Source organism: Mytilus trossulus, chromosome 4 (assembly GCF_036588685.1).
Source record: "Mytilus trossulus isolate FHL-02 chromosome 4, PNRI_Mtr1.1.1.hap1, whole genome shotgun sequence".
NCBI classification, from domain to species: Eukaryota; Metazoa; Mollusca; class Bivalvia; order Mytilida; family Mytilidae; genus Mytilus; species Mytilus trossulus.
The window spans coordinates 44,128,343-44,200,431 of record NC_086376.1 but is presented as its reverse complement, the minus strand read 5'-3'; the positions used below and the strand labels follow the sequence as shown (position 1 = coordinate 44,200,431).

Genomic DNA, 72,089 nt, shown 5'->3' with positions numbered 1-72,089 from the left:
TCCACAGCTCACCAGTTAAGTAGACCTTAATGTTAGTGGACCCTTTTTCCAAAATTGTCGTATTAATGTGGAACTAATGTGCACTCTGGTTTTTTCTTGCAGATACAGACACAGACCTACAGACAAGACAGGAGGGGTCCAGACGGCCACTGCGCAGACTCCACAGCTCACCAGTTAAGTAGACCTTAATGTTAGTGGACCCTTTTTCCAAAATTGTCGTATTAATGTGGAACTAATGTGCACTCTGGTTTTTATTGCAGATACAGACACAGACCTACAGACAAGATGGGAGGGGTCCAGACCGCCACTGCGCAGACTCCACAGCTCACCAATTAAGTAGACCTTAATGTTAGTGGACCCTTTTTTCCAAAATTGTCGTATTAATGTGGAACTAATGTGCACTCTGGTTTTTTCTTGCAGATACAGACACAGACCTACAGACAAGACAGGAGGGGTCCAGACCACCACTGCGCAGACTCCACAGCTCACCAGTTAAGTAGACCTTAATGTTAGTGGACCCTTTTTCCAAAATTGTCGTATTAATGTGGAACTAACGTGCACTCTGGTTTTTTCTTGCAGATACAGACACACCTACAGACAAGACGGGAGGGGTCCAGACCGCCACTGCGCAGACTCCACAGCTCACCAGTTAAGTAGACCTTAATGTTAGTGGACCCTTTTTCCAAAATTGTCGTATTAATGTGGAACTAATGTGCACTCTGGTTTTTTCTTGCAGATACAGACACAGACCTACAGACAAGACAGGAGGGGTCCAGACGGCCACTGCGCAGACTCCACAGCTCACCAGTTAAGTAGACCTTAATGTTAGTGGACCCTTTTTCCAAAATTGTCGTATTAATGTGGAACTAATGTGCACTCTGTTTTTTATTGCAGATACAGACACAGACCTACAGACAAGATGGGAGGGGTCCAGACCGCCACTGCGCAGACTCCACAGCTCACCAATTAAGTAGACCTTAATGTTAGTGGACCCTTTTTTCCAAAATTGTTGTATTAATGTGGAACTAATGTGCACTCTGGTTTTTTCTTGCAGATACAGACACAGACCTACAGACAAGACAGGAGGGGTCCAGACCGCCACTGCGCAGACTCCACAGCTCACCAGTTAAGTAGACCTTAATGTTAGTGGACCCTTTTTCCAAAATTGTCGTATTAATGTGGAACTAATGTGCACTCTGGTTTTTTCTTGCAGATACAGACACAGACCTACAGACAAGACAGGAGGGGTCCAGACCGCCACTGTGCAGACTCCACAGCTCACCAGTTAAGTAGACCTTAATGTTAGTGGACCCTTTTTCCAAAATTGTCGTATTAATGTGGAACTAATGTGCACTCTGGTTTTTTCTTGCAGATACAGACCCACAGACCTACAGACAAGACAGGAGGGGTCCAGACCGCCACTGCGCAGACTCCACAGCTCACCAGTTAAGTAGACCTTAATGTTAGTGGACCCTTTTTCCAAAATTGTCGTATTAATGTGGAACTAATGTGAACTCTGGTTTTTTCTTGCAGATACAGACACAGACCTGTAGACAAGACGGGAGGGGTCCAGACCGCCACTTCGCAGACTCCACAGCTCACCAGTTAAGTAGACCTTAATGTTAGTGGACCCTTTTTCCAAAATTGTCGTATTAACGTGGAACTAATGTGCACTCTGGTTTTTTCTTGCAGATACAGACACAGACCTACAGACAAGTCGGGAGGGGTCCAGACCGCCACTGCGCAGACTCCACAGCTCACCAGTTAAGTAGACCTTAATGTTAGTGGACCCTTTTTCCAAAATTGTCGTATTAATGTGGAACTTACATGCACTTTGGTTTTTTCTTGCAGATACAGACACAGACCTACAGACAAGACAGGAGGAGTCCAGACCGCCACTGCGCAGACTCCACAGCTCACCAGTTAAGTAGACCTTAATGTTAGTGGACCCTTTTTCCAAAATTGTCGTATTAATGTGGAACTAATGTGCACTCTGGTTTTTTCTTGCAGATACAGACACAGACCTACAGACAAGACAGGAGGGGTCCAGACGGCCACTGCGCAGACTCCACAGCTCACCAGTTAAGTAGACCTTAATGTTAGTGGACCCTTTTTCCAAAATTGTCGTATTAATGTGGAACTAATGTGCACTCTGGTTTTTTATTGCAGATACAGACACAGACCTACAGACAAGATGGGAGGGGTCCAAACCGCCACTGGGCAGACTCCACAGCTCACCAGTTAAGTAGACCTTAATGTTAGTGGACCCTTTTTCCAAAATTGTCGTATTAATGTGGAACTAATGTGCACTCTGGTTTTTTCTTGCAGATACAGACACAGACCTACAGACAAGACAGGAGGGGTCCAGACCGCCACTGCGCAGACTCCACAGCTCACCAGTTAAGTAGACCTTAATGTTAGTGGACCCTTTTTCCAAAATTGTCGTATTAATGTGGAACTAATGTGCACTCTGGTTTTTTCTTGCAGATACAGACACAGACCTACAGACAAGACAGGAGGGGTCCAGACCGCCACTGCGCAGACTCCACAGCTCACCAGTTAAGTAGACCTTAATGTTAGTGGACCCTTTTTCCAAAATTGTCGTATTAATGTGGAACTAATGTGCACTCTGGTTTTTTCTTGCAGATACAGACCCACAGACCTACAGACAAGTCGGGAGGGGTCCAGACCGCCACTGCGCAGACTCCACAGCTCACCAGTTAAGTAGACCTTAATGTTAGTGGACCCTTTTTCCAAAATTGTCGTATTAATGTGGAACTTACATGCACTCTGGTTTTTTCTTGCAGATACAGACACAGACCTACAGACAAGACAGGAGGAGTCCAGACCGCCACTGCGCAGACTCCACAGCTCACCAGTTAAGTAGACCTTAATGTTAGTGGACCCTTTTTCCAAAATTGTCGTATTAATGTGGAACTAATGTGCACTTTGTTTTTTTTTTGCAGATACAGACACAGACCTACAGACAAGACGGGAGGGGTCCAGACCGCCACTGCGCAGACTCCACAGCTCACCAGTTAAGTAGACCTTAATGTTAGTGGACCCTTTTTCCAAAATTGTCGTATTAATGTGGAACTAATGTGCACTCTGGTTTTTTCTTGCAGATACAGACACAGACCTACAGACAAGACAGAAGGGGTCCAGACCAGCACTGTGCAGACTCCACAGCTCACCAGTTAAGTAGACCTTAATGTTAGTGGACCCTTTTTCCAAAATTGTCGTATTAATGTGGAACTAATGTGCACTCTGGTTTTTTCTTGCAGATACAGACACAGACCTACAGACAAGACGGGAGGGGTCCAGACCGCCACTGTGCAGACTCCACAGCTCACCAGTTAAGTAGACCTTAATGTTAGTGGACCCTTTTTCCAAAATTGTCGTATTAATGTGGAACTAATGTGCACTCTGGTTTTTTCTTGCAGATACAGACACAGACCTACAGACAAAACAGGAGGGGTACTGACGGCCACTGCGCAGACTCCACAGCTCACCAGTTCAGTAGACCTTAATGTTAGTGGACCCTTTTTCCAAAATTGTCGTATTAATGTGGAACTAATGTGCACTCTGGTTTTTTCTTGCAGATACAGACACAGACCTACAGACAAGACAGGAGGGGTCCAGACGGCCACTGCGCAGACTCCACAGCTCACCAGTTAAGTAGACCTTAATGTTAGTGGACCCTTTTTCCAAAATTGTCGTATTAATGTGGAACTAATGTGCACTCTGGTTTTTTCTTGCAGATACAGACACAGACCTACAGACAAGACGGGAGGGGTCCAGACCGCCACTTCGCAGACTCCACAGCTCACCAGTTAAGTAGACCTTAATGTTAGTGGACCCTTTTTCCAAAATTGTCGTATTAATGTGGAACTAATGTGCACTCTGGTTTTTTCTTGCAGAAACAGACACAGACCTACAGACAAGTCGGGAGGGGTCCAGACCGCCACTGCGCAGACTCCACAGCTAGCTCACCAGTTAAGTAGACCTTAATGTTAGTGGACCCTTTTTCCAAAATTGTCGTATTAATGTGGAACTTACGTGCACTCTGGTTTTTTCTTGCAGATACAGACACAGACCTACAGACAAGACAGGAGGAGTCCAGACCGCCACTGCGCAGACTCCACAGCTCACCAGTTAAGTAGACCTTAATGTTAGTGGACCCTTTTTCCAAAATTGTCGTATTAATGTGGAACTAATGTGCACTCTGGTTTTTTCTTCCAGATACAGACACAGACCTACAGACAAGACAGGAGGGGTCCAGACGGCCACTGCGCAGACTCCACAGCTCACCAGTTAAGTAGACCTTAATGTTAGTGGACCCTTTTTCCAAAATTGTATTAATGTGGAACTAATGTGCACTCTGGTTTTTTATTGCAGATACAGACACAGACCTACAGACAAGATGGGAGGGGTCCAAACCGCCACTGGGCAGACTCCACAGCTCACCAGTTAAGTAGACCTTAATGTTAGTGGACCCTTTTTCCAAAATTGTCGTATTAATGTGGAACTAATGTGCACTCTGGTTTTTTCTTGCAGATACAGACACAGACCTACAGACAAGACAGGAGGGGTCCAGACCGCCACTGCGCAGACTCCACAGCTCACCAGTTAAGTAGACCTTAATGTTAGTGGACCCTTTTTCCAAAATTGTTGTATTAATGTGGAACTAATGTGCACTCTGGTTTTTTCTTGCAGATACAGACACAGACCTACAGACAAGACGGGAGGGGTCCAGACCGCCACTGCGCAGACTCCACAGCTCACCAGTTAAGTAGACCTTAATGTTAGTGGACCCTTTTTCCAAAATTGTCGTATTAATGTGGAACTAATGTGCACTCTGGTTTTTTCTTGCAGATACAGACACAGACCTACAGACAAGACGGGAGGGGTCCAGACCGCCACTGTGCAGACTCCACAGCTCACCAGTTAAGTAGACCTTAATGTTAGTGGACCCTTTTTCCAAAATTGTCGTATTAATGTGGAACTAATGTGCACTCTGGTTTTTTCTTGCAGATACAGACACAGACCTACAGACAAGACAGGAGGGGTCCAGACGGCCACTGCGCAGACTCCACAGCTCACCAGTTAAGTAGACCTTAATGTTAGTGGACCCTTTTTCCAAAATTGTCGTATTAATGTGGAACTAATGTGCACTCTGGTTTTTTCTTGCAGATACAGACCCACAGACCTACAGACAAGACAGAAGGGGTCCAGACCGCCACTGTGCAGACTCCACAGCTCACCAGTTAAGTAGACCTTAATGTTAGTGGACCCTTTTTCCAAAATTGTCGTATTAATGTGGAACTAATGTGCACTCTGGTTTTTTCTTGCAGATACAGACACAGACCTACAGACAAGACGGGAGGGGTCCAGACCGCCACTTCGCAGACTCCACAGCTCACCAGTTAAGTAGACCTTAATGTTAGTGGACTCTTTTTCCAAAATTGTCGTATTAATGTGGAACTAATGTGCACTCTGGTTTTTTCTTGCAGAAACAGACACAGACCTACAGACAAGTCGGGAGGGGTCCAGACCGCCAGTGCGCAGACTCCACAGCTCACCAGTTAAGTAGACCTTAATGTTAGTGGACCCTTTTTCCAAAATTGTCGTATTAATGTGGAACTTACGTGCACTCTGGTTTTTTCTTGCAGATACAGACACAGACCTACAGACAAGACAGGAGGAGTCCAGACCGCCACTGCGCAGACTCCACAGCTCACCAGTTAAGTAGACCTTAATGTTAGTGGACCCTTTTTCCAAAATTGTCGTATTAATGTGGAACTTACGTGCACTCTGGTTTTTTCTTGCAGATACAGACACAGACCTACAGACAAGACAGGAGGAGTCCAGACCGCCACTGCGCAGACTCAACAGCTCACCAGTTAAGTAGACCTTAATGTTAGTGGACCCTTTTTCCAAAATTGTCGTATTAATGTGGAACTAATGTGCACTCTGGTTTTTTCTTGCAGATACAGACACAGACCTACAGACAAGACAGGAGGGGTCCAGACGGCCACTGCGCAGACTCCACAGCTCACCAGTTAAGTAGACCTTAATGTTAGTGGACCCTTTTTTCCAAAATTGTCGTATTAATGTGGAACTAATGTGCACTCTGGTTTTTTCTTGCAGATACAGACACAGACCTACAGACAAGACAGGAGGGGTCCAGACCACCACTGCGCAGACTCCACAGCTCACCAGTTAAGTAGACCTTAATGTTAGTGGACCCTTTTTCCAAAATTGTCGTATTAATGTGGAACTAACGTGCACTCTGGTTTTTTCTTGCAGATACAGACACAGACCTACAGACAAGACGGGAGGGGTCCAGACCGCCACTGCGCAGACTCCACAGCTCACCAGTTAAGTAGACCTTAATGTTAGTGGACCCTTTTTCCAAAATTGTCGTATTAATGTGGAACTAATGTGCACTCTGGTTTTTTCTTGCAGATACAGACACAGACCTACAGACAAGACAGGAGGGGTCCAGACGGCCACTGCGCAGACTCCACAGCTCACCAGTTAAGTAGACCTTAATGTTAGTGGACCCTTTTTCCAAAATTGTCGTATTAATGTGGAACTAATGTGCACTCTGGTTTTTATTGCAGATACAGACACAGACCTACAGACAAGATGGGAGGGGTCCAGACCGCCACTGCGCAGACTCCACAGCTCACCAGTTAAGTAGACCTTAATGTTAGTGGACCCTTTTTTCCAAAATTGTCGTATTAATGTGGAACTAATGTGCACTCTGTTTTTTTCTTGCAGTTACAGACACAGACCTACAGACAAGACAGGAGGGGTCCAGACCGCCACTGCGCAGACTCCACAGCTCACCAGTTAAGTAGACCTTAATGTTAGTGGACCCTTTTTCCAAAATTGTCGTATTAATGTGGAACTAATGTGCACTCTGGTTTTTTCTTGCAGATACAGACACAGACCTACAGACAAGACAGGAGGGGTCCACACCGCCACTGTGCAGACTCCACAGCTCACCAGTTAAGTAGACCTTAATGTTAGTGGACCCTTTTTCCAAAATTGTCGTATTAATGTGGAACTAATGTGCACTCTGGTTTTTTCTTGCAGATACAGACCCACAGACCTACAGACAAGACAGGAGGGGTCCAGACCGCCACTGCGCAGACTCCACAGCTCACCAGTTAAGTAGACCTTAATGTTAGTGGACCCTTTTTCCAAAATTGTCGTATTAATGTGGAACTAATGTGAACTCTGGTTTTTTCTTGCAGATACAGACACAGACCTGTAGACAAGACGGGAGGGGTCCAGACCGCCACTTCGCAGACTCCACAGCTCACCAGTTAAGTAGACCTTAATGTTAGTGGACCCTTTTTCCAAAATTGTCGTATTAACGTGGAACTAATGTGCACTCTGGTTTTTTCTTGCAGATACAGACACAGACCTACAGACAAGTCGGGAGGGGTCCAGACCGCCACTGCGCAGACTCCACAGCTCACCAGTTAAGTAGACCTTAATGTTAGTGGACCCTTTTTCCAAAATTGTCGTATTAATGTGGAACTAACGTGCACTCTGGTTTTTTCTTGCAGATACAGACACAGACCTACAGACAAGACAGGAGGAGTCCAGACCGCCACTGCGCAGACTCCACAGCTCACCAGTTAAGTAGACCTTAATGTTAGTGGACCCTTTTTCCAAAATTGTCGTATTAATGTGGAACTAATGTGCACTCTGGTTTTTTCTTGCAGATACAGACACAGACCTGTAGACAAGACGGGAGGGGTCCAGACCGCCACTTCGCAGACTCCACAGCTCACCAGTTAAGTAGACCTTAATGTTAGTGGACCCTTTTTCCAAAAGTGTCGTATTAACGTGGAACTAATGTGCACTCTGGTTTTTTCTTGCAGATACAGACACAGACCTACAGACAAGTCGGGAGGGGTCCAGACCGCCACTGCGCAGACTCCACAGCTCACCAGTTAAGTAGACCTTAATGTTAGTGGACCCTTTTTCCAAAATTGTCGTATTAATGTGGAACTAACGTGCACTCTGGTTTTTTCTTGCAGATACAGACACAGACCTACAGACAAGACGGGAGGGGTCCAGACCACCACTGCGCAGACTCCACAGCTCACCAGTTAAGTAGACCTTAATGTTAGTGGACCCTTTTTCCAAAATTGTCGTATTAATGTGGAACTAATGTGCACTCTGGTTTTTTCTTGCAGATACAGACACAGACCTACAGACAAGACAGGAGGGGTCCAGACCGCCACTGTGCAGACTCCACAGCTCACCAGTTAAGTAGACCTTAATGTTAGTGGACTCTTTTTCCAAAATTGTCGTATTAATGTGGAACTAATGTGCACTCTGGTTTTTTCTTGCAGATACAGACACAGACCTACAGACAAGACGGGAGGGGTCCAGACCGCCACTGCGCAGACTCCACAGCTCACCAGTTAAGTAGACCTTAATGTTAGTGGACCCTTTTTCCAAAATTGTCGTATTAATGTGGAACTAATGTGCACTCTGGTTTTTTCTTGCAGATACAGACCCACAGACCTACAGACAAGACAGGTGGGGTCCAGACCGCCACTGCGCAGACTCCACAGCTCACCAGTTAAGTAGACCTTAATGTTAGTGGACCCTTTTTCCAAAATTGTCGTATTAATGTGGAACTAATGTGCACTCTGGTTTTTTCTTGCAGATACAGACCCACACACCTACAGACAAGACAGAAGGGGTCCAGACCGCCACTGTGCAGACTCCACAGCTCACCAGTTAAGTAGACCTTAATGTTAGTGGACCCTTTTTCCAAAATTGTCGTATTAATGTGGAACTAATGTGCACTCTGGTTTTTTCTTGCAGAAACAGACACAGACCTACAGACAAGTCGGGAGGGGTCCAGACCGCCACTGCGCAGACTCCACAGCTAGCTCACCAGTTAAGTAGACCTTAATGTTAGTGGACCCTTTTTCCAAAATTGTCGTATTAATGTGGAACTTACGTGCACTCTGGTTTTTTCTTGCAGATACAGACACAGACCTACAGACAAGACAGGAGGAGTCCAGACCGCCACTGCGCAGACTCCACAGCTCACCAGTTAAGTAGACCTTAATGTTAGTGGACCCTTTTTCCAAAATTGTCGTATTAATGTGGAACTTATGTGCACTCTGGTTTTTTCTTGCAGATACAGACACAGACCTACAGACAAGACAGGAGGGGTCCAGACGGCCACTGCGCAGACTCCACAGCTCACCAGTTAAGTAGACCTTAATGTTAGTGGACCCTTTTTCCAAAATTGTATTAATGTGGAACTAATGTGCACTCTGGTTTTTTATTGCAGATACAGACACAGACCTACAGACAAGATGGGAGGGGTCCAAACCGCCACTGGGCAGACTCCACAGCTCACCAGTTAAGTAGACCTTAATGTTAGTGGACCCTTTTTCCAAAATTGTCGCATTAATGTGGAACTAATGTGCACTCTGGTTTTTTCTTGCAGATACAGACACAGACCTACAGACAAGATAGGAGGGGTCCAGACCGCCACTGCGCAGACTCCACAGCTCACCAGTTAAGTAGACCTTAATGTTAGTGGACCCTTTTTCCAAAATTGTCGTATTAATGTGGAACTAATGTGCACTCTGGTTTTTTCTTGCAGATACAGACACAGACCTACAGACAAGACAGGAGGGGTCCAGACCGCCACTGCGCAGACTCCACAGCTCACCAGTTAAGTAGACCTTAATGTTAGTGGACCCTTTTTCCAAAATTGTCGTATTAATGTGGAACTAATGTGCACTCTGGTTTTTTCTTGCAGATACAGACACAGACCTACAGACAAGACGGGAGGGGTCCAGACCGCCACTGCGCAGACTCCACAGCTCACCAGTTAAGTAGACCTTAATGTTAGTGGACCCTTTTTCCAAAATTGTCCTATTAATGTGGAACTAATGTGCACTCTGGTTTTTTCTTGCAGATACAGACACAGACCTACAGACAAGACAGGAGGGGTCCAGACCGCCACTGCGCAGACTCCACAGCTCACCAGTTAAGTAGACCTTAATGTTAGTGGACCCTTTTTCCAAAATTGTCGTATTAATGTGGAACTAATGTGCACTCTGGTTTTTTCTTGCAGATACAGACACAGACCTACAGACAAGATGGGAGGGGTCCAAACCGCCACTGGGCAGACTCCACAGCTCACCAGTTAAGTAGACCTTAATGTTAGTGGACCCTTTTTCCAAAATTGTCGTATTAATGTGGAACTAATGTGCACTCTGGTTTTTTCTTGCAGATACAGACACAGACCTACAGACAAGACAGGAGGGGTCCAGACCGCCACTGCGCAGACTCCACAGCTCACCAGTTAAGTAGACCTTAATGTTAGTGGACCCTTTTTCCAAAATTGTCGTATTAATGTGGAACTAATGTGCACTCTGGTTTTTTCTTGCAGATACAGACACAGACCTACAGACAAGACAGGAGGGGTCCAGACCGCCACTGCGCAGACTCCACAGCTCACCAGTTAAGTAGACCTTAATGTTAGTGGACCCTTTTTCCAAAATTGTCGTATTAATGTGGAACTAATGTGCACTCTGGTTTTTTCTTGCAGATACAGACCCACAGACCTACAGACAAGACAGAAGGGGTCCAGACCAGCACTGTGCAGACTCCACAGCTCACCAGTTAAGTAGACCTTAATGTTAGTGGACCCTTTTTCCAAAATTGTCGTATTAATGTGGAACTTACGTGCACTCTGGGTTTTTTTTTCTTGCAGATACAGACACAGACCTACAGACAAGTCGGGAGGGGTCCAGACCGCCACTGCGCAGACTCCACAGCTCACCAGTTAAGTAGACCTTAATGTTAGTGGACCCTTTTTCCAAAATTGTCGTATTAATGTGGAACTAATGTGCACTCTGGTTTTTTCTTGCAGAAACAGACACAGACCTACAGACAAGACAGGAGGGGTCCAGACGGCCACTGCGCAGACTCCACAGCTCACCAGTTAAGTAGACCTTAATGTTAGTGGACCCTTTTTCCAAAATTGTATTAATGTGGAACTAATGTGCACTCTGGTTTTTTATTGCAGATACAGACACAGACCTACAGACAAGATGGGAGGGGTCCAAACCGCCACTGGGCAGACTCCACAGCTCACCAGTTAAGTAGACCTTAATGTTAGTGGACCCTTTTTCCAAAATTGTCGCATTAATGTGGAACTAATGTGCACTCTGGTTTTTTCTTGCAGATACAGACACAGACCTACAGACAAGATAGGAGGGGTCCAGACCGCCACTGCGCAGACTCCACAGCTCACCAGTTAAGTAGACCTTAATGTTAGTGGACCCTTTTTCCAAAATTGTCGTATTAATGTGGAACTAATGTGCACTCTGGTTTTTTCTTGCAGATACAGACACAGACCTACAGACAAGACAGGAGGGGTCCAGACCGCCACTGCGCAGACTCCACAGCTCACCAGTTAAGTAGACCTTAATGTTAGTGGACCCTTTTTCCAAAATTGTCGTATTAATGTGGAACTAATGTGCACTCTGGTTTTTTCTTGCAGATACAGACACAGACCTACAGACAAGACGGGAGGGGTCCAGACCGCCACTGCGCAGACTCCACAGCTCACCAGTTAAGTAGACCTTAATGTTAGTGGACCCTTTTTCCAAAATTGTCCTATTAATGTGGAACTAATGTGCACTCTGGTTTTTTCTTGCAGATACAGACACAGACCTACAGACAAGACAGGAGGGGTCCAGACCGCCACTGCGCAGACTCCACAGCTCACCAGTTAAGTAGACCTTAATGTTAGTGGACCCTTTTTCCAAAATTGTCGTATTAATGTGGAACTAATGTGCACTCTGGTTTTTTCTTGCAGATACAGACACAGACCTACAGACAAGATGGGAGGGGTCCAAACCGCCACTGGGCAGACTCCACAGCTCACCAGTTAAGTAGACCTTAATGTTAGTGGACCCTTTTTCCAAAATTGTCGTATTAATGTGGAACTAATGTGCACTCTGGTTTTTTCTTGCAGATACAGACACAGACCTACAGACAAGACAGGAGGGGTCCAGACCGCCACTGCGCAGACTCCACAGCTCACCAGTTAAGTAGACCTTAATGTTAGTGGACCCTTTTTCCAAAATTGTCGTATTAATGTGGAACTAATGTGCACTCTGGTTTTTTCTTGCAGATACAGACACAGACCTACAGACAAGACAGGAGGGGTCCAGACCGCCACTGCGCAGACTCCACAGCTCACCAGTTAAGTAGACCTTAATGTTAGTGGACCCTTTTTCCAAAATTGTCGTATTAATGTGGAACTAATGTGCACTCTGGTTTTTTCTTGCAGATACAGACCCACAGACCTACAGACAAGACAGAAGGGGTCCAGACCAGCACTGTGCAGACTCCACAGCTCACCAGTTAAGTAGACCTTAATGTTAGTGGACCCTTTTTCCAAAATTGTCGTATTAATGTGGAACTTACGTGCACTCTGGGTTTTTTTTTCTTGCAGATACAGACACAGACCTACAGACAAGTCGGGAGGGGTCCAGACCGCCACTGCGCAGACTCCACAGCTCACCAGTTAAGTAGACCTTAATGTTAGTGGACCCTTTTTCCAAAATTGTCGTATTATTGTGGAACTAATGTGCACTCTGGTTTTTTCTTGCAGAAACAGACACAGACCTACAGACAAGTCGGGAGGGGTCCAGACCGCCACTGCGCAGACTCCACAGCTCACCAGTTAAGTAGACCTTAATGTTAGTGGACCCTTTTTCCAAAATTGTCGTATTAATGTGGAACTTACGTGCACTCTGGTTTTTTCTTGCAGATACAGACACAGACCTACAGACAAGACAGGAGGAGTCCAGACCGCCACTGCGCAGACTCCACAGCTCACCAGTTAAGTAGACCTTAATGTTAGTGGACCCTTTTTCCAAAATTGTCGTATTAATGTGGAACTTACGTGCACTCTGGTTTTTTCTTGCAGATACAGACACAGACCTACAGACAAGACAGGAGGAGTCCAGACCGCCACTGCGCAGACTCAACAGCTCACCAGTTAAGTAGACCTTAATGTTAGTGGACCCTTTTTCCAAAATTGTCGTATTAATGTGGAACTAATGTGCACTCTGGTTTTTTCTTGCAGATACAGACACAGACCTACAGACAAGACAGGAGGGGTCCAGACGGCCACTGCGCAGACTCCACAGCTCACCAGTTAAGTAGACCTTAATGTTAGTGGACCCTTTTTTCCAAAATTGTCGTATTAATGTGGAACTAATGTGCACTCTGGTTTTTTCTTGCAGATACAGACACAGACCTACAGACAAGACAGGAGGGGTCCAGACCGCCACTGCGCAGACTCCACAGCTCACCAGTTAAGTAGACCTTAATGTTAGTGGACCCTTTTTCCAAAATTGTCGTATTAATGTGGAACTAATGTGCACTCTGGTTTTTTCTTGCAGATACAGACCCACAGACCTACAGACAAGACAGAAGGGGTCCAGACCAGCACTGTGCAGACTCCACAGCTCACCAGTTAAGTAGACCTTAATGTTAGTGGACCCTTTTTCCAAAATTGTCGTATTAATGTGGAACTAATGTGCACTCTGGTTTTTTCTTGCAGATACAGACACAGACCTACAGACAAGACGGGAGGGGTCCAGACCGCCACTGTGCAGACTCCACAGCTCACCAGTTAAGTAGACCTTAATGTTAGTGGACCCTTTTTCCAAAATTGTCGTATTAATGTGGAACTAATGTGCACTCTGGTTTTTTCTTGCAGATACAGACACAGACCTACAGACAAGACAGGAGGGGTCCAGACGGCCACTGCGCAGACTCCACAGCTCACCAGTTAAGTAGACCTTAATGTTAGTGGACCCTTTTTCCAAAATTGTCGTATTAATGTGGAACTAATGTGCACTCTGGTTTTTTCTTGCAGATACAGACCCACAGACCTACAGACAAGACAGAAGGGGTCCAGACCGCCACTGTGCAGACTCCACAGCTCACCAGTTAAGTAGACCTTAATGTTAGTGGACCCTTTTTCCAAAATTGTCGTATTAATGTGGAACTAATGTGCACTCTGGTTTTTTTTTTCTTGCAGATACAGACACAGACCTACAGACAAGACGGGAGGGGTCCAGACCGCCACTTCGCAGACTCCACAGCTCACCAGTTAAGTAGACCTTAATGTTAGTGGACCCTTTTTCCAAAATTGTCGTATTAATGTGGAACTAATGTGCACTCTGGTTTTTTCTTGCAGAAACAGACACAGACCTACAGACAAGTCGGGAGGGGTCCAGACCGCCACTGCGCAGACTCCACAGCTCACCAGTTAAGTAGACCTTAATGTTAGTGGACCCTTTTTCCAAAATTGTCGTATTAATGTGGAACTTACGTGCACTCTGGTTTTTTCTTGCAGATACAGACACAGACCTACAGACAAGACAGGAGGAGTCCAGACCGCCACTGCGCAGACTCCACAGCTCACCAGTTAAGTAGACCTTAATGTTAGTGGACCCTTTTTCCAAAATTGTCGTATTAATGTGGAACTTACGTGCACTCTGGTTTTTTCTTGCAGATACAGACACAGACCTACAGACAAGACAGGAGGAGTCCAGACCGCCACTGCGCAGACTCAACAGCTCACCAGTTAAGTAGACCTTAATGTTAGTGGACCCTTTTTCCAAAATTGTCGTATTAATGTGGAACTAATGTGCACTCTGGTTTTTTCTTGCAGAAACAGACACAGACCTACAGACAAGTCGGGAGGGGTCCAGACCGCCACTGCGCAGACTCCACAGCTCACCAGTTAAGTAGACCTTAATGTTAGTGGACCCTTTTTCCAAAATTGTCGTATTAATGTGGAACTTACGTGCACTCTGGTTTTTTCTTGCAGATACAGACACAGACCTACAGACAAGACAGGAGGAGTCCAGACCGCCACTGCGCAGACTCCACAGCTCACCAGTTAAGTAGACCTTAATGTTAGTGGACCCTTTTTCCAAAATTGTCGTATTAATGTGGAACTTACGTGCACTCTGGTTTTTTCTTGCAGATACAGACACAGACCTACAGACAAGACAGGAGGAGTCCAGACCGCCACTGCGCAGACTCAACAGCTCACCAGTTAAGTAGACCTTAATGTTAGTGGACCCTTTTTCCAAAATTGTCGTATTAATGTGGAACTAATGTGCACTCTGGTTTTTTCTTGCAGATACAGACACAGACCTACAGACAAGACAGGAGGGGTCCAGACGGCCACTGCGCAGACTCCACAGCTCACCAGTTAAGTAGACCTTAATGTTAGTGGACCCTTTTTTCCAAAATTGTCGTATTAATGTGGAACTAATGTGCACTCTGGTTTTTTCTTGCAGATACAGACACAGACCTACAGACAAGACAGGAGGGGTCCAGACCGCCACTGCGCAGACTCCACAGCTCACCAGTTAAGTAGACCTTAATGTTAGTGGACCCTTTTTCCAAAATTGTCGTATTAATGTGGAACTAATGTGCACTCTGGTTTTTTCTTGCAGATACAGACCCACAGACCTACAGACAAGACAGAAGGGGTCCAGACCAGCACTGTGCAGACTCCACAGCTCACCAGTTAAGTAGACCTTAATGTTAGTGGACCCTTTTTCCAAAATTGTCGTATTAATGTGGAACTAATGTGCACTCTGGTTTTTTCTTGCAGATACAGACACAGACCTACAGACAAGACGGGAGGGGTCCAGACCGCCACTGTGCAGACTCCACAGCTCACCAGTTAAGTAGACCTTAATGTTAGTGGACCCTTTTTCCAAAATTGTCGTATTAATGTGGAACTAATGTGCACTCTGGTTTTTTCTTGCAGATACAGACACAGACCTACAGACAAGACAGGAGGGGTCCAGACGGCCACTGCGCAGACTCCACAGCTCACCAGTTAAGTAGACCTTAATGTTAGTGGACCCTTTTTCCAAAATTGTCGTATTAATGTGGAACTAATGTGCACTCTGGTTTTTTCTTGCAGATACAGACCCACAGACCTACAGACAAGACAGAAGGGGTCCAGACCGCCACTGTGCAGACTCCACAGCTCACCAGTTAAGTAGACCTTAATGTTAGTGGACCCTTTTTCCAAAATTGTCGTATTAATGTGGAACTAATGTGCACTCTGGTTTTTTTTTTCTTGCAGATACAGACACAGACCTACAGACAAGACGGGAGGGGTCCAGACCGCCACTTCGCAGACTCCACAGCTCACCAGTTAAGTAGACCTTAATGTTAGTGGACCCTTTTTCCAAAATTGTCGTATTAATGTGGAACTAATGTGCACTCTGGTTTTTTCTTGCAGAAACAGACACAGACCTACAGACAAGTCGGGAGGGGTCCAGACCGCCACTGCGCAGACTCCACAGCTCACCAGTTAAGTAGACCTTAATGTTAGTGGACCCTTTTTCCAAAATTGTCGTATTAATGTGGAACTTACGTGCACTCTGGTTTTTTCTTGCAGATACAGACACAGACCTACAGACAAGACAGGAGGAGTCCAGACCGCCACTGCGCAGACTCCACAGCTCACCAGTTAAGTAGACCTTAATGTTAGTGGACCCTTTTTCCAAAATTGTCGTATTAATGTGGAACTTACGTGCACTCTGGTTTTTTCTTGCAGATACAGACACAGACCTACAGACAAGACAGGAGGAGTCCAGACCGCCACTGCGCAGACTCAACAGCTCACCAGTTAAGTAGACCTTAATGTTAGTGGACCCTTTTTCCAAAATTGTCGTATTAATGTGGAACTAATGTGCACTCTGGTTTTTTCTTGCAGAAACAGACACAGACCTACAGACAAGTCGGGAGGGGTCCAGACCGCCACTGCGCAGACTCCACAGCTCACCAGTTAAGTAGACCTTAATGTTAGTGGACCCTTTTTCCAAAATTGTCGTATTAATGTGGAACTTACGTGCACTCTGGTTTTTTCTTGCAGATACAGACACAGACCTACAGACAAGACAGGAGGAGTCCAGACCGCCACTGCGCAGACTCCACAGCTCACCAGTTAAGTAGACCTTAATGTTAGTGGACCCTTTTTCCAAAATTGTCGTATTAATGTGGAACTTACGTGCACTCTGGTTTTTTCTTGCAGATACAGACACAGACCTACAGACAAGACAGGAGGAGTCCAGACCGCCACTGCGCAGACTCAACAGCTCACCAGTTAAGTAGACCTTAATGTTAGTGGACCCTTTTTCCAAAATTGTCGTATTAATGTGGAACTAATGTGCACTCTGGTTTTTTCTTGCAGATACAGACACAGACCTACAGACAAGACAGGAGGGGTCCAGACGGCCACTGCGCAGACTCCACAGCTCACCAGTTAAGTAGACCTTAATGTTAGTGGACCCTTTTTTCCAAAATTGTCGTATTAATGTGGAACTAATGTGCACTCTGGTTTTTTCTTGCAGATACAGACACAGACCTACAGACAAGACAGGAGGGGTCCAGACCGCCACTGCGCAGACTCCACAGCTCACCAGTTAAGTAGACCTTAATGTTAGTGGACCCTTTTTCCAAAATTGTCGTATTAATGTGGAACTAATGTGCACTCTGGTTTTTTCTTGCAGATACAGACCCACAGACCTACAGACAAGACAGAAGGGGTCCAGACCAGCACTGTGCAGACTCCACAGCTCACCAGTTAAGTAGACCTTAATGTTAGTGGACCCTTTTTCCAAAATTGTCGTATTAATGTGGAACTAATGTGCACTCTGGTTTTTTCTTGCAGATACAGACACAGACCTACAGACAAGACGGGAGGGGTCCAGACCGCCACTGTGCAGACTCCACAGCTCACCAGTTAAGTAGACCTTAATGTTAGTGGACCCTTTTTCCAAAATTGTCGTATTAATGTGGAACTAATGTGCACTCTGGTTTTTTCTTGCAGATACAGACACAGACCTACAGACAAGACAGGAGGGGTCCAGACGGCCACTGCGCAGACTCCACAGCTCACCAGTTAAGTAGACCTTAATGTTAGTGGACCCTTTTTCCAAAATTGTCGTATTAATGTGGAACTAATGTGCACTCTGGTTTTTTCTTGCAGATACAGACCCACAGACCTACAGACAAGACAGAAGGGGTCCAGACCGCCACTGTGCAGACTCCACAGCTCACCAGTTAAGTAGACCTTAATGTTAGTGGACCCTTTTTCCAAAATTGTCGTATTAATGTGGAACTAATGTGCACTCTGGTTTTTTTTTTCTTGCAGATACAGACACAGACCTACAGACAAGACGGGAGGGGTCCAGACCGCCACTTCGCAGACTCCACAGCTCACCAGTTAAGTAGACCTTAATGTTAGTGGACCCTTTTTCCAAAATTGTCGTATTAATGTGGAACTAATGTGCACTCTGGTTTTTTCTTGCAGAAACAGACACAGACCTACAGACAAGTCGGGAGGGGTCCAGACCGCCACTGCGCAGACTCCACAGCTCACCAGTTAAGTAGACCTTAATGTTAGTGGACCCTTTTTCCAAAATTGTCGTATTAATGTGGAACTTACGTGCACTCTGGTTTTTTCTTGCAGATACAGACACAGACCTACAGACAAGACAGGAGGAGTCCAGACCGCCACTGCGCAGACTCCACAGCTCACCAGTTAAGTAGACCTTAATGTTAGTGGACCCTTTTTCCAAAATTGTCGTATTAATGTGGAACTTACGTGCACTCTGGTTTTTTCTTGCAGATACAGACACAGACCTACAGACAAGACAGGAGGAGTCCAGACCGCCACTGCGCAGACTCAACAGCTCACCAGTTAAGTAGACCTTAATGTTAGTGGACCCTTTTTCCAAAATTGTCGTATTAATGTGGAACTAATGTGCACTCTGGTTTTTTCTTGCAGATACAGACACAGACCTACAGACAAGACAGGAGGGGTCCAGACGGCCACTCCGCAGACTCCACAGCTCACCAGTTAAGTAGACCTTAATGTTAGTGGACCCTTTTTTCCAAAATTGTCGTATTAATGTGGAACTAATGTGCACTCTGGTTTTTTCTTGCAGATACAGACACAGACCTACAGACAAGACAGGAGGGGTCCAGACCACCACTGCGCAGACTACACAGCTCACCAGTTAAGTAGACCTTAATGTTAGTGGACCCTTTTTCCAAAATTGTCGTATTAATGTGGAACTAACGTGCACTCTGGTTTTTTCTTGCAGATACAGACACAGACCTACAGACAAGACGGGAGGGGTCCAGACCGCCACTGCGCAGACTCCACAGCTCACCAGTTAAGTAGACCTTAATGTTAGTGGACCCTTTTTCCAAAATTGTCGTATTAATGTGGAACTAATGTGCACTCTGGTTTTTTCTTGCAGATACAGACACAGACCTACAGACAAGACAGGAGGGGTCCAGACGGCCACTGCGCAGACTCCACAGCTCACCAGTTAAGTAGACCTTAATGTTAGTGGACCCTTTTTCCAAAATTGTATTAATGTGGAACTAATGTGCACTCTGGTTTTTATTGCAGATACAGACACAGACCTACAGACAAGATGGGAGGGGTCCAGACCGCCACTGCGCAGACTCCACAGCTCACCAGTTAAGTAGACCTTAATGTTAGTGGACCCTTTTTTCCAAAATTGTCGTATTAATGTGGAACTAATGTGCACTCTGGTTTTTTCTTGCAGATACAGACACAGACCTACAGACAAGACAGGAGGGGTCCAGACCGCCACTGCGCAGACTCCACAGCTCACCAGTTAAGTAGACCTTAATGTTAGTGGACCCTTTTTCCAAAATTGTCGTATTAATGTGGAACTAACGTGCACTCTGGTTTTTTCTTGCAGATACAGACACAGACCTACAGACAAGACGGGAGGGGTCCAGACCGCCACTGCGCAGACTCCACAGCTCACCAGTTAAGTAGACCTTAATGTTAGTGGACCCTTTTTCCAAAATTGTCGTATTAATGTGGAACTAATGTGCACTCTGGTTTTTTCTTGCAGATACAGACACAGACCTACAGACAAGACAGGAGGGGTCCAGACGGCCACTGCGCAGACTCCACAGCTCACCAGTTAAGTAGACCTTAATGTTAGTGGACCCTTTTTCCAAAATTGTATTAATGTGGAACTAATGTGCACTCTGGTTTTTATTGCAGATACAGACACAGACCTACAGACAAGATGGGAGGGGTCCAGACCGCCACTGCGCAGACTCCACAGCTCACCAGTTAAGTAGACCTTAATGTTAGTGGACCCTTTTTTCCAAAATTGTCGTATTAATGTGGAACTAATGTGCACTCTGGTTTTTTCTTGCAGATACAGACACAGACCTACAGACAAGACAGGAGGGGTCCAGACCGCCACTGCGCAGACTCCACAGCTCACCAGTTAAGTAGACCTTAATGTTAGTGGACCCTTTTTCCAAAATTGTCGTATTAATGTGGAACTAATGTGCACTCTGGTTTTTTCTTGCAGATACAGACACAGACCTACAGACAAGACAGGAGGGGTCCAGACCGCCACTGTGCAGACTCCACAGCTCACCAGTTAAGTAGACCTTAATGTTAGTGGACCCTTTTTCCAAAATTGTCGTATTAATGTGGAACTAATGTGCACTCTGGTTTTTTCTTGCAGATACAGACCCACAGACCTACAGACAAGACAGGAGGGGTCCAGACCGCCACTGCGCAGACTCCACAGCTCACCAGTTAAGTAGACCTTAATGTTAGTGGACCCTTTTTCCAAAATTGTCGTATTAATGTGGAACTAATGTGAACTCTGGTCTTTTCTTGCAGATACAGACACAGACCTGTAGACAAGACGGGAGGGGTCCAGACCGCCACTTCGCAGACTCCACAGCTCACCAGTTAAGTAGACCTTAATGTTAGTGGACCCTTTTTCCAAAATTGTCGTATTAACGTGGAACTAATGTGCACTCTGGTTTTTTCTTGCAGATACAGACACAGACCTACAGACAAGTCGGGAGGGGTCCAGACCGCCACTGCGCAGACTCCACAGCTCACCAGTTAAGTAGACCTTAATGTTAGTGGACCCTTTTTCCAAAATTGTCGTATTAATGTGGAACTAACGTGCACTCTGGTTTTTTCTTGCAGATACAGACACAGACCTACAGACAAGACAGGAGGAGTCCAGACCGCCACTGCGCAGACTCCACAGCTCACCAGTTAAGTAGACCTTAATGTTAGTGGACCCTTTTTCCAAAATTGTCGTATTAATGTGGAACTAATGTGCACTCTGGTTTTTTCTTGCAGATACAGACACAGACCTGTAGACAAGACGGGAGGGGTCCAGACCGCCACTTCGCAGACTCCACAGCTCACCAGTTAAGTAGACCTTAATGTTAGTGGACCCTTTTTCCAAAAGTGTCGTATTAACGTGGAACTAATGTGCACTCTGGTTTTTTCTTGCAGATACAGACACAGACCTACAGACAAGTCGGGAGGGGTCCAGACCGCCACTGCGCAGACTCCACAGCTCACCAGTTAAGTAGACCTTAATGTTAGTGGACCCTTTTTCCAAAATTGTCGTATTAATGTGGAACTAACGTGCAGTCTGGTTTTTTCTTGCAGATACAGACACAGACCTACAGACAAGACGGGAGGGGTCCAGACCGCCACTGCGCAGACTCCACAGCTCACCAGTTAAGTAGACCTTAATGTTAGTGGACCCTTTTTCCAAAATTGTCGTATTAATGTGGAACTAATGTGCACTCTGGTTTTTTCTTGCAGATACAGACACAGACCTACAGACAAGACAGGAGGGGTCCAGACCGCCACTGTGCAGACTCCACAGCTCACCAGTTAAGTAGACCTTAATGTTAGTGGACTCTTTTTCCAAAATTGTCGTATTAATGTGGAACTAATGTGCACTCTGGTTTTTTCTTGCAGATATAGACACAGACCTACAGACAAGACGGGAGGGGTCCAGACCGCCACTGCGCAGACTCCACAGCTCACCAGTTAAGTAGACCTTAATGTTAGTGGACACTTTTTCCAAAATTGTCGTATTAATGTGGAACTAATGTGCACTCTGGTTTTTTCTTGCAGATACAGACCCACAGACCTACAGACAAGACAGGTGGGGTCCAGACCGCCACTGCGCAGACTCCACAGCTCACCAGTTAAGTAGACCTTAATGTTAGTGGACCCTTTTTCCAAAATTGTCGTATTAATGTGGAACTAATGTGCACTCTGGTTTTTTCTTGCAGATACAGACACAGACCTACAGACAAGACGGGAGGGGTCCAGACCGCCACTGCGCAGACTCCACAGCTCACCAGTTAAGTAGACCTTAATGTTAGTGGACCCTTTTTCCAAAATTGTCGTATTAATGTGGAACTAATGTGCATTCTGGTTTTTTCTTGCAGATACAGACACAGACCTACAGACAAGACGGGAGGGGTCCAGACCACCACTGCGCAGACTCCACAGCTCACCAGTTAAGTAGACCTTAATGTTAGTGGACCCTTTTTCCAAAATTGTCGTATTAATGTGGAACTAACGTGCACTCTGGTTTTTTCTTGCAGATACAGACACAGACCTACAGACAAGACGGGAGGGGTCCAGACCGCCACTGCGCAGACTCCACAGCTCACCAGTTAAGTAGACCTTAATGTTAGTGGACCCTTTTTCCAAAATTGTCGTATTAATGTGGAACTAATGTGCACTCTGGTTTTTTCTTGCAGATACAGACACAGACCTACAGACAAGACAGGAGGGGTCCAGACGGCCACTGCGCAGACTCCACAGCTCACCAGTTAAGTAGACCTTAATGTTAGTGGACCCTTTTTCCAAAATTGTATTAATGTGGAACTAATGTGCACTCTGGTTTTTATTGCAGATACAGACACAGACCTACAGACAAGATGGGAGGGGTCCAGACCGCCACTGCGCAGACTCCACAGCTCACCAGTTAAGTAGACCTTAATGTTAGTGGACCCTTTTTTCCAAAATTGTCGTATTAATGTGGAACTAATGTGCACTCTGGTTTTTTCTTGCAGATACAGACACAGACCTACAGACAAGACAGGAGGGGTCCAGACCGCCACTGCGCAGACTCCACAGCTCACCAGTTAAGTAGACCTTAATGTTAGTGGACCCTTTTTCCAAAATTGTCGTATTAATGTGGAACTAATGTGCACTCTGGTTTTTTCTTGCAGATACAGACACAGACCTACAGACAAGACAGGAGGGGTCCAGACCGCCACTGTGCAGACTCCACAGCTCACCAGTTAAGTAGACCTTAATGTTAGTGGACCCTTTTTCCAAAATTGTCGTATTAATGTGGAACTAATGTGCACTCTGGTTTTTTCTTGCAGATACAGACCCACAGACCTACAGACAAGACAGGAGGGGTCCAGACCGCCACTGCGCAGACTCCACAGCTCACCAGTTAAGTAGACCTTAATGTTAGTGGACCCTTTTTCCAAAATTGTCGTATTAATGTGGAACTAATGTGAACTCTGGTCTTTTCTTGCAGATACAGACACAGACCTGTAGACAAGACGGGAGGGGTCCAGACCGCCACTTCGCAGACTCCACAGCTCACCAGTTAAGTAGACCTTAATGTTAGTGGACCCTTTTTCCAAAATTGTCGTATTAACGTGGAACTAATGTGCACTCTGGTTTTTTCTTGCAGATACAGACACAGACCTACAGACAAGTCGGGAGGGGTCCAGACCGCCACTGCGCAGACTCCACAGCTCACCAGTTAAGTAGACCTTAATGTTAGTGGACCCTTTTTCCAAAATTGTCGTATTAATGTGGAACTAACGTGCACTCTGGTTTTTTCTTGCAGATACAGACACAGACCTACAGACAAGACAGGAGGAGTCCAGACCGCCACTGCGCAGACTCCACAGCTCACCAGTTAAGTAGACCTTAATGTTAGTGGACCCTTTTTCCAAAATTGTCGTATTAATGTGGAACTAATGTGCACTCTGGTTTTTTCTTGCAGATACAGACACAGACCTGTAGACAAGACGGGAGGGGTCCAGACCGCCACTTCGCAGACTCCACAGCTCACCAGTTAAGTAGACCTTAATGTTAGTGGACCCTTTTTCCAAAAGTGTCGTATTAACGTGGAACTAATGTGCACTCTGGTTTTTTCTTGCAGATACAGACACAGACCTACAGACAAGTCGGGAGGGGTCCAGACCGCCACTGCGCAGACTCCACAGCTCACCAGTTAAGTAGACCTTAATGTTAGTGGACCCTTTTTCCAAAATTGTCGTATTAATGTGGAACTAACGTGCAGTCTGGTTTTTTCTTGCAGATACAGACACAGACCTACAGACAAGACGGGAGGGGTCCAGACCGCCACTGCGCAGACTCCACAGCTCACCAGTTAAGTAGACCTTAATGTTAGTGGACCCTTTTTCCAAAATTGTCGTATTAATGTGGAACTAATGTGCACTCTGGTTTTTTCTTGCAGATACAGACACAGACCTACAGACAAGACAGGAGGGGTCCAGACCGCCACTGTGCAGACTCCACAGCTCACCAGTTAAGTAGACCTTAATGTTAGTGGACTCTTTTTCCAAAATTGTCGTATTAATGTGGAACTAATGTGCACTCTGGTTTTTTCTTGCAGATATAGACACAGACCTACAGACAAGACGGGAGGGGTCCAGACCGCCACTGCGCAGACTCCACAGCTCACCAGTTAAGTAGACCTTAATGTTAGTGGACACTTTTTCCAAAATTGTCGTATTAATGTGGAACTAATGTGCACTCTGGTTTTTTCTTGCAGATACAGACCCACAGACCTACAGACAAGACAGGTGGGGTCCAGACCGCCACTGCGCAGACTCCACAGCTCACCAGTTAAGTAGACCTTAATGTTAGTGGACCCTTTTTCCAAAATTGTCGTATTAATGTGGAACTAATGTGCACTCTGGTTTTTTCTTGCAGATACAGACACAGACCTACAGACAAGACGGGAGGGGTCCAGACCGCCACTGCGCAGACTCCACAGCTCACCAGTTAAGTAGACCTTAATGTTAGTGGACCCTTTTTCCAAAATTGTCGTATTAATGTGGAACTAATGTGCACTCTGGTTTTTTCTTGCAGATACAGACACAGACCTACAGACAAGACGGGAGGGGTCCAGACCGCCACTGCGCAGACTCCACAGCTCACCAGTTAAGTAGACCTTAATGTTAGTGGACCCTTTTTCCAAAATTGTCGTATTAATGTGGAACTAATGTGCACTCTGGTTTTTTCTTGCAGATACAGACACAGACCTACAGACAAGATGGGAGGGGTCCAGACCGCCACTGCGCAGACTCCACAGCTCACCAGTTAAGTAGACCTTAATGTTAGTGGACCCTTTTTTCCAAAATTGTCGTATTAATGTGGAACTAATGTGCACTCTGGTTTTTTCTTGCAGATACAGACACAGACCTACAGACAAGACAGGAGGGGTCCAGACCGCCACTGCGCAGACTCCACAGCTCACCAGTTAAGTAGACCTTAATGTTAGTGGACCCTTTTTCCAAAATTGTCGTATTAATGTGGAACTAATGTGCACTCTGGTTTTTTCTTGCAGATACAGACACAGACCTACAGACAAGACAGGAGGGGTCCAGACCGCCACTGTGCAGACTCCACAGCTCACCAGTTAAGTAGACCTTAATGTTAGTGGACCCTTTTTCCAAAATTGTCGTATTAATGTGGAACTAATGTGCACTCTGGTTTTTTCTTGCAGATACAGACCCACAGACCTACAGACAAGACAGGAGGGGTCCAGACCGCCACTGCGCAGACTCCACAGCTCACCAGTTAAGTAGACCTTAATGTTAGTGGACCCTTTTTCCAAAATTGTCGTATTAATGTGGAACTAATGTGAACTCTGGTCTTTTCTTGCAGATACAGACACAGACCTGTAGACAAGACGGGAGGGGTCCAGACCGCCACTTCGCAGACTCCACAGCTCACCAGTTAAGTAGACCTTAATGTTAGTGGACCCTTTTTCCAAAATTGTCGTATTAACGTGGAACTAATGTGCACTCTGGTTTTTTCTTGCAGATACAGACACAGACCTACAGACAAGTCGGGAGGGGTCCAGACCGCCACTGCGCAGACTCCACAGCTCACCAGTTAAGTAGACCTTAATGTTAGTGGACCCTTTTTCCAAAATTGTCGTATTAATGTGGAACTAACGTGCACTCTGGTTTTTTCTTGCAGATACAGACACAGACCTACAGACAAGACAGGAGGAGTCCAGACCGCCACTGCGCAGACTCCACAGCTCACCAGTTAAGTAGACCTTAATGTTAGTGGACCCTTTTTCCAAAATTGTCGTATTAATGTGGAACTAATGTGCACTCTGGTTTTTTCTTGCAGATACAGACACAGACCTGTAGACAAGACGGGAGGGGTCCAGACCGCCACTTCGCAGACTCCACAGCTCACCAGTTAAGTAGACCTTAATGTTAGTGGACCCTTTTTCCAAAAGTGTCGTATTAACGTGGAACTAATGTGCACTCTGGTTTTTTCTTGCAGATACAGACACAGACCTACAGACAAGTCGGGAGGGGTCCAGACCGCCACTGCGCAGACTCCACAGCTCACCAGTTAAGTAGACCTTAATGTTAGTGGACCCTTTTTCCAAAATTGTCGTATTAATGTGGAACTAACGTGCAGTCTGGTTTTTTCTTGCAGATACAGACACAGACCTACAGACAAGACGGGAGGGGTCCAGACCGCCACTGCGCAGACTCCACAGCTCACCAGTTAAGTAGACCTTAATGTTAGTGGACCCTTTTTCCAAAATTGTCGTATTAATGTGGAACTAATGTGCACTCTGGTTTTTTCTTGCAGATACAGACACAGACCTACAGACAAGACAGGAGGGGTCCAGACCGCCACTGTGCAGACTCCACAGCTCACCAGTTAAGTAGACCTTAATGTTAGTGGACTCTTTTTCCAAAATTGTCGTATTAATGTGGAACTAATGTGCACTCTGGTTTTTTCTTGCAGATATAGACACAGACCTACAGACAAGACGGGAGGGGTCCAGACCGCCACTGCGCAGACTCCACAGCTCACCAGTTAAGTAGACCTTAATGTTAGTGGACACTTTTTCCAAAATTGTCGTATTAATGTGGAACTAATGTGCACTCTGGTTTTTTCTTGCAGATACAGACCCACAGACCTACAGACAAGACAGGTGGGGTCCAGACCGCCACTGCGCAGACTCCACAGCTCACCAGTTAAGTAGACCTTAATGTTAGTGGACCCTTTTTCCAAAATTGTCGTATTAATGTGGAACTAATGTGCACTCTGGTTTTTTCTTGCAGATACAGACACAGACCTACAGACAAGACGGGAGGGGTCCAGACCGCCACTGCGCAGACTCCACAGCTCACCAGTTAAGTAGACCTTAATGTTAGTGGACCCTTTTTCCAAAATTGTCGTATTAATGTGGAACTAATGTGCATTCTGGTTTTTTCTTGCAGATACAGACACAGACCTACAGACAAGACGGGAGGGGTCCAGACCACCACTGCGCAGACTCCACAGCTCACCAGTTAAGTAGACCTTAATGTTAGTGGACCCTTTTTCCAAAATTTTCGTATTAATGTGGAACTAATGTGCACTCTGGTTTTTTCTTGCAGATACAAACCCACAGACCTACAGACAAGACGGGAGGGGTCCAGACCGCCACTGCGCAGACTCCACAGCTCACCAGTTAAGTAGACCTTAATGTTAGTGGACCCTTTTTCCAAAATTGTCGTATTAATGTGGAACTAATGTGCACTCTGGTTTTTTCTTGCAGATACAGACACAGACCTACAGACAAGACGGGAGGGGTCCAGACCGCCACTGCGCAGACTCCACAGCTCACCAGTTAAGTAGACCTTAATGTTAGTGGACCCTTTTTCCAAAATTGTCGTATTAATGTGGAACTAATGTGCACTCTGGTTTTTTCTTGCAGATACAGACACAGACCTACAGACAAGATGGGAGGGGTCCAGACCGCCACTGCGCAGACTCCACAGCTCACCAGTTAAGTAGACCTTAATGTTAGTGGACTCTTTTTCCAAAATTGTCGTATTAATGTGGAACTAATGTGCACTCTGGTTTTTTCTTGCAGATACAGACACAGACCTACAGACAAGACGGGAGGGGTCCAGACCGCCACTGCGCAGACTCCACAGCTCACCAGTTAAGTAGACCTTAATGTTAGTGGACCCTTTTTCCAAAATTGGGGTATTAATGTGGAACTAATGTGCACTCTGGTTTTTTCTTGCAGATACAGACACAGACCTACAGACAAGACGGGAGGGGTCCAGACGGCCACTGCGCAGACTCCACAGCTCACCAGTTAAGTAGACCTTAATGTTAGTGGACCCTTTTTTCCAAAATTGTCGTATTAATGTGGAACTAATGTGCACTCTGGTTTTTTCTTGCAGATACAGACACAGACCTACAGACAAGACAGGAGGGGTCCAGACCACCACTGCGCAGACTCCACAGCTCACCAGTTAAGTAGACCTTAATGTTAGTGGACCCTTTTTCCAAAATTGTCGTATTAATGTGGAACTAACGTGCACTCTGGTTTTTTCTTGCAGATACAGACACAGACCTACAGACAAGACGGGAGGGGTCCAGACCGCCACTGCGCAGACTCCACAGCTCACCAGTTAAGTAGACCTTAATGTTAGTGGACCCTTTTTCCAAAATTGTCGTATTAATGTGGAACTAATGTGCACTCTGGTTTTTTCTTGCAGATACAGACACAGACCTACAGACAAGACAGGAGGGGTCCAGACGGCCACTGCGCAGACTCCACAGCTCACCAGTTAAGTAGACCTTAATGTTAGTGGACCCTTTTTCCAAAATTGTCGTATTAATGTGGAACTAATGTGCACTCTGGTTTTTATTGCAGATACAGACACAGACCTACAGACAAGATGGGAGGGGTCCAGACCGCCACTGCGCAGACTCCACAGCTCACCAATTAAGTAGACCTTAATGTTAGTGGACCCTTTTTTCCAAAATTGTTGTATTAATGTGGAACTAATGTGCACTCTGGTTTTTTCTTGCAGATACAGACACAGACCTACAGACAAGACAGGAGGGGTCCAGACCGCCACTGCGCAGACTCCACAGCTCACCAGTTAAGTAGACCTTAATGTTAGTGGACCCTTTTTCCAAAATTGTCGTATTAATGTGGAACTAATGTGCACTCTGGTTTTTTCTTGCAGATACAGACACAGACCTACAGACAAGACAGGAGGGGTCCAGACCGCCACTGTGCAGACTCCACAGCTCACCAGTTAAGTAGACCTTAATGTTAGTGGACCCTTTTTCCAAAATTGTCGTATTAATGTGGAACTAATGTGCACTCTGGTTTTTTCTTGCAGATACAGACACAGACCTACAGACAAGACAGGAGGGGTCCAGACCGCCACTGTGCAGACTCCACAGCTCACCAGTTAAGTAGACCTTAATGTTAGTGGACCCTTTTTCCAAAATTGTCGTATTAATGTGGAACTAATGTGCACTCTGGTTTTTTCTTGCAGATACAGACCCACAGACCTACAGACAAGACAGGAGGGGTCCAGACCGCCACTGCGCAGACTCCACAGCTCACCAGTTAAGTAGACCTTAATGTTAGTGGACCCTTTTTCCAAAATTGTCGTATTAATGTGGAACTAATGTGAACTCTGGTTTTTTCTTGCAGATACAGACACAGACCTGTAGACAAGACGGGAGGGGTCCAGACCGCCACTTCGCAGACTCCACAGCTCACCAGTTAAGTAGACCTTAATGTTAGTGGACCCTTTTTCCAAAATTGTCGTATTAATGTGGAACTAACGTGCACTCTGGTTTTTTCTTGCAGATACAGACACACCTACAGACAAGACGGGAGGGGTCCAGACCGCCACTGCGCAGACTCCACAGCTCACCAGTTAAGTAGACCTTAATGTTAGTGGACCCTTTTTCCAAAATTGTCGTATTAATGTGGAACTAATGTGCACTCTGGTTTTTTCTTGCAGATACAGACACAGACCTACAGACAAGACAGGAGGGGTCCAGACCGCCACTGCGCAGACTCCACAGCTCACCAGTTAAGTAGACCTTAATGTTAGTGGACCCTTTTTCCAAAATTGTCGTATTAATGTGGAACTAATGTGCACTCTGGTTTTTTCTTGCAGATACAGACACAGACCTACAGACAAGACGGGAGGGGTCCAGACCGCCACTGCGCAGACTCCACAGCTCACCAGTTAAGTAGACCTTAATGTTAGTGGACCCTTTTTCCAAAATTGTCGTATTAATGTGGAACTAATGTGCACTCTGGTTTTTTCTTGCAGATACAGACACAGACCTACAGACAAGACAGGAGGGGTCCAGACCGCCACTGCGCAGACTCCACAGCTCACCAGTTAAGTAGACCTTAATGTTAGTGGACCCTTTTTCCAAAATTGTCGTATTAATGTGGAACTAATGTGCATTCTGGTTTTTTCTTGCAGATACAGACACAGACCTACAGACAAGACGGGAGGGGTCCAGACCACCACTGCGCAGACTCCACAGCTCACCAGTTAAGTAGACCTTAATGTTAGTGGACCCTTTTTCCAAAATTTTCGTATTAATGTGGAACTAATGTGCACTCTGGTTTTTTCTTGCAGATACAGACCCACAGACCTACAGACAAGACGGGAGGGGTCCAGACCGCCACTGCGCAGACTCCACAGCTCACCAGTTAAGTAGACCTTAATGTTAGTGGACCCTTTTTCCAAAATTGTCGTATTAATGTGGAACTAATGTGCACTCTGGTTTTTTCTTGCAGATACAGACACAGACCTACAGACAAGACGGGAGGGGTCCAGACCGCCACTGCGCAGACTCCACAGCTCACCAGTTAAGTAGACCTTAATGTTAGTGGACCCTTTTTCCAAAATTGTCGTATTAATGTGGAACTAATGTGCACTCTGGTTTTTTCTTGCAGATACAGACACAGACCTACAGACAAGATGGGAGGGGTCCAGACCGCCACTGCGCAGACTCCACAGCTCACCAGTTAAGTAGACCTTAATGTTAGTGGACTCTTTTTCCAAAATTGTCGTATTAATGTGGAACTAATGTGCACTCTGGTTTTTTCTTGCAGATACAGACACAGACCTACAGACAAGACGGGAGGGGTCCAGACCGCCACTGCCCAGACTCCACAGCTCACCAGTTAAGTAGACCTTAATGTTAGTGGACCCTTTTTCCAAAATTGGGGTATTAATGTGGAACTAATGTGCACTCTGGTTTTTTCTTGCAGATACAGACACAGACCTACAGACAAGACGGGAGGGGTCCAGACGGCCACTGCGCAGACTCCACAGCTCACCAGTTAAGTAGACCTTAATGTTAGTGGACCCTTTTTTCCAAAATTGTCGTATTAATGTGGAACTAATGTGCACTCTGGTTTTTTCTTGCAGATACAGACACAGACCTACAGACAAGACAGGAGGGGTCCAGACCACCACTGCGCAGACTCCACAGCTCACCAGTTAAGTAGACCTTAATGTTAGTGGACCCTTTTTCCAAAATTGTCGTATTAATGTGGAACTAATGTGCACTCTGGTTTTTTCTTGCAGATACAGACACAGACCTACAGACAAGACAGGAGGGGTCCAGACGGCCACTGCGCAGACTCCACAGCTCACCAGTTAAGTAGACCTTAATGTTAGTGGACCCTTTTTCCAAAATTGTCGTATTAATGTGGAACTAATGTGCACTCTGGTTTTTATTGCAGATACAGACACAGACCTACAGACAAGATGGGAGGGGTCCAGACCGCCACTGCGCAGACTCCACAGCTCACCAATTAAGTAGACCTTAATGTTAGTGGACCCTTTTTTCCAAAATTGTCGTATTAATGTGGAACTAATGTGCACTCTGGTTTTTTCTTGCAGATACAGACACAGACCTACAGACAAGACAGGAGGGGTCCAGACCACCACTGCGCAGACTCCACAGCTCACCAGTTAAGTAGACCTTAATGTTAGTGGACCCTTTTTCCAAAATTGTCGTATTAATGTGGAACTAACGTGCACTCTGGTTTTTTCTTGCAGATACAGACACACCTACAGACAAGACGGGAGGGGTCCAGACCGCCACTGCGCAGACTCCACAGCTCACCAGTTAAGTAGACCTTAATGTTAGTGGACCCTTTTTCCAAAATTGTCGTATTAATGTGGAACTAATGTGCACTCTGGTTTTTTCTTGCAGATACAGACACAGACCTACAGACAAGACAGGAGGGGTCCAGACGGCCACTGCGCAGACTCCACAGCTCACCAGTTAAGTAGACCTTAATGTTAGTGGACCCTTTTTCCAAAATTGTCGTATTAATGTGGAACTAATGTGCACTCTGTTTTTTATTGCAGATACAGACACAGACCTACAGACAAGATGGGAGGGGTCCAGACCGCCACTGCGCAGACTCCACAGCTCACCAATTAAGTAGACCTTAATGTTAGTGGACCCTTTTTTCCAAAATTGTTGTATTAATGTGGAACTAATGTGCACTCTGGTTTTTTCTTGCAGATACAGACACAGACCTACAGACAAGACAGGAGGGGTCCAGACCGCCACTGCGCAGACTCCACAGCTCACCAGTTAAGTAGACCTTAATGTTAGTGGACCCTTTTTCCAAAATTGTCGTATTAATGTGGAACTAATGTGCACTCTGGTTTTTTCTTGCAGATACAGACACAGACCTACAGACAAGACAGGAGGGGTCCAGACCGCCACTGTGCAGACTCCACAGCTCACCAGTTAAGTAGACCTTAATGTTAGTGGACCCTTTTTCCAAAATTGTCGTATTAATGTGGAACTAATGTGCACTCTGGTTTTTTCTTGCAGATACAGACCCACAGACCTACAGACAAGACAGGAGGGGTCCAGACCGCCACTGCGCAGACTCCACAGCTCACCAGTTAAGTAGACCTTAATGTTAGTGGACCCTTTTTCCAAAATTGTCGTATTAATGTGGAACTAACGTGCACTCTGGTTTTTTCTTGCAGATACAGACACAGACCTACAGACAAGACGGGAGGGGTCCAGACCGCCACTGCGCAGACTCCACAGCTCACCAGTTAAGTAGACCTTAATGTTAGTGGACCCTTTTTCCAAAATTGTCGTATTAATGTGGAACTAATGTGCATTCTGGTTTTTTCTTGCAGATACAGACACAGACCTACAGACAAGACGGGAGGGGTCCAGACCACCACTGCGCAGACTCCACAGCTCACCAGTTAAGTAGACCTTAATGTTAGTGGACCCTTTTTCCAAAATTTTCGTATTAATGTGGAACTAATGTGCACTCTGGTTTTTTCTTGCAGATACAGACCCACAGACCTACAGACAAGACGGGAGGGGTCCAGACCGCCACTGCGCAGACTCCACAGCTCACCAGTTAAGTAGACCTTAATGTTAGTGGACCCTTTTTCCAAAATTGTCGTATTAATGTGGAACTAATGTGCACTCTGGTTTTTTCTTGCAGATACAGACACAGACCTACAGACAAGACGGGAGGGGTCCAGACCGCCACTGCGCAGACTCCACAGCTCACCAGTTAAGTAGACCTTAATGTTAGTGGACCCTTTTTCCAAAATTGTCGTATTAATGTGGAACTAATGTGCACTCTGGTTTTTTCTTGCAGATACAGACACAGACCTACAGACAAGATGGGAGGGGTCCAGACCGCCACTGCGCAGACTCCACAGCTCACCAGTTAAGTAGACCTTAATGTTAGTGGACTCTTTTTCCAAAATTGTCGTATTAATGTGGAACTAATGTGCACTCTGGTTTTTTCTTGCAGATACAGACACAGACCTACAGACAAGACGGGAGGGGTCCAGACCGCCACTGCCCAGACTCCACAGCTCACCAGTTAAGTAGACCTTAATGTTAGTGGACCCTTTTTCCAAAATTGGGGTATTAATGTGGAACTAATGTGCACTCTGGTTTTTTCTTGCAGATACAGACACAGACCTACAGACAAGACGGGAGGGGTCCAGACGGCCACTGCGCAGACTCCACAGCTCACCAGTTAAGTAGACCTTAATGTTAGTGGACCCTTTTTTCCAAAATTGTCGTATTAATGTGGAACTAATGTGCACTCTGGTTTTTTCTTGCAGATACAGACACAGACCTACAGACAAGACAGGAGGGGTCCAGACCACCACTGCGCAGACTCCACAGCTCACCAGTTAAGTAGACCTTAATGTTAGTGGACCCTTTTTCCAAAATTGTCGTATTAATGTGGAACTAATGTGCACTCTGGTTTTTTCTTGCAGATACAGACACAGACCTACAGACAAGACAGGAGGGGTCCAGACGGCCACTGCGCAGACTCCACAGCTCACCAGTTAAGTAGACCTTAATGTTAGTGGACCCTTTTTCCAAAATTGTCGTATTAATGTGGAACTAATGTGCACTCTGGTTTTTATTGCAGATACAGACACAGACCTACAGACAAGATGGGAGGGGTCCAGACCGCCACTGCGCAGACTCCACAGCTCACCAATTAAGTAGACCTTAATGTTAGTGGACCCTTTTTTCCAAAATTGTCGTATTAATGTGGAACTAATGTGCACTCTGGTTTTTTCTTGCAGATACAGACACAGACCTACAGACAAGACAGGAGGGGTCCAGACCACCACTGCGCAGACTCCACAGCTCACCAGTTAAGTAGACCTTAATGTTAGTGGACCCTTTTTCCAAAATTGTCGTATTAATGTGGAACTAACGTGCACTCTGGTTTTTTCTTGCAGATACAGACACACCTACAGACAAGACGGGAGGGGTCCAGACCGCCACTGCGCAGACTCCACAGCTCACCAGTTAAGTAGACCTTAATGTTAGTGGACCCTTTTTCCAAAATTGTCGTATTAATGTGGAACTAATGTGCACTCTGGTTTTTTCTTGCAGATACAGACACAGACCTACAGACAAGACAGGAGGGGTCCAGACGGCCACTGCGCAGACTCCACAGCTCACCAGTTAAGTAGACCTTAATGTTAGTGGACCCTTTTTCCAAAATTGTCGTATTAATGTGGAACTAATGTGCACTCTGTTTTTTATTGCAGATACAGACACAGACCTACAGACAAGATGGGAGGGGTCCAGACCGCCACTGCGCAGACTCCACAGCTCACCAATTAAGTAGACCTTAATGTTAGTGGACCCTTTTTTCCAAAATTGTTGTATTAATGTGGAACTAATGTGCACTCTGGTTTTTTCTTGCAGATACAGACACAGACCTACAGACAAGACAGGAGGGGTCCAGACCGCCACTGCGCAGACTCCACAGCTCACCAGTTAAGTAGACCTTAATGTTAGTGGACCCTTTTTCCAAAATTGTCGTATTAATGTGGAACTAATGTGCACTCTGGTTTTTTCTTGCAGATACAGACACAGACCTACAGACAAGACAGGAGGGGTCCAGACCGCCACTGTGCAGACTCCACAGCTCACCAGTTAAGTAGACCTTAATGTTAGTGGACCCTTTTTCCAAAATTGTCGTATTAATGTGGAACTAATGTGCACTCTGGTTTTTTCTTGCAGATACAGACCCACAGACCTACAGACAAGACAGGAGGGGTCCAGACCGCCACTGCGCAGACTCCACAGCTCACCAGTTAAGTAGACCTTAATGTTAGTGGACCCTTTTTCCAAAATTGTCGTATTAATGTGGAACTAATGTGAACTCTGGTTTTTTCTTGCAGATACAGACACAGACCTGTAGACAAGACGGGAGGGGTCCAGACCGCCACTTCGCAGACTCCACAGCTCACCAGTTAAGTAGACCTTAATGTTAGTGGACCCTTTTTCCAAAATTGTCGTATTAACGTGGAACTAATGTGCACTCTGGTTTTTTCTTGCAGATACAGACACAGACCTACAGACAAGTCGGGAGGGGTCCAGACCGCCACTGCGCAGACTCCACAGCTCACCAGTTAAGTAGACCTTAATGTTAGTGGACCCTTTTTTCCAAAATTGTCGTATTAATGTGGAACTAATGTGCACTCTGGTTTTTTCTTGCAGATACAGACACAGACCTACAGACAAGACAGGAGGGGTCCAGACCACCACTGCGCAGACTCCACAGCTCACCAGTTAAGTAGACCTTAATGTTAGTGGACCCTTTTTCCAAAATTGTCGTATTAATGTGGAACTAACGTGCACTCTGGTTTTTTCTTGCAGATACAGACACAGACCTACAGACAAGACGGGAGGGGTCCAGACCGCCACTGCGCAGACTCCACAGCTCACCAGTTAAGTAGACCTTAATGTTAGTGGACCCTTTTTCCAAAATTGTCGTATTAATGTGGAACTAATGTGCACTCTGGTTTTTTCTTGCAGATACAGACACAGACCTACAGACAAGACAGGAGGGGTCCAGACGGCCACTGCGCAGACTCCACAGCTCACCAGTTAAGTAGACCTTAATGTTAGTGGACCCTTTTTCCAAAATTGTCGTATTAATGTGGAACTAATGTGCACTCTGGTTTTTATTGCAGATACAGACACAGACCTACAGACAAGATGGGAGGGGTCCAGACCGCCACTGCGCAGACTCCACAGCTCACCAATTAAGTAGACCTTAATGTTAGTGGACCCTTTTTTCCAAAATTGTCGTATTAATGGGGAACTAATGTGCACTCTGGTTTTTTCTTGCAGATACAGACACAGACCTACAGACAAGACAGGAGGGGTCCAGACCGCCACTGCGCAGACTCCACAGCTCACCAGTTAAGTAGACCTTAATGTTAGTGGACCCTTTTTCCAAAATTGTCGTATTAATGTGGAACTAATGTGCACTCTGGTTTTTTCTTGCAGATACAGACACAGACCTACAGACAAGACAGGAGGGGTCCAGACCGCCACTGTGCAGACTCCACAGCTCACCAGTTAAGTAGACCTTAATGTTAGTGGACCCTTTTTCCAAAATTGTCGTATTAATGTGGAACTAATGTGCACTCTGGTTTTTTCTTGCAGATACAGACCCACAGACCTACAGACAAGACAGGAGGGGTCCAGACCGCCACTGCGCAGACTCCACAGCTCACCAGTTAAGTAGACCTTAATGTTAGTGGACCCTTTTTCCAAAATTGTCGTATTAATGTGGAACTAATGTGAACTCTGGTTTTTTCTTGCAGATACAGACACAGACCTGTAGACAAGACGGGAGGGGTCCAGACCGCCACTTCGCAGACTCCACAGCTCACCAGTTAAGTAGACCTTAATGTTAGTGGACCCTTTTTCCAAAATTGTCGTATTAACGTGGAACTAATGTGCACTCTGGTTTTTTCTTGCAGATACAGACACAGACCTACAGACAAGTCGGGAGGGGTCCAGACCGCCACTGCGCAGACTCCACAGCTCACCAGTTAAGTAGACCTTAATGTTAGTGGACCCTTTTTCCAAAATTGTCGTATTAATGTGGAACTAACGTGCACTCTGGTTTTTTCTTGCAGATACAGACACAGACCTACAGACAAGACAGGAGGAGTCCAGACCGCCACTGCGCAGACTCCACAGCTCACCAGTTAAGTAGACCTTAATGTTAGTGGACCCTTTTTCCAAAATTGTCGTATTAATGTGGAACTAATGTGCACTCTGGTTTTTTCTTGCAGATACAGACACAGACCTACAGACAAGACGGGAGGGGTCCAGACCGCCACTGCGCAGACTCCACAGCTCACCAGTTAAGTAGACCTTAATGTTAGTGGACCCTTTTTCCAAAATTGTCGTATTAATGTGGAACTAATGTGCATTCTGGTTTTTTCTTGCAGATACAGACACAGACCTACAGACAAGACGGGAGGGGTCCAGACCACCACTGCGCAGACTCCACAGCTCACCAGTTAAGTAGACCTTAATGTTAGTGGACCCTTTTTCCAAAATTTTCGTATTAATGTGGAACTAATGTGCACTCTGGTTTTTTCTTGCAGATACAGACCCACAGACCTACAGACAAGACGGGAGGGGTCCAGACCGCCACTGCGCAGACTCCACAGCTCACCAGTTAAGTAGACCTTAATGTTAGTGGACCCTTTTTCCAAAATTGTCGTATTAATGTGGAACTAATGTGCACTCTGGTTTTTTCTTGCAGATACAGACACAGACCTACAGACAAGACGGGAGGGGTCCAGACCGCCACTGCGCAGACTCCACAGCTCACCAGTTAAGTAGACCTTAATGTTAGTGGACCCTTTTTCCAAAATTGTCGTATTAATGTGGAACTAATGTGCACTCTGGTTTTTTCTTGCAGATACAGACACAGACCTACAGACAAGATGGGAGGGGTCCAGACCGCCACTGCGCAGACTCCACAGCTCACCAGTTAAGTAGACCTTAATGTTAGTGGACTCTTTTTCCAAAATTGTCGTATTAATGTGGAACTAATAAGCACTCTGGTTTTTTCTTGCAGATACAGACACAGACCTACAGACAAGACGGGAGGGGTCCAGACCGCCACTGCGCAGACTCCACAGCTCACCAGTTGAGTAGACCTTAATGTTAGTGGACCCTTTTTCCAAAATTGGGGTATTAATGTGGAACTAATGTGCACTCTGGTTTTTTCTTGCAGATACAGACACAGACCTACAGACAAGACGGGAGGGGTCCAGACGGCCACTGCGCAGACTCCACAGCTCACCAGTTAAGTAGACCTTAATGTTAGTGGACCCTTTTTTCCAAAATTGTCGTATTAATGTGGAACTAATGTGCACTCTGGTTTTTTCTTGCAGATACAGACACAGACCTACAGACAAGACAGGAGGGGTCCAGACCACCACTGCGCAGACTCCACAGCTCACCAGTTAAGTAGACCTTAATGTTAGTGGACCCTTTTTCCAAAATTGTCGTATTAATGTGGAACTAACGTGCACTCTGGTTTTTTCTTGCAGATACAGACACAGACCTACAGACAAGACGGGAGGGGTCCAGACCGCCACTGCGCAGACTCCACAGCTCACCAGTTAAGTAGACCTTAATGTTAGTGGACCCTTTTTCCAAAATTGTCGTATTAATGTGGAACTAATGTGCACTCTGGTTTTTTCTTGCAGATACAGACACAGACCTACAGACAAGACAGGAGGGGTCCAGACGGCCACTGCGCAGACTCCACAGCTCACCAGTTAAGTAGACCTTAATGTTAGTGGACCCTTTTTCCAAAATTGTCGTATTAATGTGGAACTAATGTGCACTCTGGTTTTTATTGCAGATACAGACACAGACCTACAGACAAGATGGGAGGGGTCCAGACCGCCACTGCGCAGACTCCACAGCTCACCAATTAAGTAGACCTTAATGTTAGTGGACCCTTTTTTCCAAAATTGTCGTATTAATGTGGAACTAATGTGCACTCTGGTTTTTTCTTGCAGATACAGACACAGACCTACAGACAAGATGGGAGGGGTCCAGACCGCCACTGCGCAGACTCCACAGCTCACCAGTTAAGTAGACCTTAATGTTAGTGGACTCTTTTTCCAAAATTGTCGTATTAATGTGGAACTAATGTGCACTCTGGTTTTTTCTTGCAGATACAGACACAGACCTACAGACAAGACGGGAGGGGTCCAGACCGCCACTGCGCAGACTCCACAGCTCACCAGTTAAGTAGACCTTAATGTTAGTGGACCCTTTTTCCAAAATTGGGGTATTAATGTGGAACTAATGTGCACTCTGGTTTTTTCTTGCAGATACAGACACAGACCTACAGACAAGACGGGAGGGGTCCAGACGGCCACTGCGCAGACTCCACAGCTCACCAGTTAAGTAGACCTTAATGTTAGTGGACCCTTTTTCCAAAATTGTCGTATTAATGTGGAACTAATGTGCACTCTGGTTTTTTCTTGCAGATACAGACACAGACCTGTAGACAAGACGGGAGGGGTTCAGACCGCCACTTCGCAGACTCCACAGCTCACCAGTTAAGTAGACCTTAATGTTAGTGGACCCTTTTTCCAAAATTGTCGTATTAACGTGGAACTAATGTGCACTCTGGTTTTTTCTTGCAGATACAGACACAGACCTACAGACAAGTCGGGAGGGGTCCAGACCGCCACTGCGCAGACTCCACAGCTCACCAGTTAAGTAGACCTTAATGTTAGTGGACCCTTTTTCCAAAATTGTCGTATTAATGTGGAACTAACGTGCACTCTGGTTTTTTCTTGCAGATACAGACACAGACCTACAGACAAGACGGGAGGGGTCCAGACCGCCACTGCGCAGACTCCACAGCTCACCAGTTAAGTAGACCTTAATGTTAGTGGACCCTTTTTCCAAAATTGTCGTATTAATGTGGAACTAATGTGCACTCTGGTTTTTTCTTGCAGATACAGACACAGACCTACAGACAAGACAGGAGGGGTCCAGACCGCCACTGTGCAGACTCCACAGCTCACCAGTTAAGTAGACCTTAATGTTAGTGGACTCTTTTTCCAAAATTGTCGTATTAATGTGGAACTAATGTGCACTCTGGTTTTTTCTTGCAGATACAGACACAGACCTACAGACAAGACGGGAGGGGTCCAGACCGCCACTGCGCAGACTCCACAGCTCACCAGTTAAGTAGACCTTAATGTTAGTGGACCCTTTTTCCAAAATTGTCGTATTAATGTGGAACTAATGTGCACTCTGGTTTTTTCTTGCAGATACAGACCCACAGACCTACAGACAAGACAGGTGGGGTCCAGACCACCACTGCGCAGACTCCACAGCTCACCAGTTAAGTAGACCTTAATGTTAGTGGACCCTTTTTCCAAAATTGTCGTATTAATGTGGAACTAATGTGCACTCTGGTTTTTTCTTGCAGATACAGACACAGACCTACAGACAAGACGGGAGGGGTCCAGACCGCCACTGCGCAGACTCCACAGCTCACCAGTTAAGTAGACCTTAATGTTAGTGGACCCTTTTTCCAAAATTGTCGTATTAATGTGGAACTAATGTGCATTCTGGTTTTTTCTTGCAGATACAGACACAGACCTACAGACAAGACGGGAGGGGTCCAGACCACCACTGCGCAGACTCCACAGCTCACCAGTTAAGTAGACCTTAATGTTAGTGGACCCTTTTTCCAAAATTTTCGTATTAATGTGGAACTAATGTGCACTCTGGTTTTTTCTTGCAGATACAGACCCACAGACCTACAGACAAGACGGGAGGGGTCCAGACCGCCACTGCGCAGACTCCACAGCTCACCAGTTAAGTAGACCTTAATGTTAGTGGACCCTTTTTCCAAAATTGTCGTATTAATGTGGAACTAATGTGCACTCTGGTTTTTTCTTGCAGATACAGACACAGACCTACAGACAAGACGGGAGGGGTCCAGACCGCCACTGCGCAGACTCCACAGCTCACCAGTTAAGTAGACCTTAATGTTAGTGGACCCTTTTTCCAAAATTGTCGTATTAATGTGGAACTAATGTGCACTCTGGTTTTTTCTTGCAGATACAGACACAGACCTACAGACAAGATGGGAGGGGTCCAGACCGCCACTGCGCAGACTCCACAGCTCACCAGTTAAGTAGACCTTAATGTTAGTGGACCCTTTTTCCAAAATTGTCGTATTAATGTGGAACTAACGTGCACTCTGGTTTTTTCTTGCAGATACAGACACAGACCTAAAGACAAGACAGGAGGAGTCCAGACGGCCACTGCGCAGACTCCACAGCTCACCAGTTAAGTAGACCTTAATTTTAGTGGACCCTTTTTCCAAAATTGTCGTATTAATGTGGAACTAATGTGCACTCTGGTTTTTTCTTGCAGATACAGACACAGACCTGTAGACAAGACGGGAGGGGTCCAGACCGCCACTTCGCAGACTCCACAGCTCACCAGTTAAGTAGACCTTAATGTTAGTGGACCCTTTTTCCAAAATTGTCGTATTAATGTGGAACTAATGTGCACTCTGGTTTTTTCTTGCAGATACAGACACAGACCTACAGACAAGACGGGAGGGGTCCAGACCGCCACTGCGCAGACTCCACATCTCACCAGTTAAGTAGACCTTAATGTTAGTGGACCCTTTTTCCAAAATTGTCGTATTAATGTGGAACTAATGTGCATTCTGGTTTTTTCTTGCAGATACAGACACAGACCTACAGACAAGACGGGAGGGGTCCAGACCACCACTGCGCAGACTCCACAGCTCACCAGTTAAGTAGACCTTAATGTTAGTGGACCCTTTTTCCAAAATTGTCCTATTAATGTGGAACTAATGTGCACTCTGGTTTTTTCTTGCAGATACAGACACAGACCTACAGACAAGATGGGAGGGGTCCAGACCGCCACTGCGCAGACTCCACAGCTCACCAGTTAAGTAGACCTTAATGTTAGTGGACTCTTTTTCCAAAATTGTCGTATTAATGTGGAACTAATGTGCACTCTGGTTTTTTCTTGCAGATACAGACACAGACCTACAGACAAGACGGGAGGGGTCCAGACCGCCACTGCGCAGACTCCACAGCTCACCAGTTAAGTAGACCTTAATGTTAGTGGACCCTTTTTCCAAAATTGGGGTATTAATGTGGAACTAATGTGCACTCTGGTTTTTTCTTGCAGATACAGACACAGACCTACAGACAAGACGGGAGGGGTCCAGACGGCCACTGCGCAGACTCCACAGCTCACCAGTTAAGTAGACCTTAATGTTAGTGGACTCTTTTTCCAAAATTGTCGTATTAATGTGGAACTAATGTGCACTCTGGTTTTTTCTTGCAGATACAGACACAGACCTACAGACAAGACGGGAGGGGTCCAGACCGCCACTGCGCAGACTCCACAGCTCACCAGTTAAGTAGACCTTAATGTTAGTGGACCCTTTTTCCAAAATTTCCAAGACAAGACCAGTATCAATCTGCAGTACCACAATTTCCCGAGAAATACGAGAAAGACGTAATATCCCCAAAACACGATTTTTAATTGTGTTATAGGTGTTTTTAATTTGTTTTTACTTCTTTTTACAATAATAAAGAATACTAATAAGAGATATTACTCGTTTTTATTCAATAAAAAAGCAACTTCAGGTCAAAAATTCGATTTGTATGTCTTGTATGCAAAATCCTTGTTGAACACAATATGGCGGACATTCTAAACGTAGACAACTTAAGAAAATCTAAGTATTAAAAGAACTGACAGAAGAGAAAAGTATCAAATGTACTGAAAGAATAGATTCTTTTAAAACAAACAAAAATTTTAAACATTCATATAAAAACTTTACTATAGTACTTTGCTTTCAAGTCGAGTTACAAAATATAACGTCCGCCATATTGTTTTCAACAAAGAACTTGCATATAAGTAACAAGACATAAAAATCGATTTTCTGAAGATTGCGTGTACTTTTATTAATTACGAACAACATAAACCTTAATCATTGTATGCTTTTACACTAATTTAAGCAAAAAAACACATATAATACCATTAAAAATCCTGTTCTCGGGATATATTATCTTGTTTTCGGGATATTTCGTTTTTCTCTGGAAATCGTGGTACCCATCAATCTGTATGAATGTTTTTGCAGTGGTTTAAAAATTGATTGTACTTTGTTATCGCTTATTATTTGTGATCATTCACCTTGTAAGAAATAATACCTGAGTAGACAAGAAACTTTTAGCAGAGGACTGCATTTTAAAATATAATATTCATAAAACTTACCATTATTAGCTGCTATAACAATATCATCTTTGTAATCCACAATGAAATCCAATGTATCTGAACACACATTTGATTTTAATCCACATTGAAATTGAATATAGCTGAACACACATTTGATTTTTATCCACAATGAAATCGAATATATCTGAACACACATTTGATTCTAATCCACAATGAAATCGAATATAGCTGAACATATATTTGATTTTAATCCACAATGAAATCCAATATAGCTGAACATACATTTGATTTTAATCCACAATGGAATCGAATATATATCTGAACACACATTTGATTTTAATCCGCAATGAAATCGAATATAGCTGAACACACATTTGATTTTAATCCACAATTTGATTTAATCAACAATGAAATGGAATATATCTGAACACACATTTGATTTTAATCCACACTAGTTTGAAGCAACACAATCACTAATAATGGCATCACTTTCTTCGGGTTTTTTTTGCACTAAGAATATACTTCCATTGTCTTTATCTATTTTGAAACACAAAACGCATGTAAAGGTATTTACTGAAAATATTGAGGAGAATTATAGTCCTTGCACAGGCTGATATATACATGGTGCTCTGGAAGGGTAAGCAGATCCTGCTCCACATGTGGCACCTGTCATGTTGCTCATGTTATAACAAATCCGGTAAATAATCTTATTGGGATTGTTGTTACGCTAAAACAGTTATTTCAAAACAGTCAACCGGGGGTCTCATTGGGGGGGTCCTGATCCCGGATCCCGCTTACTGTTTTGTCAGATTCCCGTATCCCACTTACACCATGTACGTAAGCAATTCTTATTTTTTTGTCATTTCCCGGGTCCTGCAAGACCTCATTTCCCGTTTTCACACCACAATAATTTGACTTTTACGTGTCACGCTTCCAAAAAATCAGCAATCCCGCGTCACACTTAGACCCCAATGAGACCCACTCAACAAACTGGTGATGGAATCTGTAAAATTTACAAAAGAATGTTTTTATTTATTATTTATAATTTATAAGGCAGCAACCATTTGATTTTCTGGGGGGGGCTTTGTTTTTTTTTTTCTGGACAAATTTTTTTTTTCGCCTGCTGCGAAAAACAATCTATTTTTTTCGCAAAAAGTGGAAAACAATTTTTTTCTTTCAATTTTAGCATTACATATAGTGGCAGTTGAGGGTGAAACAAAGAATGAAACAGAATCAAAAACAAATTATTTTTTTCTCCAATAACTGGGAACAAACTTTTTTCCAAAAAAAAACATAGCCCCCCCAGAAAATCAAATGGTTGCTGCCTAAGTATCTTTGGTATTCAGTTTCAGTTCCTACAAACAGTCATAGAGCAAATAGTATAGCTAGGGTATATAATGCAGGCTCGGATCCACTGAGGGGGGGTTCCGGGGGTTGGAACCCCCCTTTTTTTGGACAATCAACGCATTTGAATGGGGACATGTAATTGGAACCCCCTCTTTGTCTTGGGTTAGAAACCCCCTTTTAAAATGGCTGGATCCGCCCCTGCAATGATGATCTTAGTATAGTGGTTCAAGGTTACAGGCTTAAAATTAGACAAACTGGTACTTAATTGTTTTCTGCATCCTGGCAGAAAAAAAATATTATTGAAGAGGGTGAAATATTTAATAATTCTATTTGTTTCACATATGCTATTTAATCTCAATTTTATCTATGAACTGTTCTAGACAATGCATGATGCTCTATCCAAAAAAAAAGGAATAATATTATGTATTAAACATCTCTTTGGTGAAATACATGATTAAAGTATTTGAAATATTTTTCAGAATTTATTCACACAATAGCTGACCAATAATTATACTATAGCTGACAATCAGCTGCTCTTTGTGCTGAAAAGGGTACATGCAGAATCGATGGAGATGAAGTGAAAAATTGTTTGGATGAATTGCTACCTTCAGCTGAAATGTTATTAAATCTCAATAATCAGGCAGCAGCCAAACCATAGGAGGGCTGGTTTACAGTAGAAAGTATATTAAGAATACTTGAAGGTATAAAACTACTATCACTTTGTGATATTTTATGCATATTCTATAGTCAGAAATTTTGGTACATATTGTTATGTATAAAAAATTTCAGAAGTCATTTAAGGAGGCTCCTGGGTACAAAAATTTTAACAAAAAATTAGACCTTTATTTTATCATTACAAGTTTTAGTTATTACTTTATGATATGGTACAAAAAGCAGCGCAAAAATATGATTCAAATGTTTGTATCATTGAAAAAGCTCCAAATTATCTCCCTTTGGTGCAAAAATGCAATTGTTTGGCATTAAATTTGAAATATCTTTTTTAACTCATCAGTGACCTATATTTATTATGCCCCACCTAAGATGGTAGAGGGGCATTATGTTTTTTATGCCCCACCTATGATACCACCTACGATAGTAGAGGGGCATTATGTTTTCTGGTCTGTGCCTCTGTTCATTCGTTCCGCTTCAGCTTTAAGTTTTCGGTCGAGGAAGTTTTTGATGAAGTTGAAGTCCAATCAATTTTAAACTTAGTACACATGTTCCCTATGATATGATCTTTCTAATTTTAATGTCAAATTATAGTATTGACCCCAATTTCATGGTCCACTGAACAAAGAAAAAGATAGTGTGAAGCCCAGGTTAAAGTTTTTGGTCAAGGTAGTTTTTGATGAAGTTGAAGTCCAATCAACTTGAAACTTAGTACGCATGTTAACTATGATATGATCTTTTTGATTTTAATGCTAAATTAAAGTATTGACCCCAATTTCACTGTCATGTTAACATGTAAAATGATAGTGCGAGTGGGGCATCTGGGTACTATGGACACATTCTTGTTTCATTATTGTTTTCAAATAAGCTGTACATAAACTAAATAATTGTTAAGTTTTTTATTTCGATATTACATCTATTTTTCCTATTAGGTCAACAGAAAAAAGGACATTTACAGAAATGTATGCTTCTTCCAAAGCCAGATTGTGAGCTTAAATGAACAGTGACCACATCTTTTTATTTCTTTTTTCTTTAAAGTATATGATAAAGTTCATTTATAGAAAAAATATAGAGAAATCCTATATTAGAAAAAAAATTCGATTCATACCCAGGAGCCCCCTTAAGAACTGTGAATGAACTTTTAGTATAGAGATGATATGGAAAAAATAATTTCTTTATCATTGCAAGGATCAAGATCTTTGATTGAAACTACCCATAAATAGTCTTCAATTATACTTCATTTGTTCTAATGGCTTATATACTTGAACATTTCATAATTATTATTTGTAGATCAATATTTGAAGCAAATAAAAAGGAAAGAGTTTCCATCCATTTCCATCCAATGTTTCACAAAAGAAAGGAAAAGGTATTTTATAACATGTTGACATCTTATCAGTTTCAGAAGCAACAGTAAATAAGACCCTATGAATTCATGTGAAAGAAATTTCACCTTTGTCAAACAGTTGAACCATAAATTGCAAAAGAATTTGTCAAACAATTAAGACTGTGTGACTTATAATGTAGTGACAGTCATTTAACCTATTTTTCATTTAATGAAGTGTTCTAAATGCATACTTTTTTTTTTATAATTATAGACATATCTGTTAACATAATTGACCCATAGTGCATTTCTTTTACACAATAAATTCAAATTAAAAAAATTGCACCTGCTCTTTCTCAAAAAGATTTTTACAGTGTAGTGTAATACCAGTGAGACAAATAATATCAAAATTATAGTAACTTCTACCAACTCTTCTAACAATTCTGTGTTAAGGGGGTGTGAAATTCAGTTTAACAGCTTCCGACGTGTTAAAATTTGACCTTTTTGAAATGGACGGAATCACAACTTAACATAAAAATTCAGCACCCAAATTTTTTTAACATGTGATTACATCCCCCTACTTTAAAAATATTTCATGCATATAATACCAAGAAATAAATTGGGAGAGTGTATCAAATAAAACATGCAAGTTATACCCTGTTTACACTAGGGACTATACAATGAAAACCAAAGGACGAAAACTGTGTTCTAGGACCTTAACTCCTGTAGATATTTTTGGCTCATTTGCCATTTTTCCATATTTAGTTCTATATTTAATTGATTTTTGAGTATTTTATTTTTCATAGGTAAAAAAACTTTCAAGAAAAACTGTTCTCCAACCAAAGGTATAGAAAGTGAAGGAAATAATAGGAGAAGGAAACGGGACGTACGTACCAGATCTTGAAGACAACATTTGTAATGATGAGGATGACACTATTACTTTATCTCCTGATGTACTAATGGAAACCATGCAAAGCTTGAGAGGAGAAATCATTGATTTCATTAAAATGTATGACCTTAAAAGGGGGGGGGGGGCAAGGGGGGTCCCAATAACAGCAAAACATTAAATTGATTTGGCTTATAACAGATAACAAAGAATTAAAATGGACAAAAACAGATAACAGTGAATGAAATATTAAAATGAGTCGGGTCCTTGACAAATCCAGTATTTCTTATTACGGGTATAATCCTTTGTAATGAATTCCATTTTCTATGAACATGGTTTTTAGAATTATGTATCTAGATATGTATTTGGTATATTCTTGTCAGTTCGTCATCAACATGTTGGACATTAACTCAAACACTCTTTAACCAATTTACATAAAACTTTAGGAAATTGATATGTCTATTGACGTGAGCTCCCTATCGTTTTTTATGAACCATATAATATACGGTTAACTGGTTGTAAGGACCTAGTCCTTAATTGAAATCCTTGTCAGATATTCCTAGCCATATGTTTTCCTTTTTGACATATTAAAAATTGTTCTAATTAAGTATGTTTGTACGGGAAACAAGGAACATTATCCTCATACAAAAAAATAAGATACTTCTAAATAAATGTTCCAAGAAAAAAAATGGAATGTATTACAAAGGATAATCATAAGATATACTGGAATTGTCCTGGACCTCACTTCTGTGATGGGTATATGTTAATGGAATCCTTCTCCGAATACGGGACCAACATATTAGTAGTGGTAGACCCCAATGTCCAATGAATGATCTTCAATTTCTACTGAAAATTTGGCTGTCAAAAAAATGCTAACATTCCAATTTTCAATAACAGTTAACAGCAAATACATTATCACAATAACAGAAAACAAAAAAACTAAAAGCCCAATAACAGCTAACAAAGAATAAGACAATAACAGCTAACAGCAAATATAATTTCAGAATAACAGATAACAAAGAATTAAAATGCCCCATAACAGCATAACAGCTAAACCCCTTGCCCCCCTCTTAAAAAAGTTCTGCCTCGAGTAGGAAATCCTATAAATATGGTGTTCAAATACCATGATGGAACTAGAAGTTTGAGCGATGATCAAAGAGACAGTATTACACAGTATTTATGTACTTTCCAAGAAGTTCGATTATTGTCTCATATTGATAATGTCAGTCTCATCCACAACCTCATTGAGTTTATTATCAAAAGAAAAACATAAAATGATCTTCATCAGAACAGTATGTATATCATTTGAATAGAGCAAAACACAATTCTCAGATTAAAGGAGTATTTAATTTGAGCACTTTTATATCATGAATGTATATGACTCATTTTGTTCTGCTGGGTGGCAGGCTAAATATCTTTTCTTAAAAAAGTTTACCTCATCTATTTCAAAGTTAAATGTTGTTCATCATTTCTGTTCCATATAACATGAGAATAAAATTGAGAATGGAAATGGGGAATGTGTCAAAGAGACATCAACCTGACCATAGATAAACAACAGCAGAAGGTCACCAATTAATAGGTCTTCAATGTAGCAAGAAATTCATGCACCCGGAGGCGTCCTACAGCTGGCCCCTAAACAAATATATTCTTCCATACTCCATGACATAAGAACCATTCTTCCAGGTGAAAATTTTATATGGTCATCAACTCCTGATCGAAATGGAGATTATATATTGATTTTTGTCTATTGTGCTGTTTATGACTTATGATCGTTGCATACTTTTTACAATTGACAATAACAAATGTTAGTATTAACTGTTTGGTATCATTTAACTAAAATTAATTTGGCTTGTTTAATTTTCATAAAAATTTGTCAAAGTATTTAATTTTACCCTTTTACAAGAATATAAAAATTTCAAAAACTTTGAACCAACTGTTTTGTCAGAAAAATTACACTGGTTGTATAGCAGTTTGACAAACACCAATTTTGATCATTGAGAAGCTTGATATTCCTTATACAACACAACTTTATTAAAACTTATAGCCGACTTTACAGAGTTATCTCCTTGTAGTGTTAGGTACCACCTTAAACAGACTTCATTGACCTATAATGGTTTACTTTTATAAATTGTTATTCAGATGGAGAGTTGTCTCATTGGCACTCACACCACATCTTCCTATATTCATTCTGATTAGTGTTTTTATTTATGTACGTTTTAAACATTTTTTTAAAATTTTAGATGGAAGCCTTAGTGATTTAAAGATGCCAACAAAACTAAAACGAAAAGAGAGGCCAAAAGGAAGCCAACAGACCGTAATTGGTTTACCAAAAAAAGAGAAAAGAACAAACTTGTTCCTTTCTTAAGAGAACAGTTGATAAAAAAGAAAGAGGTTTGTTATTTCACCTATCAATACTAAATTATGTTAGAAATTAGGCAATTGTATTCAAATATCCATTTTTGTTACTAAATCAAGATACTTTGTTCAATTTTAGCATTTCATATAGTGGCAGCTGAGTTTTTTTCTCAGGGTCAAAAACAAATGATTTTTTTCCTCCAAAAACTGGAAACAAACTTTTTTTTGGAAAAAAAAATCCATAGCCCAAACTTTTTTTGGAAAAAAAAATCCATAGCCCCCCCAAGAAAATCAAATGGTTGCTGCCTAAAAGTTAAAACAGACGTAGAAGACAACAAGCAAAAAGTTAAAATCACAAACAACAAGCCATCATGGCTTAATAACACGCTAAAGATAAAGCGATGTAGAATAATTGCCAATGAGACAACTATCCACCATTGTTCAAATAAAGTGGATAACAGCTTTTTGGTTTAATGCTTTGATTATCTTTGAAATGATATTACACTAATTCTTGAAATAGTTGTTGCAAAGATTGTTTACTCTCATTGAACCTCATGTTGCTTTTTGTATACGTATTGTGCATTATGTATAACTTACTTATTTTTTTTTCTTCAGAAATACTTAATTGGTTAGTTAGTGTAGATAGTTTAATGAAGGCATCAGGAGGGACATTACTGGATGAAGAAGATTTGGTTGGATTATCGGAGGACTAGTTACCTTACCGATGTTTAGATGATTATGTTGATTGGACAATTGTTCAAAAAATTTCACTTCATCTGCATGGTTGTATTTATTATCTATTGTAAAAGAAAAACAACAAAAGGGTGGATATACTCTTTGTACATACTGTAATGCTTTTATTTCTACAGAAATGATGATGCTGTTGAATACGACTCTTGTTTGTTATGGTGGCATATGAGTTGTGTAAAATTAAAGAGCAAGCCAAAAGTTAAGCATTGGTATTGCAAATCATGCAGGTAAAACTGAACTTATGTGTCAGTATGTACTAGAAGTTTTGTTTAGACAGCAACCATTTGATTTCCTAGGGGATTTTTTTTCTGGATAAGTCGAAAACATTTTTTTCTTTCAATTTTAGCATTACATATAGTGGCAGCTGAGGGTGTAACAAACAAAAAATAAAAAAAATCCATAGCCCCCCCCCCCCCTCCTCCCAGAAAATAGAAAATCAAATGGTTTCTGCCTTAACATGTATTAGTTATTATGTAGTATAAATTTTCTCAAATGTTTTGCAATGAGATAAACTGGGAATTTTTTGGTAGTTCAGAAGGTAGAACACATTGTATGTAGCTATAGATACATTATGATTTTGTTTGTTATATATTTATTGACTGTGACCTCATTTTCATGGTTCAGTGACTGGTTGAAAAAGATGTTTTTATCATGTGAAATACTGATTATGAGTAAAAGGATAAATATATTTGGTGTATGGGATTCTTATTAGGTCTATATGTCTTTTAGTAAGCAATGTATCTGACATTTTAACATTAGTGAAAAAATATTTAATTAGAGTTATGCCACTTGGAAATAATAATTTATTGAAAATTGCATTGTAAGCTCTCACCAGCCTGCATTTTTCTCTGAATTATTATGAAATTAAAAGAGACTGTTCATATCAATAATTATATTTTATTTAAATGCGTTTTAAATTCAGTGCCAATCAATGATTTATACATGAACTTCCATCACTTCCTAATTGTTGCTATAAATGTTGAATGGAGAGGACTTCATAAGTCTGTTTGACTTGTGTCTTATCCAATTTGTAATTGAACAAATAAAATATGTTTAAACTAAACTGAATGGTAACTTTTTGTCCTGTGACTTTCTGTCCTACATTTGTTTATTTAACATTAATGACCACCTAGGATATACATTGATATCCTGTGAGACGAGCGTTACATAATAATCTGTTGAATACCTTAACAAATAACATCACAGTTTAATAAAGAATATAATTAGCAGTAACCTGCGTCAAATAATTCAACAATTTGAAGTCTGATGATTACTTGACCCATCAGAATTTAAAACAAGACACTTGATTAACGTCTACATAGTACATGTAGTATGCAAGAATATAAAATACTGTATTGGAATTCTGATAAAAAGAAACATACTATATAACAACAGTATGTACTTTGCTCATTGTTAAAGGCTGTTCAATGACCTATAGTTATTGATATCTGTGTCATTTGGTATCTTGTGGAGAATTGTCGCATTGCCAATCATACCACAACTTTTTTTTTATTTATATGAATAACAGTAACAAACAGAACAGATAGCATAGCAATTATATCATAATGTATCAGTAGCAGGTAAACACTTTTATAATGAGACTACAGTAAATTGCTTTTTTGTTTAAAACATTGAAATATTTGTATATATATAGCTGTAAATTACATACTGATAGCATATGTACTTAGTTTTGTTTGGTTTTCTGTTGTATTAATATACCGGAATATAAAAATGTGTGTAAGTACAAATATTTTTACCAGGCACGGATACAGAGGGGGGAGGAGGGGGGTGGGGGGGTGTTGGAACCCCCCTTTTTTTTGGACGGTCGATGCATTTGAATGGGGACATGTAATTGGACCCCCTTTGTCCTGGGTTAGGAACCCCCCCTTTTTAGAATGGCTGGATCCGCCCCGGATAACATATAGATCAATAATGAAGTTAATCTCCTTTAGTGTTTCTCTATAGAATGATGATAAAGTCTGTTCTCTGATGGGAAACCGACAAGCACATTGTTTCTTGCTTCAAGTAGAAACTTATTATTTAAATAGTATGTAAATTTATATGAATAAAAATTGGCAAAAAATTATTCTCAAATCATTTAAGTGGATTCCCCTTGATATCTTAAACTTTTTCCTCATTTTTAACGAAGTATCAAAATCATTTTTTTCTGACAATTGTGTAATTCAGGTTGTTGATATCTTACATTATAGTTGCATACCTTTGTAATATCAAAATGAGAAAATTAAATTTAAAAAAAAAAAATCAAAATCATTCGAAAAAATACCCAAAATTTCTAATAACCCTTTGAAATCATGGCCGATCTTTCCTACTTATAATGTAGCTCCCATAGAGCACAGAAATATAAAGACTTGATTTTCTTCTTCAGTCAAAGATTAGTAAGACACAAAACACAATTCAAGTTTCTTTTCTTTGTCAAAAACAATTGTAAAGCATTCTGAATATTAATAATGTAGATGTGAAATATTCAAAGCAACAGCAATCAGGATATATTCAAGGACGACCATTTGATATTCTGGGTTGTGGGGTGGGGAGGGCAAGAGGATTTGTTTTGGATCGATTATTTATTTTTTTAAACTTAGAGGACAGGTTATCTATTTTCTGCACTATTAAAGCTAGATTTTTCATTTCCATTAAGGCAAGGGACTTATTATTTTTTTTTCACAACTATATATAAAAAAGAAGATGTGGTATTGCCAATGAGACAGCTATAAATAAACGACCATTTGCACAATTTAAAAAAGATTTTAAAAATGACCTTCAACTTTAACCTTAATGATCCTACTATGAACATTTAAAATAAAATGCCTTGAACTTTGACCTTGAAGGACAGTTGAACCCAAAATTTAAAAAAAAGACAGATAAATTACCTTGAACTTGTCTTGATTGTCATGTCAAGTATACACAATTGAAAAAAGTCTTTAAAAAATGACCTTGGATTTTGACCTTGAAGGACAATTTAAACTAGATTTGCCATTACAAGCAAAAGCGGATGGCACCCCTCCCCCCATTGCAGCCATTAATAGAGTCAAAGAATGCATCTTCACATGAAAATTATCAATTTTGTAAAGTTTCGTTCAGTTTGGAACATTTTGATATTTTGGACATTTTTGCTGTTTCCATGGTTATGGCGGCCATTTTAAAAATTCCTACTTCAAAAGTCAATTCTGCTTATGCGAGTGACAATATCTGTAAAGTTTCATCCAGTTTGCAGCATTTTTTTTTTTTTTTAATTTTTAACCTTTAAGCATTGTTTCCATAGTAACAAGAGATATTTTGGAAATTCCAACTTCAAATGCCACATCTTCCAATGTTGCTCATCGTTACTGTGACGTCTCCTGAAGTTTAGAGCATTTTGAGAATTTTGAAATTTTTGGTGTAGTTTCCATGGCAACACAGTAGTTCCAATGAGTACCAAAATCATCCAACACCTGTATATAGTGGGCACCTACATTGTATTAAAATATAATGATTCTGAGTTAAAGCATATACAAACACTTCATCAAAACAAAAAACTGGATTTTTGCACATTTGTTCCGTTTCCATGGTAACGGCAGCCATCTTGAAAGTGCCACCCCCAAAAAGCAAATCTTCATTTGGTGGTTAACATTATGGTATAGTTCCATCTTCTTGGGTCCATTCATATGAGAGTTCCAGACTGGACAAAAATGTGTGGAAGAAAAATAATAAAAAAACAAAAAGAAACGTAGAATAACAATATGTCACCCCAACTCCGTTGAGGTTGCCATAATTAAAAAGAAACGTAGAATAACAAAACGTCACCCCAACTCCGTTGAGGGTGCCATGATGAATCATAATCTATGGTATCCTCTTACCATCACACATCTATTAAACATAAGTAGCAATCGAATCAGGATCTATGGTGGTACTTTTGAATACACTTCTACAAACCCCCCCTCTGAAACACTAGTAGGGATCGAATCGGGACTTATGTTATCTCCCTACAGTCCCTCCTCTGCAACACAAGTAGGGATCGAATCAGGACTAATGTTATCGTTCTGAATTCCCACCTCTGAAAAACAAGTTGGGATCGAATCATGACTTATGTTATCCTTCTACAGTCCCACCTCTGAAACACTATTTGGGATCGAATCTGGACTTATGTTATCCTCCTACAGTCCCTCCTCTGAAACACAGTAGGGATCGAATCATGACTTATGTTATCGTTCTAAAGTCCCACCTCTGAAAAACAAATAGGGGTCGAATCAGGACTTATGTCATCCTTCTACAGTCCCACCTCTTAAACACTAGTAGGGATCGAATCAGGACTTATATTATCTTTCTACAGTCCCACCTCTGAAAAACAAGTAGGGATCGAATCAGGACTTGTGTTATCCTCCTACAGTCCCACCTCTTAAACACAAGTAGTGATCGAATCAGGACTTATGTTAATTTTCTACAGTCCCACCTCTGAAAAACAAGTAGGGATCGAGTCAGGACTTGTGTTATCCTTCTACAGTCCCACCTCTGAAAAACAAGTAGGGATCGAATCAGGACTTTTATGTTATCCTCCTTCGTGCCCTTCTATTAAACACGTTTGATTGAAATCATGACATAAATATTGCCCTGCCATTTGAAATTTTACTTAAGTATTGTATATTTTATGAATATTTAGTCTCTGAACAGTGGTTGATAGTTGTTTCTTATGCAAATGATACTAAGGCTTGCTTATTCTATACCCATTTCGAATAACAATACAGTATAAAAAAAATCATAACTAGCAATTAAGTAGATTTTGTTATTTTTAATCATGAAAGAAGAAAAGAGCACATTAATTTGCTTTATTCCGTATGTAGTTTTGTTTCAATCCCTACTGGTGTTAAATAGGTGAAACTGTAGCAGGAGTCTTTACTCAATTCCTATTTGTGCTGAAACGGTAGGATAGTGTAAGGATACTAAAGGTCCTGATTCGATCCCTACGTACGTTTAATAGGTGGAGCTGTGTAAGGATACTAACGGTCCTGATTCGATCACTACTAAAAAAAATAATACTATACAGTATGGTTTGTTATTTCTGTTTAATAATCATAATGAATATACGTCAACTAGACAGCGACCTAACGAACAGGTAATCATCATAATATCCACTACCTAATGTCATTGATGTATACAACTTATGATTTTTAACGCAGAGCATTTTATACAGCATGTTATGGTAACGTTATTTTTAATTTATAATGATCAATGGCCCTAAAAACATGAAATCAACTCAAAACATTAAAAAAATAGCAACCTGGTTTATATAAAAAAAAACAGAATTCAATGACAAAAATGAAATATACCAACTAACCCCAAATCACATACATGTATGCAACTGATAATCATACGGTCGTCAACGTAAAGACATGGTACATGCCGCATAACAAGATATATAGGGTTATATAATGACCAGTGTAAAACAATTCAAACGAAAAAGACTACGACTTGATATATAAATGAAACAAACGAAAATTTACTAATAATAGGAACTAAGCAATCAAAGAAACCATTGCCTGTACCACATCCACGTGACACCATCGGAAGTTAGCCTGTTATCTGATCGCACTTAAAAAGCAAACAACCATCGCACTTAGAGTCCTACATGTATATATTTTTATTTTGAAAAAGGATTAAAGTGTTTTATAAGGCCTAGAGATCTAATATGCTCAGGGGTGTATCCAGGATTTTGGAAAAATGGGGGGGGGGGTGTCATAATATTAAATTTCGCCTGTCGGAGCGAGGCGATAATTTGTTTGAACCTTTTGACTAAATGTGTAAAGTGAATTCTAAAGAGCATTGGTTGGACATTTTTGGTGCCGTATTCTCTACATTAATTGCCTATTATAATTTGATTGGATGGATCCAAAGCTCTGTACTAATATATTATTGATGTGGTTATCACTGATTAATGGAAATGGAAAATTCTCGTTTGTTGTATGGTTAGTTATCATAAGTTAACCTCACAGATTTATTGTTGTAAACAAGATAATTATACAGTTATTCAATGAAATTTACAATACGACCGAAACGAAGAAGGACGAACATACAATTTTTATCCAAATTGAACGGTTCATCAAAAAAGGAAACGAGTGGTTCCAAATCAACCAAAGGCTACGATTATTCACAAGCCACTGAAGGGGTTACAAACCTGAATCTGTGAATGCAAAAATCAGAATCAGATTTTTTTCTCTTTACTATCTCAGACTGCCCCTCCAATCAAATGGTCCTGAGACTTTTAATCTATATTATCTAGAGCTTACTGACTTGGGATCACTATTGAGTAATGCAATGAATGGGCTGGGGCGTATGGGGTTAAACATGTTCATAGGTAAATGATATTGCTGTGGAACTTTTGTTTACGAGAGTGTATAAGAGTGTTACTTTCTGTTGGGTGGAGTTTTTGAATAGAAGTCAATACTTTCTTGCTCAATGCTTTGAACGCGTCATGCTCGTCATCATTAGCCTTGTAGCAAATATGTTGCTGTAGTTTGAATTTGAAAATTAATTACTAAGTGAAGTTTTTTCGACTCCATCGTAGCGAGAATCACATAACTTTGACATAATCAATACCTATATATAACTTTATTTCCTCTATTATAAAGTTATATATATGTATTGATTATAATTCACTCACTTGCTTTTCTATGATGTGCTAGCGTTTATTGTTTACAAAATGTCACGGCAAATTTCACGAAGTCTGGTCTAATAAACAACCCACCAAAATCAAGACAAGTCGAAAAAATATTTTTTTCTCCAAAAACTGAAAAACAAACTTTTTTTTCCAAAAAAATCAATAGTCCCCCCCCCCAAAAAAAAATAAAATCAAATGGTTGCTGCCTAATAATTTCATAACTGCTAAAAAAATCCAAGTTTTCATAGGCTTTTATCTTCTCAGTAAATCAAGATTGGGTTAATCATCTGTTGGAAACTGCTGCATTTTTCATGATGGTTTTAAAGTTTTATAGATTGTTTATGATGATGTATATTAGATTGTGACACTATAATAAACTCATGATATATTTACAAAATTACCTTTCTGTAATAATATATAAAATGGCGTAACACATCCAACGCCTGAATACAAATATACAGGTATGGATATATATATTACAGGTAAGCAGGGATTTTTTGGCGGTAACTAAAAGGCATGCAGATAAAAAGGTGTGCTTGATTTAGAAATTGTCCTGCGTCAAGCATCACTGTGATATAATGATAAATATGACATATGAAATATGATATGAATACGTGTTTTACATAGAAAAATATGAATAACATATATTTGACCAATTTACTATTTCTATTCATGATAACGATCAGAAAGACATTTTTCTCCAGAAGTGATTTTTTGGATAAAGATTATTTCTTTCTAATAAAAAAGAAAAGAATTCATATCCCCATTTTGACGAGAGAAAAATATTCTGTCCAAGCAGGTGACAAAAAAAATAATTCTGGATTCAAATTTCCCTCATCCCTTATAGTGTTAAATTCTGAAGATAAAAATCAAAATACATGGTTATATTCAGCATATAAAAAAACCAAGAATTGAATTTTTGATCAACCCTTTAGAAATCAATGTGGACCAATTTTATGAAGGGGCTCAAGTATCAAAAATCAAAACACATAGTTCGATTCAGCATATTAAAGAACCCTATAAATTCAAATTTAGTTAAAATCAAACAAACTTTAATTTTGGACCCCGATTTGGACCAATTTGAAAACTGGGTCCATAATCAAAAATCGAAGCGCAAGTTTAGATTAAGCTTATCCAAGAACCCCAAGAATTCATTTTTTGTTAAAATCAAACTAACTTTAATTTTGGAATCTAAATAAACAGTATTTAGATTTTGAATATTGGACCATGATAGGTAAATATCCAATTTATTTTTTAATAGCTTAGACAACATTCATTCTGTGCCAGAACCCTATTCTGTGTCGACTATTTAATCACAATCTAAATTCAGAGTTGTATCAAGCTTGTATGTTGTGCCCATACTTGCCCCAACTGTTCAGGGTTTAACCCCTGCGGTCGTATCAAGCTACGCCCTGTGGAGCATCTGGTTCAAGAATGATTTGGTTATTTCAGCTCATTTATTGCTTGAATTTGTTAAATCAAGGAATTGTATATCTAAATATACAATTCCTTGGTTAAATTTAGGACTCAAGCATTCATGTTCAGATAGTTGTATTGTAGCAAGTTATTCAATATGGAATTTTCAATTTTGCCTAAAAAAAGAGGCCCACTTGGGTAGATTTCATTGAAAAAAGGGGTTGGGTAAACTATTGAATGTGCTTCAATCAAACAGAAGGGAAAAAAATAAAAACTAATAGATAAGTACCCGGCCACTTCCACTTGTATTTTTTGTCTATCTGATGAGTTAAGCCTTTTTCAACTGATTTTTATAGTTCGTTCTTATGTTGTACTGTTATACCACTGTCCCAGGTTAGGGGAAGGGTTGGGATCCCGCTAACATGTTAAACCCCGCCACATTATTTACGTATGTGCCTGTCCCAAGTCAGAAGCCTGTAATTCAGTGGTTGTCGTTTGTTTATGTGTTACATATTTGTTTTTTCGTTCATTTTTTACATAAATGAGGCCGTTAGTTTTCTCGTTTGAATTGTTTTACATTGTCTTATCGGGGCCTTTTATAGCTTACTATGCGGTATGGGCTTTGCTCATTGTTTAAGGCAGTACGATGACCTATAGTTGTTAATGTTTGTGTCATTTTGGTCTTTTGTGAATAGTTGTCTCATTGGCAATCATACTATATCTTCTTTTTTATATCTTCTAGCTTCACAGTTTCCAAATAATAAGAAAACATTCATTAAGATAGACCTTTCTATGTTCAAATATGACTACTTAATGAAAATACGTAAATGATTTATTTTTTTAAGACATGTCATTATTGTTATAGTTACCAGTCTTGTATTACAACCCCAGTTCAAAACATGGAGGGAAACAAAATAGTGCATTTTTTCAGATTTTTATCTGAAATCATTTTTTTTTTCTGTTTGATTATAGGTTTCTGCTGAATTGAAACAAATACATATAGAGAGACTTTCTTACGAGCTTTCTTACAACTTTTGGGGAGTATCAATTCAGGAAAGTGGAAGGATGTCATGTTTACCGGAAGTGGAAGGATGTCATGTTTATAGTAAAAACAGCAAACAGAAAAAAGAGAGAAAAAAAAAGTTTTTGACTTCAGGTTTACTTTTTATTCTTCGTGGCATAACCCACTTTTTTCCGATTAAACCACAATTTCACATTCGTACATACATGATAAGACAGGGGCGGATCCAGAACCTTGATGTCTGAGGGGGGGGGGGGCACCATAAAAACCAAAATTTTAGATTTTTCTGAGATGTATATGCGAGTGTGAGTGCTTTGTTATTTGGTTGTTGGTTTATTTTTTAAAGGGGGCGTCATATCATCGTTTCTATATCTTTATATTTCTAGATCTTTTATTGTTTTTACTATTTCACTTTATACTTTCTTTCCCTGCCAATAGATCTTTTATTATATTTGTCCTCAACATGCATACAACATTTGCCACTGGACGTTAAACAACATATAATCAATCAATATTTTCTTCCGATGATCATCTTTATAATTTTTTTGGCCTTGCTTCCAGACTTACTTTTTTTAGCATTATTCTAATATCTGTAAAACACCTTCATATCCTTACAAATGGTGACCTTTTTTAGCCTCATACATGTACATGCTAATTGAAACAAGAAAAATAAACAAATATAACTGTATACCCCATATTTTAAGCTTAGAAATAGCATACCTTTAAATTTTACTGCTCATTTTTCAATAAGCACTGTTCAAGTAAGAATTTATCTCACATAGACTCATTTAAAAAAAAATCTCTACCTATCTACCCCATTTTTTTTCAAAGATGTAATAGGAAATACACATATTATTTTGTTTGGCTACGTATAGGTTTCTGACACAAACTAAATGTGGTCAACAATCTATTGTGCTATACTGTGATATTGATTAAGATTTAACGAAGTGTGCTTGTAACGAGTGAATCTCCCAATTGCTACGATATTCCCAGGCTTGTATTTCCTATCATGATTTCCTTGACAATGGATTGCTGATCACAAGTAAGGTTTTAAAGCAAGAGTTCCAAATGATGAAGTCGAAATCCTCCTTTCGTACATTTTACGGACGCCATCACGAGTTGGTCGACTCTTATGGAATGGCCGTTTCACAGATGATATCAGATATGTTCCGTATGTCGTAATTATAATACCCTTCCGTTTTCACGAATGTAACCTTCCGACTAAGCATATATACAGGATTTGTAATAACATAAACACTGAACAAGACGGATGCCACATGTGGAGCAGGATCTGCTTACCCTTCCGGAGCACCTGAGATCACCCCCAGTTTTTGGTCGGGTTCATGCAGGTTGCTTAGTCTTTAGTTTTCTATGTTGTGTCTTCTGTTTTATTATTTGTCTGTTTGTCTTTTATTTTTAGCCATGGCGTTGTCAGTATATTTTCGATTTATGAGTTTGACTGTCCCTCTGGCATCTTTTGTTCCTCTTTTTAAAACATGTTTAAAGTCATAAGAAACGAGTGACCGGTGAAAAATTATGTTCTTCCAATTCTTGAACCAATGCATACACACATCATAAACTTAGTCTTCTGTGCACGAATTTGTCATTTTTTTTCTTGTAAATTTCCTATAATCGTCAATTTTTTTTTCAATCGGTCAGTGTTGTTGTGAAAATATGGCAGGTAATTAAAGTTCGTGTTTTGAAGCCGAAGTTTAACGATGGTCACCTGTTTGTCAACAATCGACAAAAAATAAACAAAAAAGCATGGAAAGAGAGCACGTGTTTACCATGTGTATTCAGATAATAGTTTATTTTAAGGACATCCATGCGTATTGTGATCACCGGAGTTTTACGAGATGTGTTACACTGAGGTCACTTTGCATACGGAAAATATGTCGGGGGAATTGGTTGCTGGAAGCAAGCAATTAAAATAAAGTCAACTTCTTCTAAAAATGAACAAATTAAAGAATTTTCTTCAGAAAAAAGTATATGTACATAAGTTTTATAATGAAAACTATCCAGTGAGTTATAAAAAACATATGCATTATTTTTTTTTATTTGAGGTTTCTTATGACTTTAAAGGGGCACTAGCTGTCAAATTCATGGTCACCAATTTGACTCAAATTCTCATAATTGATTAATTACAATGTAAAACATTTATCCAATCTATCAAACGTTTAAAATAAACAGTTTACAAAGCATGGGGTAGATGATATGTAGGTTCGTTTCGTGTGTATTTAAATCCAGATGCCATCTAATTAACTATCGATTTGACCTCAGATGACCATATAAGCGATGTAAACACAAATAAAGCACGTGCAATTGGATTTTTATAGGTCTGTTTGATTTGAATTTATAGATTAAAAATATAAGTTTCTCATTGTTTTTAACCGTATAAGAATGATTTATGTGGATCGAATTAGTAATCAAATGATTTACCGTAGTTTCACTTTCATTGTTGACATTTTTTTTCTTTAAATAACCAGTTCACGTACAATGCATGCGTTGTCAGTCTCTAGCTAGGGGTTAAATTGAAGTTCACATGAATACCGGTTAGAATGATGATGACGTTTTCACTTGCAAGTGAATCAGTCAAAAATTATGTATAATCGCTTATTTCAACAAAAATAAAGCAAATTGATTGCTAAAAGCAAATTATTATTTCATTATTCCAATTTAATTAATGATTAATCTAAAAAAAATCATACTTTATTTTTTTATATATATCGTAGCTAGTGCTCCTTTAAGTAGTTTCCGGTAAAAATCATGTTTTATTTTTGTTCTATTGAGCTGAGTGCGTGCGGTTATAAATTTATGTTATTACATTTAATACTGTACATGCGTGCTGTGGTAAATTTACACCGACCGTATACTATAGTAGTAGGTCTCTCTATAATGAGCGAACGCAGTCTATCAGTTCCAAAACAATGGTCCTTGAATTGGAAATCGGTAGCGGTTTATCATCTCGGCATCTCTATACATATCTAGTGGGTTTTTACGGTCTCTACATATGCTTTCTCTACATTAGTGGCGTATAAAGAATAAAATTGGCAATGCTGCAATCATTTTATAAATACTTAAGATAATCGTAAGAGTGGTCGTAAGTATTTTTTGGACACTTAAGTGTGGATAGAGGCACTCTTAACTTTACGACCAAAGTTGGTCGTAAGTTTTGACGTAAGTTCTTTTGTGAAATTGGTTTTTGACTTAAGACTTGACTTAAGTGTAATCTTAAACTTACGATGTTTTGTGAAATTGGCTCCAGATTCAGGTACAAAATAGATCTTAGGAAAATAATTTAAGCATTTTATTAATGATTTTTTTTATAAGAAAATGTCAATTCATCATGTTTTTCCTAGACCGGTGAAAAGGGGGGGGGGGGGGGGGGGGCAAATTGTCGATTTCCCTTGAAAATAAGAGGGATGGAAATAGGACATTCCATTTAAAAAAAAACGTGTATGGTATTAAAAAAATAAATGATTTGATTTGTAGCTGAATAAATTCACAAAGTTTTGAAGAGAGAAAAAAAAATCTAAATAAAATGGTATTGTGAGTACTGTATTTTGGAATGGAGAGAAACTAAGAACCTAAATATAGATATATACCAACATTATCGACAGTTAACATATAATTTGTACCTATTCTTTAAAAACACAGATCAGAAGTTTCACTTGGTAACCGATCTTAATCTGTATTGTATTATAAACCAATAAAAATTCGTACTATTCCAATTAACATTTAAATATATTTTCCATAATTTAAACTTGCAAAGAGAAATTAAAAACACACAAAGGTGTCAATATTTACACACCCATCGGTAAGTTGTCATAAATCACGTATGTGAACGCTGGCATTGATTTAACGGCCAGTTTGAGAAGTCAAATCAAGCTGTGATTCCTTTCCGCTCTAGATAAGAAGATTCAGTAGCAATAAAATTATGTTAGAAATTTTTTTTTGTCACCTGAACTGGGGGGGTTGGTTAATCCGCCACTGTAAGAACACGAAAAAAAATCTATGTAGCATTTTTTTTTCAAAGATCAGCTGTTTTGCATAAGAGCCGCCTATGGAGCAGTCAATTACAAGACTACAACCTAAAGATATTATGACTAATTACGGAAAATGTCACATGAGAACACATATACAGGTGACAAACCTCATAACTGTGATGTATGTGGGAAACGGTTTATTGGGCAAGATATATCACAGAATCACACAGGTGTTCAACCTGATGAGTGTGACGTATGTGTTAAAGAGTTTAGCCGTAAGAGTAATGTAGAGACTCAGATTAATCCATACAGGTGATAAACCTTACGACTGATTTATGTGGTAAAGGATTTATTCAGACGAGTAATTTACAGATACACATGAGAACAATTACAGGTGATAAACCGTATGCCTGTGGTGAATGTAGTAAAGAGTTTAGTCAAATAATTTATTAATTCGATCACAATAAAACACATTCAACCGAAAACAAACTTATACATGGCCATAACTACCTATGAGGTAGGGGAGGCAACTGTCCCCGGAATCTTCTACACCAAATTATTTTTGAAAGAAATTAAATGAAATATTGAAAATGTGTTCACTAAGAACTTTAATTCATATTATAAACAACACAAGTTTATAGTTTTAACAGTGTTATCATGATACGTGATATATCTGTTATTTTCCGGATTTTATCGAAAGTTTCAGTATTTGGGTTTTCGTGTGGCCGTCCGTCTGTTATTCAGTATTCGTACGAGAACACATATGAAACTTTGCTTTCGACAATTTTGAATAAAACTTAACTATTCACATTTATTTAGGCTCAATTCCCTTTGTATTGTGAATCTTTTATGATATCGAAAATTCGTTACCGACTGAATCAGCTGTTGGGTCATTTTTGTTATCGTCTCCGGATCGTACGAGAACATTTGGGCAATGCCTTAGTATTTTTGTGATGCCGAATTCTCTATGGTATGTTAAAATGATTTGATGGATCTAAACAGCAGTAGACCAATAACGAGAAATTCCAAATTCTAGGGTATAAGGCGTTTATACTTTACATTTCAATAGTCTGAGGCCAAAACTTTATGAACGGGAGGCGCAATTCCGGTTACCCTGGTATAGGGGCCATGGGGACGGTTAGAAGCTCCTGGATTTTAACAATTTAGCATCAAATTATTAAGAATTATAACAGACTCCATGATAGACAATTTGTGAAAATAGTCTGCCTTCGGATCATTCAAATTATGTATTGATTAAAATGTGGATATCAAATAGTTATAAGAAATTGTAAACTCAGTTAAACAGTTAAAAGGTTATATGTTGTATTGTATTGTATTGTATTGTATTGTATTGTATTGTATTGTATTGTATTGTATTGTATTGTATTGTATTGTATTGTATTGTATTGTATTGTATTGTATTGTATTGTATTGTATTGTATTGTATTGTATTGTATATGAAATAGACATGAAAAATAAATCTTTAACGATAGCTTTTTCTGAACTTTTGATATATATACTAGTATCCGTTTTGATAAAGTTTTGGTCTTTTGGAAAATGTTGCTTATGCTCAATTGGCTTGTGCTATATTTCGACCCCTTTACCAAGAAGTTTGTTTTGTATGCACACTCATAAAAATTACGGTTTTTATCCAACACATAGGTTTGAACGTTGTTTTCAATGTAGTAGATAAAAAAAAATGGTGGTATGAGTGCCAATGATATAACTCTCCAACCAAATCACAATCTATAAAAGTAAACCATAATATGTCAAAATATCTTCGACATGGAGCCTTGGATCACACCGAACAGCAAGATACAAAGGGCCCCAAAAATATAGCTAGTGTTAAACCATTCAAACGGGAAAACCAACGGTGTAAACTAATAATAAAACGAGAAACAAGAAAAACTTATGAACCACATCATCAAACGACAACTACTGAAAATCAGATTCCTGACTTAGGACAGGTGCAAACGTTTAAATGGTACCAAACATTCACCCTTATCTGAAACAATAATGTAACGTTGTATTTATAAAACCCCTTTCTAGATAATCAAATCTGACCCTTCCCAATGCTGGGACTGTCATACTAAGAAAGTTCCTATCTAATGCAAGGTGAAAAAACCATAACCCCATTTCAGACAATTTAGCTAAAAATGTAATCCCGTTTGTCGGAACATGACTGACCCGGTATCATAAATATAGGGAGTATCCGCCGGTAGATGTAGAATTGCCATTGGGGAAGCCTCAGTCACACGAAACAACCATTAAAATTTTTCATGTACAGGTTTACTTACCGTTTTTTGTTATTTAAAAATGGTGTCTAAGTAACCCATCCAATGAGAGAATCAGTATATAAAAGAAATCAGAGTATGTGTTAAATTAATGAATATGATGAATTGACTAGTTACGTCCTTGACAAGTTGTAGTGATGAATTGCCATGGCATATTCAATACAATATAACGGCATATTACGATATTTTTTTTTTATTTTGAAAAGTCGTACGACCATTACACCCTTATCTGAACCCACGCCACTGAATCCTTAAAATTGAAAATATCAACTCAGTACTGTTCATACTAAATCAAGGATGATCAAGGATTTGTATAGTTAGAATACTTGACTATAAAAGCGACCATTTAATACTGAATTTTTAAAAATTAATTGTTATAGCAGTTAGGAACGACATCGATCAATGTAGGATAAAAAAAACCTTATATCTAAGAGGGTGGTAAAGGGTTATTTTCGTGCAACGTGATTGCCGTTTTTGTCGAGCCTGCAACTTTTGTTGCAGAAAGCTCGTCATAGGGATAGTGATCCGGCGGCGGCGGCGGCGGCGGCGGTGTTAGCTCACTCCTTAAAAGCTTTATATATTAGAAGGTAGAAGACCTGGATGCTTCATACTTTGTATGTAGATGCCTCATGTTACGAACTTTCCGTCAGTCACATGTCCAATGTCCTTGACCTCATTTTCATGGTTCAGTGACTACTTGAAAAAAAGTTAAGATTTTTTGTAATGTTAAATTCTCACTTATCATAAGTAATTGGATAACTATATTCGATATGTGCGTACCTTGCAAGGTCCTCATGCCTGTCAGACAGTTTTCACTTGACCTTGACCTCATTTCATGGATCAGTGAACAAGGTTAAGTTTTCGTGGTCAAGTCCATATCTCAGATACTATAAGCAATAGGTCTAGTATATTCAGTGTATGGAAGGACTGTTAGGTGTACATGTCCAACTGGCAGGTGTCATCTGACCTTGACCTCATTTTCATGGTTCAGTGGTTATAGTTAAGTTTTTGTGTTTTGGTCTGTTTTTCTTATACTATATGCAATAGGTCTGCTATAATTGGTGTATGGAATGATTGTAAGGTGTACATGTCTAGCTTACAGGTGTCATCTGACCTTGACCTCATTTTCATGGTTCAGTGGTCAAAGTCAAGTTTTTTAGTTTTGGTCTATTTTTCTAATACTTTATGCATTAGGTCAACTATATTAGATGTATGGAAATATTTTATGATCTATATGACAGTTACACAGGTTTTATTTGACCTTGACCTCATTTTCATGGTCCATTGCTAAGTTTTAAGTGTTTGTGTTTTGGTCTGTTTTTCTTTATTTATAAGCAATAAGTCAACTATATTTGTAATATTGAAGAATTGTTAGCTGTACATGTCTGCCTGGCATGGTTGATCTGACCTTGACCTCATTTTCATGGTTCATTGATCAATGTTTCATTTTCTTGGTTAATGTTGAGTTTATGTGACAGTTGTAATAAAGCTTTATATTTAGGTCTATCAAGATAGTATCAAGGATTAGTAAAGAAGGCGAGACATTTCAGTGTGTGCTCTCTTGTTTATTTCACGTTCAACGTTTTTTTACTTTTTTAATTGACGTTCACTCGTGCAAGAGGGGTGCCTCGTTCAGCGTGTTCTGCTTATTTAATTTTACGTGCATCGTGATTCTGCAAATTTTGTATATCAAAAATCGGTTTTTACATATATCCCTATTGGTAAATCAATTTTTCCCAAATTAAGTTGAGAGGGGTGTGGGGGTCAGTGAAAAACTAATTTGTGAATAAAGTCTTTGATCCTACATTGAACTTTTGATGTCATCCCTTAAAGATTCGTGTGAATATGATTAGATATATTGGGAAATTGAATAATTATATTTTGCATTTGGATAGTGCCAGAAGTCCATTACTTCTTCTGATTGTACATATCAAGGATTTCTAACTATACAAATCCTTGTACTCGATTGTTTAGTGCGCCAAATCTTTCCAATTAAGTCTCCCCATCACCTCCATTCTGTTGTAGGGTATACGGAACGATTTAATATTTTTCTTCAAGACACTCAGAAACAAAATTTCACACATACCATGATTACCAAATTTGTAAACGACGTAAAATCATAAAAAAAAGTTTGTTTCCAGGTTTTGGTGAAAAAAATAATTTGTTTTGGACCCTGAGAATTTTTTTTTCGGGACGTGGGGATTTACTTTATTTAAATTCGGGACCTCAGGATTTTGTGTTTTTAAGCCCGGGATTACGGGATCAGGACCCCTCCTACCCCCCCCCCCCCCATTTATCATACTCAAACTGTTTATTAAAATGCAAGCAGGTACCACATAGTCATAGGTGTGTATCGTATCAACCGATTTCATTGGTGGATTCAAGGTCACTCAATACGTAAACAGCTGAATTAGCAGAAATTATATGAACCGCAATTTTGTCTTTTATTAGGAGAAACATTTTAGGTTATGTATTAGATGATGTATTAGTTTTCCACAAAATTATTTAATGCACTTATGCTTTTTGCTTTTTGAAAAAAAAACCTAACCAGAGTGTTGAGGATGTACAAGTGTACTGTCACAGCAATTTTATCTTTTTTTAGTAGTAGTAACATGTTTTGTGGATCCTGATTAGCCTATTTCTTTGACTTTTGACCAAGACATAGCGATCCAAGTAGCAGATTCAGAGGTGGGTGTAGAGGGCATACCCCCCCCTTTTGCTGGGCCTTTTTTTTTTGGGTAAAAATGATTAATCAGACTAGACTTCGTGAACTTTGCCATTTTCTGAGTATTTAATTTTTATACAATAATTCTTTACTTATAAAGATATTTTTTGCTGGTATTCACTGATTGTCAAAGTCATGTGATTTGCTTAGTATTGTGAAGTTGACCAGTGCTTTAAAAAAAACAGCACTCGGTCATTTGGAATTCAAATTACAGTAATACACATTGCTTAATCTAGGCTGAGAATTAGAGTCAATGTCATGACAATCAGGAAACCTTCAAAGCAACACAGGATTGAGCAAGAAAGTATTGACTTCTTTGTCACTATTCCACCAAACAGAAAGTTAACTGGTAATAGTAAATACTCTATAGACTATAACACTATCATGAAAAAAAAGTTCCACAATATTATTTAGCTACGAAAACATGTTTAGCCCCAAATGCCCCAGCCTATTTTATAAATAACATAGAAAGTTGAATAATGATCCTCAGTCAGTATAGGCTCCAGAAGGATTTCAAGTCTCATGTACGAACCATTTAACTTGAGGAGTCGTCTGAGATATTTGAGAACAAAAAATTGACTCTGATTCTTGCCTCAAACAAAAATTCTGGCCGTATCTGAATTGAAACAATAGTCTTGTTCACGTTTTCGCTATTAAAAACGAAAATTTCCAACAAAATTATTTAACATGAAATGAACATAATGAATAAAAACGGGCATATTTTTTGTGAACGGGGTTTGCATGTCTGACTAGAATGTCTGTTTTTGACAGACTTATATATATTGAATACTTTTTTCAAGACAAGACTGTAATTAGCCTGCTGGGTGTGACCTTTATGTCTCTATTTGTCGACCGTCATTCACAACTTTGTTGTCATTTCAGACACTTTCGTTGTCTTTGATGGATTTTGAACCCCTCACTTTGGTCCCCTAAGTTATGTTGGGTGAAACATATCAATCAAATATTTTGATAATAACTGCTTGTTTGTCTTTTTCAACTCGTGTAAGTCGCATTGTAAAGGAGTAGGTCCGGTAAGGACCGATTTTGGCCTCAAATTTCAGGTTCATCTGACGAAAGATTTTGACCACTTTTTAAATACTTAAGTGTCTATATGATTTGAATCAATTAGTTTATGTGAAAGTCATTTTTCTGCATTTTACTTATAAATGGACTTGAGTTTTTCTGCTGGGAAACATTTCATTCACTCTGTGGTTAAAGTTTTTAGAATTTGAACATCTTTCTTAAAATATCCTGGATTTGTTCCAAACTTGGACTGAAACTTGTTTATGATCAAAAGCTAGTTCATGTATCTAGAAGGAAATTTTGTTAAAATATTATTACTGTTTATCAGTCATGTTAGTATCTTACTCATAAATGGACTTAGTTTTTCTTCCAGTTAACATTTCATACAGTCTGCAGTTAAAGCTTTAAAACATTTATTAGATTCCTAAACTATTCTTGATTTGTACAAAACTTACAATCAAAAGATAATATCGAGAGGAATATCTTAATTTTTTTCCCCTCATTTTTATTGAGACTGCGATTAACAGTAAAAGTAGGTGAGACACAGGTTTGTGTGGAATCCTTTCTAATTTTGGTTATGATGATGTATTAGTTTTCCACAAAATTGTGTATGCACTTATGGTGTTTTGTAATAAGAAAATACCAAAACAAAGTGTCAAGGGTGAAGATTTAGCAAGAAGGTTGAAATGAATACCATGTGTTTGTAAAACTCCTAATAGGTTACCCGTCCTAGCTTCCTAACATATTCTTGTTGATTAGCTAATTATTTCAATATTATTTTTTCAGATAGCCACATCTTATTGCCCTACAAACAAAAAGCCAAGAGCTACAGTTGAACAGGTAAGATATTAATGAGCCATTATGAGGGTCATAATTAGGTTACCTTCATGACTAATAATGGTAAAAATTCTTGCCAAATGATGTTAACAGTAGTTTTTGGTGTATGACAATAAAATATACACTTTCCTTTAGATGATAAAAACATTGACTGATTTCAAAGAACCCGTTAATTTTTTCCAAATTTTTTTGTATTTTCCTGACAATACCTTGTGTTTTAAAAGTGAATGAATCTCTCTGAAATTATATAAGTTTTCACACCACATTGACAAAGGGATTGACTTAGGGGGTTATGTCTCAAACAAAATAGAAATTCTGGGCAAAAAAGGGGGAAAAACTATTTTTTTTCTGGTTAATTGACAATAAAAACAATTTAAAAGCAGTGTAAGAGAGGTAATTCAATTACATTGAAATACAATGTTGTCTATGTTTCGATTCACCTCACTTACACTACTTCTTGTAAAATATGTAAAAAAAGAAATGTCAGGGTTTGGGCTTTTTGCCAAAAAAGAAAGGGTGGGGGAATGAGGGTACAATGATTTTTTTTGGGTGGGTGTCAATAGGCAACAGCATAGTGTATTGATCAAAAGAAAAAAAAGGGGTTATCTTGTTGTAGAGTTCCATCATTTAAAATTTTGATACTTTTTTAATTGATTGAGTTCCTTATAACAAGTATTGTATTTGCATTTCAGGGCAGTCCAACTGACTATGAGAAAGCCATTGCAGCAACAAAGGAAGCATGGAAAGTCTGGGCAGAGGTACATTTGTACAGTATAGGTTTTTATCATGTTTATATATAAATGTCTGTACTGGTTAGTATTTTACTTGTACCACTTTAGAATTTTACGGAACTGTAAATAGTGTAACTAGGGGGCTATATTTGACAAAAATTACAGGACTTGACAATGAAATAGTTTCATTGTATGATAGAAAAAATGTATTGATTTTGAGACCAAAACTGTCGCTTTCCAATTAAAGTAGGTAAATGTACAATGTATAAGTCTAAGAGTATTATTTTATCAAAATAATTTAAAAAAAAAATTCTCCATATTTTCAAATATAAATGAAAAAATGAAATCTTGGCTTTCAGTCATAAAACTTAACTAAGTATATACTCCATGTACAAAGT

At 40.5% G+C, this 72,089-nt stretch overlaps 1 long non-coding RNA gene across 2 annotated transcripts; it reads left to right on the top strand.

Annotated features, from left to right (window-relative positions):
- Window positions 1-45,120: 45,120 nt before the first annotated feature.
- Window positions 45,121-51,302, top strand: LOC134713957 (uncharacterized). Of its 2 annotated transcripts, XR_010106445.1 has the most exons (5): window positions 45,121-45,729; window positions 46,988-47,063; window positions 47,825-48,027; window positions 50,145-50,295; window positions 50,875-51,302. It is a non-coding gene; the product is annotated as an uncharacterized LOC134713957 (long non-coding RNA). The 2 variants fall into 2 exon arrangements; XR_010106446.1 differs by lacking the exons at window positions 45,121-45,729; window positions 46,988-47,063; window positions 47,825-48,027 and adding an exon at window positions 49,003-49,196.
- The last annotated feature ends 20,787 nt before the right edge of the window (window positions 51,303-72,089 follow it).